The sequence below is a fragment of the Rhinoderma darwinii genome, chromosome 4 (genome assembly GCF_050947455.1).
Source record: "Rhinoderma darwinii isolate aRhiDar2 chromosome 4, aRhiDar2.hap1, whole genome shotgun sequence".
Taxonomy (NCBI): domain Eukaryota; kingdom Metazoa; phylum Chordata; class Amphibia; order Anura; family Rhinodermatidae; genus Rhinoderma; species Rhinoderma darwinii.
The window spans coordinates 60,242,757-60,314,845 of record NC_134690.1 but is presented as its reverse complement, the minus strand read 5'-3'; the positions used below and the strand labels follow the sequence as shown (position 1 = coordinate 60,314,845).

At 41.6% G+C, this 72,089-nt stretch overlaps 1 long non-coding RNA gene across 2 annotated transcripts; it reads right to left on the bottom strand.

Annotated features, from left to right (window-relative positions):
* Positions 1-28,450: 28,450 nt before the first annotated feature.
* Positions 28,451-70,252, bottom strand: LOC142760709 (uncharacterized). Of its 2 annotated transcripts, none has more exons than XR_012883370.1 (5): positions 70,203-70,252; positions 61,116-61,257; positions 41,881-41,991; positions 32,974-33,113; positions 28,451-28,601 (listed from the first exon to the last, which is right to left on the bottom strand). It is a non-coding gene; the product is annotated as an uncharacterized LOC142760709 (long non-coding RNA). The 2 variants fall into 2 exon arrangements; XR_012883369.1 differs by lacking the exon at positions 70,203-70,252 and adding an exon at positions 69,991-70,115.
* Between the last annotated feature and the right edge of the window lie 1,837 nt (positions 70,253-72,089).

Sequence of the window (72,089 nt, the reverse complement as noted above, 5' to 3'; positions counted from 1 at the left end):
CTTCAAAAACGGCAAATTTTAATAGCAATACTTCTTCTTTTTTCTCTATATTACAAATTATTTTGTAGTTTAGAAAGGTCTAGTGCTAATATAAACTGCAGGTGGTGAAAAATATCAAAATATTAAATAGTGTTGGCTGTGTGACTTGCGTATCATGATAATAAGGTCTCATCGTGTTACAGCTGTGTGCAACCTCGGAGCCATGCAGAGACCTAATACAATCTCCATAGCAGTCTATGTGGCCCTATTATACCCCTCGTTCACCTTATTCATATGGAGGCACACTAGGATTTATTTTTTTATTCAACATAAAAAAAGACTCCACCCGATGTTGTATTATGGAGGTATTCTCATCTGGAAACATTGCTTATAGTCAGGGTTGGATTTACCTACAGGCACAGTTGGTTTTTGCCTATGGGCAGCCCTGAGGGAAGGATGAAGGATGTTTGCTAAAGGAAAAATGCACATGAATACACTGAACAATGTGTGTCAATATGTAAATAATATGTAGTAATATATTAATCCGGTACTCACAGTGCTATGGGAGAAAAATAAGGACACCCTAGAAGTGACAAGGGAAGGAAATAGAAGGATGCTAGATGTGAGAAGTGTAGCACAATATTGCGCTTTTTGTAAAAGCAGATAAAGCTTTTGAAGTCATTCATGCTTGAAGAGTAACTAAACTTTCGAAAAACTTCTGACATGTCATAGTGACAGGTCAGAAGTTTGGATCGGTGGGGGTCCGAGCACTAAGAACCCCACCCATTGCTAAAACAAATCGGCAGAAGTGCTCATCCGCTTAGTTCTGATTGGCTTTTCTTGGAAAGCCGAGCAGTTGGTGTATGGGCCCATAGACTTTCTATTGAGCCCGTACACCAATTGCTGGCCTTTCCGAGAAAAGTAGATCAGAGCCGAAGTGTCTTAGCGCTCACCCGAGTGCTTCTGCTGCTTCGTTTTAGCGATCGGTGGGGGTCTCAGTGCTTAGACTCCCACCGATCAAAACTTTTGACTTGTTACTATGACATGTCAGAAGTTTTTCGAAAATTTAGTTACCCTTTCTACTTGATGAGTGAAGTCTAAGGCATTCTGAGATATAAATCTGGTATAGTTTCTAGTGGAGACTATTTCTGTAATTCTGTGCCATACAGAGACATCATAAATAGCACATGTATAATGGAGCCGCAGGGACTTGGTAGTCCGCCATACAAGATTTGTGTACATGGCTTTTTGTACAATGAGCATGAAGCCTCTCTGAATAGGTCCTACTCAGGGAATAGTAAAGTGCAGATATTGGTGGTAGTAGACAATACACTGTGATATTGTAATGATGGGGTAGGGAGACAGACAGGTGAGCCCTAATCTACCCACCACTCAGTCCCTGCCTACTTGCACGACCCGTCCTAGGCGACGGCATACAACTGGGCTCAATATGTGCACAACAGACAAACAGACAAGGGTACACAGAAGCTAAGGGAAATGGGGCAGTTGCCCACGGCAACACCGTGAGCAACAAGAGTAGTGAACAAGCCGAGTCAAACCAGGAGTGTACGAGGTACCAAACGCAGAGCAGGAGCGTAGTCAGTAAAGCCAGGGTCAATATGAAGCAGAGGTCAATAGTAATAGCTGGAACAGCAGAGCCAGGAAACAAGAGAGAATCACAGGCAAAGACAAGAAGCAAATGAAGGTATACATAGACCGAGGGCGGGAGCTAGAACCGTCTGGAAAGGCTGTGATAGGCTCTCCCACTCCTCAGCCTACCAGCCTGAGTGGTACCAGATCGAGTCACTCTATCAGACCTAGGAGCAGATGCAGACTGATTAACCACGGGCGTCGACACAGAAGCTGTGTCTGGCAGATCCTTTACAGATATCGTTATGAGCTGCGTCAAATGACAAACTCAGCTCTGCCACATCTATACATTTCCAGGGCTCATATCCCCTATGTAAAGGTATTAAAAATAATCAATTTCCATACTAGAAGAAGACCTGGAAAGTATTAAACCTCTTGCTACTCATGAAGAATATTCGTGTTCATAAAATGTGACTTGCTTTCTGCTTACCTAATATGCAAATAATCACAGAAGGAGAACATGTCGGTGTTTAGTCTCGTACTTAGCCGGCGATTATGCAAATCAAATATCCTCTTAATTAAACTGGTTAAATCTCATGACTAAAAATAATTACATGATATTTTTTAACTTGAAAGTCTTGCTTGTTAAACTGAATAGAATTATAAATTCCAGACATCAGACCATAGCAACAAATGTGAAGATTAAATCTTGGGCTCCAATCATTTGCAAAGACAAAGAAAAACAGGACACCATGTGATACAATTTGCTAAGACCATAGACGACACCTTATGCTTCTCTTCAGATCCCAAATAAAGAAGAGTTGATACATTAATTATTTTCACTTACATTGATGTAGGCGCCTGCATTCAGTGAATACTGTCTATACTCAAGTCTTTGCTACACAGTGGTAAATACATGAAATTACCATCTAAAATGATGGTGTTTTTAACATTTTTATGTCACTCAAATTAAAAGAGCTTTTCAATTAGAATTAAAGAGAAAAAACAAAACACAAAAACTGTTATACTAGGGGCACTGAATATGCCAGCACATGTATTTCTTTAACACTCATTCAGTGCTTTACAGATTTTAGTTGAAACTGCAGAGCGCTGACATCTTGCTGACAACTTTTTTCTCGTTGCACCCAATTGGTAGATTTGGTTGCTGCAATTTTACTGTGGGAGCATGTATCTTCCTGGTATCTGAACGAATACGGATGCATTTAGTGCTCTGCAGATTCAGCCAAAAGCTATAAGACACTGACTAAATGGGAGGCATGGTTGTACAACTGCTGCTGCAAACCCATTCCTGTGCAACTGTGGTTGGGATTACTGTAGAATAACTATATACAGATGACCTGAGATAATGCATTTAGAGAAGGAGAGAAAATAAATAACGCAGCAGGTATGTTAAATGCCCCTAGTAGGGCTGTTATACATATGTGTCCTATTTCACTTTAAAACCATTGATAATGTTTTCTTCCAATACCATTTCTATCCTCATGGTGTGCCATTATGGGCAAAATGTTGACACTGTTTGCACTTGTAAGGAAGCTGTTCCTCTTCTATTGTTTATATCAATGTCTTAAAGGGGTTTTCTGAGATCCCCCTAAAAAAAAGCTGTGCTTGTTGACTCAGCTTTCGATCGAACTATGTCGGTACGACTGCTTTGACCCCCAGCGATGAAGAGAACGGAGGACTGAAACTCTTCCGAGGTGCTCCAAGAGAATGGACTGCTGGTGCGCATGCTCGACCAGCACTCCATTCACATTTATGGGGCTGCCGGAGGCTTTGTATTAGTTAAACAGCAGCGCATGCACTGATTAATGTTTATTCGAGAGTACAGCGTTGACTGTGCATGCGCGTTCCCCGCTGTGATAATACGCGTCCCCTAAACTAAGCGTCACTAGTGATGTGCTGTATACTCTTCCCTGTGATCAGTATAAGGCATGCCACTAGATGCAAAAGAAACAGGTCATGTGACGCTCGGGGAGAGCGGAGAATGAGGGCCTTTATAAAAAAGTAAGTACATTACAATGTTAGAGTGGAGTAGACATTAGGTTAATTGACAACATAAAAATGTATCTTGGAAAACCCCTTTAAGTGAGATTTTCTCTTTTTAGGGTTTGGCTGGTTCAGACATTTTTTTGTACTGGATGATTTATTAGAAGAAGGATTTCCTTTATTGAAATAAGTACATGACTGAGATCTGCCAGAGGTACTATAAGGGTATGTTCAAACAGAGTGTTTTCAGGCATATTTCGGGGCGTTTACGCCTCGAAAAACGCCTGAGAAAACGGAAGCAGAACGCCTCCAAACATCTGCCCATTGATTTCAATGGGAAATACGGTGTTCTGTTCCGACGGGGCGTTTTTTACGCCTTGTTTTAAAAAAATGGCACGTAAAAAGACGCCCATGAAAAAGAAGTACATGTCACTACTTGGGCCATTTTTGGAGCCGTTTTCATTGACTCTATAGAAAAACAGCTCCAAAAATTTCCCTAAAAAACGCTGCAAAAAAACGCGAGTTTGCTTAAAAAACTTTTGAAAATCAGGAGCTATTTTCTCTTGAAAACAGCTCCATATTTTCAGACTTTCTTTGCTAAGCGTGTGCACATACCCTTAAGACCCAGTGAGAACCCTGAACTGCTTCATTCTGCTTGTAAACATGGCCTCTAAAAATAATAGGGTAAATAATCAGTAGAATTTTTTTTTTTTTACAGTATAAAGATGTTTTACACTTTACTGTACAAATTCTGGCAGAATAAGATTGTAATAGGATAGGTAAAAAAACGAACATCTGAGAGAAGCGACTGGTACAGCAGATTAGCAATGTTCTCACTGTGAAGGAATTGCCCCTCTGTGACTATGGAAGTTCTGCTGCTTCCATCAGTCCAAGTTGTTTTTACTTATTTTGTTTGGTTAGTAGTTTGTACTACAATGATTTGTCTTTTTTTGCCTCAGCATTATGAAGTCATTCTAGTACATGATTGTGCATGTAAAATAATCGAGACTTTTCAGGCAACTATCATCTGTAGATCAACACTAGAGATGAGCGAACCGGGACAACCGAACCCGGTTTCGGTCCGAACATCGGGAAAAGTTCAGTTCGCAGCGAATCCGAACTTCACCGGGTTCGGCCGAACACGTTTTGACAGAACCCGGCGGAGATAGTCACTGTCCAGGGTGCTGAAAGAGTTAAACGATCGTCAGTAACTGTTTCGGCACACTGGACAGTGACTTCCGATCAGAATATACATCAACGTGTAAAAAAAATAGAAGTTCCTACTTACCGATAACTCCCTGCTTCTTCCTCCAGTCCGACCGGCCTGGATGACGATTCAGTCCAAGTGACCGCTGCAGCCAATCACAGGCCAATCACAGGCTGCAGCCAATCACAGGCCAATACCAGGCTGCAGCGGTCACATGGACTGCCGCGTCATCCAGGGTGGTCGGGCTGGATGTCAAGAGAGGTGACGCGTCCCTCTCGACATCCAGTCCGACCTCCCGGGATGACGCAGCAGTCCATGTCACCGCTGCAGCCTGGGATTGGCCTGTTATTGGCTGCAGCCTGTGATTGGCCTGTGATTGGCTGCAGCGGTCACTTGGACTGAATCGTCATCCAGGAATGTCGGGCTGGATGTCGAGAGGGACGCGTCACCAAGGCAACGGCCGGGAGACCGGACTGGAGGAAGCAGGAAGTTCTCGGTAAGTATGAACGTCTTTTTTTTTACAGGTTACTCTATATTCTGATCGGAATTCACTGTCCAGGGTGCTGAAACAGTTACTGCCGATCAGTTAACTCTTTCAGCACCCTGGACAGTGACTATTTACTGACGTCGCCTAGCAACGCTGCCGTAATGACGGGTGCACACATGTAGCCACCCGTCATTACGGCAGCTCCATAGACTTCTATGTGCTGCCCGTGCCGTTATTACGGCCTGAAATAGGACATGTTCTATCTTTTTCAACGGCACGGGCACCTTCCCGTAAGAAATCGGGAAGGTACCCGTGGCCAATAGAAGTCTATGAGCCCGTTATTACGGGTTGTAAATACAACCCGTAATAACGGGAGTTTTTACGGTTGTGTGCATATATGCAAATGAGCTTTTAAATGGACAACTGAGCGTTTTTTTTCCGTTATGCCCAACTGGGCGTGTATTGTGTTTTTAACTGGGCGTGTTTATGTGTATGACGCTGACCAATCAGTGACCAGTCAGCGTCATACACTCCTCAACATCTGCACGCTCCTCTCCTGAAATATTTGTGCTGCTGTGAACTCTGCTCTTACCATTATGTAGCTCTCAGTCTGTTACCTCTCCTCCACTCCTGTCCTCAATAACACCTTCACATGATTGGCAAGTCACCACCCCACACAAGATCTGCACGCTCATCTCCTGAAATACTCTGTGCTGCCTTAAACTCTATGGACAGGTCAGGATCCTGTTTCTTTTAAATGCTGCTGGGGAACCCGCTTGATCCACTATATAAGGCTGCGCCTCCATCCTCTTCTGCCCCAGTCACTTATTCCCAAGCACTGTAAACTTTCAGATTGGTTGCGCTGTGAATATTCGGAGAACGTGATTGGTTTATGTGCAGGGTAATGAACATACAGACAAGCAGTAGAAGACTGACTAAGGGCTGAGCATTTCATTGATTTCAGTCTTCTACTGCTTGTCTGTATGTTCATTACCCTGCACATAAACCAATCACGTTCTCCGAATATTCACAGCGCAACCAATCTGAAAGTTTACAGTGCTTGGGAATAAGTGACTGGGGCAGAAGAGGATGGAGGCGCAGCCTTATATAGTGGATCGAGCGGGTTCCCCAGCAGCATTTAAAAGAAACAAAATCCTGACCTGTCCACAGAGTTTAAGGCAGCACAGAGTATTTCAGGAGATGAGCGTGCGGATCTTGTGCGGGGTGGTGACTTGCCAATTATGTGAAGGTGTTATTGAGAACAGGAGTGGAGGAGAGGTAACAGACTGAGAGCTACGTAATGGTAAGAGCAGAGTTCACAGCAGCACAGAATATTTCAGGAGAGGAGCGTGCAGATGTTGAGGAGTGTATGACGCTGACTGGGAGAGATAGTGTGCCTAGGCACGAAAGTCCCAATTTCCCAACCACTGTTTGAATTGTATCAGTTAAAATGTAACTTTTATTAGTGTATCGAATAAAGGACAAACAACAAGCAAAGGTTAAAATTGTTTTCAGAAGACGGCCAGTCTGTCATGAAAAATTGAACAAGTGTATGTAGCACGTCGCTACACACAGTGTGACATGCTTATTCGGCAGCAGCAGACTGCCGTTCGTTCATGCAGTCACACTGGAGTGAAACAGATCACTGAGCCGTCAGTGAACATTAAAATGGCGATAGCCCCCCCGACATGTTTCGCTGCACAAGCAGCGTCCTCAGGGGATAATTCGGGGATACTGAGAGTATGCTTGCGCAAAATTCCCTCACTTCACCCGACCCTACGCGTTTCTATACTTATCATCAGGGGTCTGTCAGTGCTGGGCCAGTGTGATTGGCTGTTTGATTTATGCTGCCGGAGCCAGGGGGCGGAGTATTCAGTTCATAGTGACTCAGAGTCCCAGAGTGAAGCATGCCGCTGACATCTATGCGTGCATGCTTCCGTGTTGTGCAGTAGAATACCTGCTGCTGAAGATATATCGCTGGCATCCTGGCCAGACTGACAGACCCCTGATGATAAGTATAGAAACGCGTAGGGTCGGGTGAAGAGAGGGAATTTTGCGTAGGGGGCAGTGGCATTGTTGTGCATCTGTACATTGGGAGAATCTGGTGCGGTTAACGCGGGCTCCTGTGTGAACGAGGGTCCAAACCACTGCTTTACCAATGTTATACGCTGATTCCATATTTTGATATCTCTGTTTACATACCCAGTCACAAAGGGTTCGCAAACGAACTAGGACTGGGAGTATTGTGTTTAATACGTTTTTAAATACACGGTTCGGCTTTTCACAGTGGTGATTGTACCCCTGTTTTTAGATAGCTATGAAATAAAAATTATACATTTTACTCATTTATCACTTCAGTGAATTTTCATGAATGATTATCACCCAAGTATTGACATTTTTTTACTAAAGGCGCAAAAGTAGATATGGCCGTGGTAAAATAGACTAAAATTTGGGCTGGGGTAATTATTTGATATTTGAGGCTCTCAATATGAGTTATTTTCACTAATAATAGAAACCCAGCCAGAGATTCAGCTCTAGTGCGGTGCAGGGATCCTATCGGCCCTCTTGGCTATGGGGCCCGGTTGCAGCTGCGACCCTGATAGCTACGTCACTGTGTGTAGACTGGAACAGGGACAGCAGAGTGCGGGGATTTAATGACCACTCTATTGTACAGTGCTCCTTCATTTTAAATTATAATGTAGAGTGCCCTCACATGTGCAGCCAACACTCTGTTCCTGTCTACAATGGTAAAAACACTCAACCAGCAGCAGCTAGATGGAACTGGAGCTCCTTCAGCACCAATGATGATGACACTTTTCTTTCTTTTCTGGAAAGTTTATATTTTACATTTGTATTTTCCATAGAAGAGTATTTCCCTCAGACACAAGAGTCCTGACTAAGAATCCTTTCCTATCCATAAACATCCAAGGCTATAACTGGTAGGGCACCAGAGAAGAAGCTGGGCATCACTGCCCAGGGATGAAGCTGGGCAGTATTAATTCTGCAAAACCTATCCAGTATCATTGTGTTTAGATTGGAGGCAGTCACTGAATATCTGTGATAGGCATCAGAAATATCACTGTGGACGATGGTATCTACGAAGTATGACATAAACACAACAAAACAAAAGGTATCGAGAAAGCGTCAAATACTTTTTTATAGCATTATCTATATAATGCTAGTGGTAACTATTTAACACAGAGAATCAGAAAACCTGGCAGGTCCTGCAGTGTCTGGTCCATCCAGTGCTGCTCTGGCGTCACTAATTCTTTAACCTTAATAAAAGACAAGGTCATAGGAGCAATGAGAACTTGGCAGGAATAATGAGACTTACCCCAGTTTATCTGAACTAGTCATTTTTCATTATGCCAACATTAAATACAGCCAACTAATATTGGAAACAGCTTATAGTAACCATCTGGTGAGTATTTTACCAGTCTTGTTATTAGATATGAGTTTTCGCACCAGCTACGTCATGAGAAAAGCCATTCAGAGATTTGACGCAAATATAAATGGAAATCTAGTTTAACTTCATCGGACATTATAAAAAAAATAGTCCCTTCCTACACCAACCTTAGAAAAGCTACTAAAATAAAACAGCTAATGTAATAAAATGAAGAACCAAGTAAGTGTATAAAGAAGATATTAGGCAAGGTAAGGCTTCGTTCACATCTGCATCGGGACTCCGTTCATGGATTCCGTCTGAGCTTTCCGTCAGGGGAACCCATGGATGGAACCCTGACTGGAACAAATGGAAACCCTAGGTTTCCGTTTGTCACCGTTGTGCAAGAGTCCCGTAGTTTTGACGGAATGAATAGCGCAGTCGACTACAGTGTTGATTCCATCAAAACGATGAAACCCTTACACAACGGTGACAAAAGGAAACCATTTGCACCGAATCCGTCACCATTGAAATCAATGGTGATGCAACCGGAAACCTATGGTTTTGGTTTGTTTCAGTCAGGGTTCCGTTCATGAGTTCCCCTGATGGAAAGCTCAGATGGAACCCATGAACGACGCCCTAACGCAGATGTGAACGAAGCCTTATATGTCAAAATAAACGTGGACAAGGACTAGAGGGTATTGTGTTTTACTTGTGCACAATTAAAAACACCTTTCTTTAAATATTTTTTTGTCTTATCTTTTTATCCACTGCAGACGGAGCTGTACGAGGGCTTATTATTTTGTGTGACAACTTGTAGTTTCAATTGTTACCATTATGGGGTACATAGGACTTTTAGAACACGTTATTTTTTTCTGACTTTTTGAGAAATGAGATGACCAAAAACCAGCATTTCTGCTATTGCTTTTTAGTTGTTTTTCTATGGCGTTCGCCACTACAGCAAATGACAGATTTGGCAATACCAATTGTGTGTAGTTTTTTCATTTAAAAAAAATGTTTTCTATTATGAAAATTATGGAAGAGGCGCTATAATGTAGGTGACAGCAGTGCTTTTTATTTAAAAAAACGATCTATTTTTACCACTTTATTAGTGATTTTAGATTTATGCTAATGAGTTGCTTAATGCCCAAGTGGGCGTATTTTTACTTTAGACCAAGTGAGCGTTGTACAGGGGAGTGTATGACGCTGACCAATCAGCATCATGCACTCCTCTCCATTCATTTACTCAGCGCATAGGGATCCTGCTAGATCCTTATGTGCTGTCTTATACTAACACATTAACAATACTGAAGTGTTTAGACAGTGAATAGACATTCCACGGGATGTCTATTCACAATCCCTGCACTTCGTTACTCTGTCTGTGGTAGTTACAGCAGAGGAAGCGTGATCTCGCGAGATCTCGCTGTAAATGACAGGTTACAACGAGATCACGCTTCCTCTGCTGTAACTACCATAGAAACAGTAACGAAGTGCAGAGATTGTGAATAGACATCCCGTGAAATGTCTATTCACTGTCTAAACACGTCAGTATCGTTAATGTGTTAGTATAAGACAGCACATAAGGATCTAGCAGGATCCCTATGCGCTGAGTAAATGAATGGAGAGGAGTGCATGATGCTGATTGTCAGCGTCATACACTCCCCTGTACAACGCCCACTTGGTCTAAAGTAAAAAATATGCCCACTTGGGTATTAAGCAACTCATTAACATAAATCTAAAATCGCTAATAAAGTGGTAAAAATAGATTGTTTTTTAAAAATAAAAAGCATTACTGTCATCTACATTATAGCGCCGATCTCCTTATGTAGGAGATAAGACACTTATAATGTGGTGACAGAGCCTCTTTTTAGAGGTTTCTCTAAGACAACCACGGTAACAATAAAGCTGCATTGGTGATCAGCAATTGCTGTGGGTCCAACTCCTAGAGACCCCTGATGATATTAGCTACTGTATTAGTTGCGTCTTTTGCCCTGCACTAACTGCTACAGATAAGATGTAGTCAGGGGCATAACTAGGAAAGACTGGGCCCCATAGCAAACTTTTGACTGGGGCCCCCCATCCCCTGGGTGTCACACAATCCCCCCTTGTAGATAGTGCCTTTTTTACAAACCCCCTGTAGATAACGCCATACAGCCCCCCTGTAGATAACGCCATACAGCCCCCTCTGTGGATAATTCCATACATCCCCCTCTGTAGATAGCGCCATACATTCCCCTGTAGATAACGCCATACAGCCCCCCTGTAGATAGCGCCATACATCCCCCTCTGTAGATAGCGCCATACATCCCCCTCTGCAGATAGCGCCATACATCCCCCTGTAGATAACGCCATACAACCCCCCTGCAGATAGCGCCATACATCCCCCTGTAGATAACGCCATACAGAGTCCCCCCTGTAGATAGCACCATACAGACCCCCCTGTAGATAACGCCATACAGTCCCCCCTGTAGATAACGCCATACAGCCCCCTCTGTAGATAACGCCATACATCCCCCTCTGTAGATAACGCCATGCATCCCCCTCTGTAGATAACGCCATACATCCCCCTCTGTAGATAACGCCATACATCCCCCTGTAGATAACGCCATACAGAGTCCCCCCTGTAGATAGCACCATACAGACCCCCCTGTAGATAATGCCATACAGTCCCCCCTGTAGATAACGCCATACAGCCCACTCTGTAGATAACGCCATACATCCCCCTCTGTAGATAACGCCATGCATCCCCCTCTGTAGATAACGCCATACATCCCCCTCTGTAGATAACGCCATACATCCCCCTGTAGATAACGCCATACATCCCCCTCTGTAGATAATGCCATACATCCCCCTCTGTAGATAGTGCCATACATCCCCCTGTAGATAACGCCATACATGTGTGATCGCTGGCAGCGATAAGGAGAACGGGGGACCGAAAGTCCCCCCAAGTTCTCCATGACTAACCTCTGACTTTTGGCGTCTGCGCAGCTCACTAAAAATTAAAGGATCTCTGGTCACGCATGCGCACAAGCGCGACCGGCGCTCCATTAATTTCTATGGAGCTGCCGACACAGACCCCGGAAGTCCGAGGTTTGTGATGGAGAACTTCAGGGGACTTTCAGTCCCCCGTTCTCCCTATCAATGCCAGCAATCACACATACATGTCTTGTTTAATGGCAGAGCGGGGAGATACCTCCCTGCTCTGCCGTAGTGCTCAGTGGCGTCACGCTGTAGCAGCCATAGCGGCTGCTAGCGGAGCCTCCGGCCATGGTGGGAGCCCGTGCTGGCGGGCGACACGGGCCACCGCATGCCGCGGGCCCCGTAGCAGCCGCTACGGCTGCTATAGCGATAGTTATGCCACTGGATGTAGTATTATATTCCAGCCAATCTAACAAATGTAATAGGTGACCAGGACCCAGTCTGCAAGAGCCAATCTGTCCGGTTTGGCTAATAGAGGGGGAGTCCTGACTTGGGAATTAATTGGGCACATGGATTGTGGCTATCGCATTGAGAATACTTCTTTAACCCCTTTCCGACATCCGCTTTCTATATATGGCGGAGGCCTGGGGGAAAGTATGAAGCGGCTCACGGGCTGAGCCCGCTCCATAGGTTGAGCGTATCGGCTGTATAATACAGCCGACACCTCATTGCAACGAGTGGGATCCCATGGCATCTAAGCAGTTAGAAAGTGGGGGCAGCCCCTAGGTCTTCCATCTTTATGTTCCTATTAAGCCCTAACAGAGAGGGACTAATAAAAAAAAAGTAATATACAGCTCAATAAACTATTTAACAGGAGCCTGTAAACATCACGATAAACTGCAATACATTAGTATTGCCGTATATCGTGCAAGCGATCCTACGATCGCTGGTTCATGTACCTGTTTACCCATTTTCTTACTTCTTCCTCAAGTTCTCAATTTCCTCCCTGTCTTACTCTGCCTCCTCTTCCCTGGAGAAGCCAGGGCTCTGCCACAGAGGGAGGTTTCTTGGACATGAAGACACCCACTGTTGTTATCATAGAGGCTCTGCAGCCAGTTCCAAAAAGGAGGAGAAGTCTCGTGTAATTACTGTTTGCATACAGTATTACAATATACTGTAATCATTTACCTTTATATAAGTAGCTATTATTTTCTAAGATTTCTATATTGACTGCATGTGTATAGTACGGTATGAACATTTTTACATTCTTTTGAAAACGAACCTCTAAATTACATGTGATGGAATATCTTGTCCCATAATTTTCTGCAAATTAGTCTATATAGAATTTTTTCATGTGCCATTAAATAATTAGTATAAAAATAAATTTAAATTAGCAGTACAGGATTGGGGCACATATTCCAATTCTTAACGTGTAGCTCTTATTTGGAGACATTTCTACCTCATTCTGACCATTATCATACAATGTGAAAAACCCAACGGTGTGATTCGGCTGATGCCTGGTGGTTATATCATTTCTTAAACAGAAAATAAAACTTTGATTTCACATAAGAATTTTTTTAATGATCAGTGTTTAATTCCCCAAATGACTCATTAATAAAAGAAAATTACTTCCAAAGTGAATTTTAAACTAGTTTTTTTTTTCCAAAGCTATAATTATATCTATGAAATGTATTAAATCAGCTACGGCTTTGTAAGTAAAGGATTGATTTTGTATTTCATTTTCCTTTGTTTTACATTTAATATAGATATTTATGGTATATTTCTTATTATATGTTTCTAGATATCACACACATCCTTCCCTGTACTTGAAGCAGGGTTAAAATGGCCCACCAAACTACCAGTGTATCCTTCGGTGGACCTTGGTTTTAACACACTTATGGGCCAGCAGAACACAACCCCTTTTGGAGCTGACTTTGGAGCCGATTACTTTCCTGTAGAGTGTATTTTTGAATCACAAATAAGCTATTAGATTTTATTGATGACATGATATGTGGGTTAATGATAAGACTTTATTCATTGTAGTCTATGGGAATTACGGAACAGGCCAACCACTGTTTTCAGTTACCATGAACTTCACTGGTAAAAGTAACCTCTGACGGCCACTTTGAATTAGCGAAAGGGGGTTATGGGACCCATTATCCTTTTAAGTGAGGCCCATAGGAGACCCTCCCTTTACACTCCTTGTAAGACATTTATTTGGCATATATGACATAGACCATAAATGTCTAAGATGGAAATACCCCTCTATGTTGTAATAGTATCCTACATTAGCTGATTTTTAACAGAGCACAGTGATAAGTCCAAAGATATTAGCTCAGAAAGTGTGTCTATGGTGTCATTACATCTCACAATAACCAGCAAAATAAAATGTAGCCTAGCATAAATTGTTTTAACACATTACAAATTTTAGTCAAGTAGAATAAAGATGCATGAATGAAGCTCCGGTGTTATCTTCACACCACTTAATGCAATAAATCAATAGTGATTTCATTAGTGGATTTACAAGGTTGGGATACTTTGCAGAGCCTTTAGTAACAAAACATAGTGTCACTCTAGACATTCTCTTATAATGGTCTGATGCTGCATTTTAATTTTGGTAACAGAAACAGTTGACAGATACTTATTTATCTAAGATGCTAAAAATGTAGAGTCAAATACTTGCCGCGACGGACTATTTCTTATGGGTTTATTCTGAAATAACAAATTAGTCCTTATTGCTTATATGTCCGTCATATGCAGTGATAACAACAAAATTATAATTAGATTAAGCAGACGTGCATGTTGTGTATAGATAGAGTGAGCCCTCCGAATAATTTCCTCTGGTGGGCTCGAGGAGCCCCATTTTTTTTATGCACTGTAATTAGAGATGAGCGAACTTTTCAAAAGTTCGGTTCGGCTAGTTCGCCGAATTTCACAAAAAAGTTTGATTCGGACCGAACTAGTTCGGACCGAACCTGTCACTTCCGTGCGCCGAGCATGCTACTGTCCAGGGTGCTGATAGAGTTAATGGGCTGCACTAACTCTTTCAACAACCTTGACAGTACATGCTCGGCGCGCGGAAAATAAAATTTTAATGTAATAAAAAAATAAAAATAATATGTTCGTACTTACTTTCCTCCTGTCCGGCCTCCAGCGATGACGTTTCATTCCTTTCGCCGCTGCAGCCAATCACAGGCTGTAGTGGCGGTCACGCACGTCAGGATGACGCTTCATCCCACGTGACCGCCTCTGCAGCCAATCACAGGCTGCAGCGGCGACATGGATGAAACGTCATCGCTGGAGGCCGGACAGGAGGAAAGTAAGTATGAACGTATTATTTATTTTTTTGGCATGTATGTATGTTGTCATGTATGTATGTATGTATGTATGTATGTATATATGTGCATGTATGTTTGCATGTATGTTGGCATGTATGTATATATGTGCATGTGTGTATGTATATTTGCATGTATATATTTGCATGAATGTATGTTTGTATGTATGTATGTATGTTTGCATTTATGTATGTTTGCATGTATGTATGTATGTATGTTGTCATGTATGTATGTATATATGTGCATGTATGTTTGCATGTATGTTGGCATGTATGTATATATGTGCATGTTTGTATGTATATTTGCATGTATATATTTGCATGTATGTATGTATGTATGTTTGCATGTATGTATGTTTGCATGTATGTATGTTGTCATGCATTTATGTATGTATGTTGACATGTATGTATGTATATATGTGCATGTGTGTATGTATATTTGCATGTATATATTTGCATGTATGTATGTATGTTTGCATGAATGTATGTTTGTATGTATGTATGTATGTTTGCATTTATGTATGTTTGCATGTATGTATGTTTGCATGTATGTATGTATGTATGTATGTGCATGTATGTTTGCATGTATGTTGGCATGTATGTATATATGTGCATGTTTGTATATTTGCATCTATATATTTGCATGTATGTATGTATGTATGTATGTTTGCATTTATGTATGTTTGCATGAATGTATGTTTGCATGTATGTATGTATGTTGTCATGTATGTATGTTGTCATGTATGTATGTGCATGTATGTTTGCATGTATGTTGGCATGTATGTATAAATATGTGCATGTTTGTATGTATATTTGCATGTATGTATGTATGTTTGCATGTATGTATGTATGTATGTTGTCATGTATGTATGTATGCATGTTTTTATTTTTGCATGTATGTTTGCATGTTTGTTTATATATATGTGCATGTATGTAATTATGTTTGCATGTATATTTGTGCATGCTTGTATATATGTATGTATGTATCTTTGCATGTTTGTTTGTATGCATGTATGTATGTTTTCATGTGTGTGTGTATGCATGTATGTATGATAGTTTGCATGTATGTATATATGTGTGTGTATGTTTGCATGTATATATGTGCATGCTTGTATGTTTGTATATATGTATGTATGTATGTTTGCATGTATGTTTGTTTGTATATATGTCTGTATGGCCATGTATGATACTGTCTGCTGGCGCCCTGTATCTAAGTCAACTTCGCGGCAGGCTTCTATACATGGTATAACAGTCAGTATCACACATTAAACTGAATCTAAGCCTACAACATGTTTTATTTCATTTTTTTTTTTTTTACAGGTTTGGTGTTTGGACTACGTCGGTTTCGAGGACTACTTCGATGACGGTTTTTTTTTCTACAATAAAATGGTTAATGAGGGTTGTGTTGGGGGTGCTTTATTTCAATAAAATATTTTATCTATATCTTTGTCTTTTCAAATTTTATTACTACCACTTTAGTAATGGCCGCTGTCTGAGTGACAACATCCATTACTAAGGCGAGGCTTAGTGTTAGCCGGTGCAGAGGCTAACACTAACCACCATTATTATGCCGTACCCACCACCACCAGGGGCGTCGGGAAGAGCCAGGTACGATCCAGTACCCGACCATCTGTTGTGATGGTCGGGCTCTGGGGCGGCCGCAGGCTGGTATTACGAGGCTGGGAAGGGCCAAAAACAGTGGACCTTTCCACCCTTGTAATGCTAGGCTACTGCTGCTGTGTTGTATCTGGCTGGTTATAAAAGTGGGGGGGGACCCCATGTCATTTTTTTAACTGATTTATTTTTTTTATTTTTTTTAAAAAGACATGGGGTTCCACCCAATTTATCATAACCAGCCACATACAACACAGTGTTATTAGCCTGGGAATGGACAAAACCAGTGGCCCTTCCCACCCATGTAATGCCAGACTGCTGCGGCCTTATATATGGCTGGTTATTAAAACTGTGGGGGACCCGTCTATTGTTAAATTTGTTAAATTTAAAAAAAAAACGACGTAGGGTCCCCCCCATTTTTATAACCAGCCCGATACAACACAGCAGCAGCAGCCTAGCATTACAAGGGTGGGAAGGTCCACTGTTTTTGGCCCTTCCCAGCCACATAATACCAGCCTACGGCCGCCCTGGATCGTACCAAGCTCTTCCCGGCACCCCTGTTGGTGGTGGGTACCGGGGTAATAATGGGTGGTTAGTGCTAGCCTCTGCACCGGCTAACACTAAGTACCGCCTTAATAATGGACGCTGTCAATCAGCCAACTGCCATTATCTAGGCACTAATAAAGTTTAAAAAAAACACAAAGACAATTCTTTTTTTTATTGAAATAAGAAATCCCCAACAAAACCCTCGTTAACCATTTTATTAAAATTTGAAAAAACGTAGATCTACGCAGTAGTCCAACGAATCGAAGATGTAGTCCAATCGGTACATCAAAATCTGCAACAACATAAAAAAACAGTTATCAATGTGAACAATACCAATACTTCTACTCACCTACACACATATATACACGCACACACAGACAAACAAACAACCATACACAAACACACACATATACACAAACACACATATACACAAATACACACATATAAACAAACACACCCATATATACACAAACACACAAACACACACACATAAACACACACCCATATACACACATATACACAAACACACAAATATACAAAAATACACACACACAAACATCTACACACAAACATATACACATACACCCATATATACACACATATACACAAACACATATACACAAACAAACCCATATATACACAAACACACATAAACACACATATACACAAACACACATATAAAAACAAAAACAGACAAAGACACATACACAAACACTGTTTCTTTTAAATGCTGCTGGGGAACCCGCTCGATCCACTATATAAGGCTGCGCTATAGTGCAGCATTTAAAAGAAACAGGATCCTGACCTGTCCATAGAGTTTAAGGCAGCACAGAGTATTTCAGGAGATGAGCGTGCAGATTCAGTGCTGCTGTGAACTCTGCTCTTACCATTACGTAGCTCTCAGTCTGTTACCTCTCCTCCACTCCTGTCCTCAAGAACACCTTCACATGATTGGCAAGTCACCACGTAATGGTAAGAGCAGAGTTCACAGCAGCACAGATTATTTCAGGAGATGAGCGTGCGGATCTTGTGCGCGGTGGTGACTTGCCAATCATGTGAAGGTGTTATTGAGGACAGGAGTGGAGGAGAGGTAACAGACTCAGCTACGTAATGGTAAGAGCAGAGTTCACAGCAGCACAGAATCTGCACGCTCCTCTCCTGAAATATTCTGTGCTGCTGTGAACTCTGCTCTTACCATTACGTAGCTCTCAGTCTGTTACCTCTCCTCCACTCCTGTCCTCAAGAACACCTTCACATGATTGGCAAGTCACCACCGCGCACAAGATCCACACGCTCATCTCCTGAAATACTCTGTGCTGCTGTGAACTCTGCTCTTACCGTTACGTGGTGACTTGCCAATCATGAAGGTGTTATTGAGGACAGTAGTGGAGGAGAGGTAACAGACTGAGAGCTACGTAATGGTAAGAGCAGAGTTCACAGCAGCCTTATATAGTGGATCGAGCGGGTTCCCTAGCAGCATTTAAAAGAAACAGGATCCTGACCTGTCCACAGAGTTTAAGGCAGCACAGAGTATTTCAGGAGATGAGCACGGCCGGCCACAGGCAGCCGGTCGTTTTTCCAAGCCGTGCTCCCATTATGCATACGACCGTAAAAACACCCGTTATTGCGGGTCGTAATTACGACCCGCAATAATGGGCTCATAGACTTCTGTTACCCACGGGTACCTTCCCGTTTTCTCACGGGAAGGTGCCCGTGCCGTTAAAAAAATAGAACATGTTCTATTTTTTACGGGCCGTGCTGCTATAATTAGGGTATGTTCACGCGACAGCGTCCGTAACGGCTGAAATTACGGGGATGTTTGCGCCTGAAAACATCCCCGTAATTTGCGTATGAACATACCCTTGAGGCGCTATTTTCGGGCGTAATTCGGGGCAAAAACGCACTAATTACGGACGTAATTCGGGCGTTTTTGCCCCGAATTACGTCCGAAAATAGCGCCTCGATAGCGCTGACAAACATCTGCCCATTGAAAGCAATGGGCAGACGTTTGTCTGTTCACACGAGGCGTATATATACGCGCCGCTGTCAAATGACGGCGCGTAAATAGACGCCCGCGTCAAAGAAGTGACCTGTCACTTCTTTGGCCGTAATTGGAGCCGTTATTCATTGACTCCAATGAATAGCAGCGCCAATTACGTCCATAATGGACGCGGCGTTCAAGCGCCTGCACATGCCGTAACGGCTGAAATTACGGGGATGTTTTCAGGCGGAAACATCCCCGCAATTTCAGCCGTAACGGACGCTGTCGTGTGAACATACCCTTATAATGACAGCATGGCTCGCAAAAGCGGCCGGCTGCCCGTGGCCGGCCGTGCTCGTAATTACGAGTCGTAATTACGAGCACGGCCCGTAAAATAAAAAAATAGAACATGTTCTATCTTTTTAACGGCACGGGCACCTTCCCGTGAGAAAACGGGAAGGTACCCGTGGCTAACAGAAGTCTATGGGCCCGCTATTTCGGGTCGTAATTACGACCCGTAATAACGGGTGTTTTTACGGTCGTGTGCATGAGGCCCCGTAATGACGGGTGGCTACATGTGTGCACCCATCATTACGGCAGCGTTGCTAGGCTACGTCAGTAAATAGTCACTCTCTAGGGTGCTGAAAGAGTTAACTGATCGGCAGTAACTGTTTCAGCACCCTGGACAGTGACTACCGATCACAATATAGAGTACCTGTAAAAAAAAAAAAGATGTTCATACTTACCGGGAACTTTCTGCTTCCTCCAGTCCGGTCTCCTGGCCGTTGCCTTGGTGACGCGTCCCTCGCGACATCCGGCCCGACATTCCTTGATGACGATGCAGCCCATGTGAGCGCTGCAGCCAATCACGGGCTGCAGAGGCCTCTGCAGCCAATCACAGGCTGCAGAGGCCTCTGCAGCCAATCACACGCTGCCGCGTCAGAAAAGAAGGTCGGACTGGAGGAAGAAGAGGGACTCGTCACCAAGACAACGACCAGGTACGTATGAAATGCTTTTTATTTTATTTTTAATCAGCAGCCTCTTTTCTCTATCAGTGATTGATAGAGATAAGTGGCTGCCGATTTGTATAATATTTTTGACCGGGTTCGGTCAAAACGGGTTCGGCTGAACCCGGTGAAGTTCGGATTCGCTGCGAACAGAACTTTTCCGGAAGTTCGGACCGAAACTGGGTTCGGTTGTCCCGGTTCGCTCATCTCTACATGTTTTGTCCATTACTGATGTGAGCTGCGAGAGTCCCCATAAAACAACCCCACACAGTTATTCCTGAGCACTTGAGGAAGGTCCAGGACAGACAGAAGCATCTGAAATATGAATGACTTGAATGTCAGAAGTGTATTAATATTAATATATACTAAAAAAGGAACCTGTCCCGTCAAACATGCAGTCCGATCTGTAAGCAGCATATCATAGAGCAGGAGAAGCTGAGCAGATTAATATAAAGTTGTGTTATAAAAGATTCAAGATAACCTGTATTTTATTGATTCAAAGCCCTGCTAAGTCTGGGCTTAAGAGTCCAGTGGGCGGTCCTACTGAGTGATCGACAGCAAATGTTATTTTCACACTTATACAGGAAAGGCCGCCAATCAGCGGTTAAGACTGCCCACTGAACTCTTTAGCCCACAGTGAGAAACAATTTAAATAAGTAAATTACAGGAATGTTTTTACACAAAACTATATCTCCATCTGTTCAGCTGCTCCTGCTCTATGACATGCTGCCTGGAGTTAGGACACCATGCTCGACGTGACAGGTTCACCTTTAATTGGAAAATGCAGTCCTCAGTATGCCATTGATTTCCTCTTACACTGGTTAGTGGTCCTGCTTTTCTATTTCATTTTTTATCTTTATTTTTACTCATTTTTCTTGACGGACCTGGTTTTCTATACTAAGTAGATCAGTAGTTTGTCTTTATTCAATTCTTGGTGGCTTCCCATGATTTAGCCCTTTTTATAAATCCTACAATGATGTCATCCCAGTGGTTGCCTGATATGGTAACACCCAATTGGTTACTAGATTACACTGGGATGTCATTACTCATTATCATGATATCATGACAATACACTCCCATTCCCACTCATGCATTTGGCCTACAAACTTGCTCCAGGAGAACTAGTAAAAATGCTACATCTTACATTTTCTTCAAGCAATTCAGACCACCAAATACCATTCTCAAAATGTGCGTCATACAACCATTTTTTACAAGGTCATTATTTAAAAGCTGAATATCAGACTAATGGGTTTCCAGTATAAAAATCTCTTCAGTATTTTACAAGATATTGTGTGATTTTTCTTTGATATGAAGGCTTTACATGTTCTATGGTAGAAGGAAAGAGTAAAGGCTCCAGCTATAATTACAAAATTGCAAAAATTAATGGGACTTGGTTGGATAAGTATCACATTCATCTAATCGAGAGTAGACTATAGTCAAGGGACCTCCATTAATTAAGTTGGATAGTCACGGTAAGCTACTTTGTATAGAAACACTTCTCCTACCAGATACATACAAAGCTTAGGGAGGTTTAGTATGTGACTATCGAGACATTATTTTGCATAGTTACATAGAGGTCATATATGCCTTTTTTCTATTATTTAACTTGTCAGTTTATATATTTATCAGTAATGGTTCCAGAAGCAAAATAAGATAATATTCTAACCACAAAATCTGGACCTGCAAACTTGATTGATTGAAATATGAATTATACTAATGATCTTAAAGAAGACTGCTCTGTTCTTAAATGTTGAGGATTCCGGATATATATTTAAAAAAAATAATCGTTTTTAATTTTAATATACACAAATATAAAAATTGACACTAAATGAGATTTTTTTTTCCAAATAAGCTATTGCCTTGATGTTCTTAAGAGTAACACTTTATTTTTTTATAAAATAAAAAAAATCTTATCATGTATTTTGCCCATGTGAGCCATATTATTGTATTGTTTATAACAGTGCTTCTCAACTCCCATCTGTAAGTATCCCCAAAATGTAATGCTTTCAGGATTTCCCCTATAGGATATTCTTAAAGTGGTATTTCAGCTGGATAGTTGATAAATAGTAGAATGGTCAAGGTTACCAGTGCTGTGCTTAGAGCCACCACAGGGAAAATAAACATTACACAGAACACATTCATATCAGTGGGTTGTCTATGTAACACAGGACCTCCAGAGCAAGAGATGCTCTATGTTACAGCTGGCCAAGAGATGAGGATCCTGAACAGGGGACCCCTCTATTAAATTAGAATTCGCTAATAGGGTATAGGAACATATATATTTTTTAAACTAGAAAACCCTTTTATGGACTGGAGTTGAGTAATACTTGTTTATATCATCAATGTACCCCCAATAGGTCATGTATTCAGAATTTCCTTAGAATTGCACAGGTGATGTTTATTTTTGTCATAATTATTGTCAGTATTTCAGGAATTTCCACAGGTATGATATATGCTGAAAATCATGACCTGTTGGCAGCACTTGAAGACTGGAATGGAGAAACACTGATCTATACCATTTGCACCATTCAGAAATTTCTCTGACTAAAAAATTATTCCATACATCTGAATAAAGTTGTTTCTACAGCAGGTGTATGGATTTCTACAAACTCTATTCAGATTAATTAGACAGTTGCAGAAATTTCTGCAACAAATCTGCCACAAAAATCACTTGTCTTTTAAAAAACATAATACTATTTTTATATAGTGTTCAAAATGCTGTCCTAATATAAATATAGGTCCCCTCATACCATGTCAAAATAGTATTGCTCTTATTACATAGTTACATATTTACATAGGATGAAAAAAGACAGGTCCATCAGGTTCAATCTTTCTCAATAAATTACCCGTCATTCATTGCTCGATTAATAATAACCCTCAATGCCATTCATAAATAAATAGGCATCTAGCCTTTTTTTAAATGCTGACATAGTATCTGCCATCACTACCTCTTGGGGTTGGGTATTCCATAGTTTGACCACTCTAACTGTAAAGAACCCTTTTCTATATTGATATCAGAAACGTCTTTCTTCCACACGCAATGGGTGTCCCGTTGTCCTCTGTAGAGTCCTTGGAAGGAACAGATCATGTACTAGTTCTCTGTATTGACCACACATATACTTATACATATTAATAAGATCCCCTCTAAGACGTCTTTTCTCCAAGCTGAACAAGCCCAATTTTTCTACCTTTCATTGTAAGCGACACCTCCCATCCCATTTAATATTCTCGTTGCCCACCTTTGAACCCTCTTCAGTTCTCCTATGTCCTTTTTACAATGTGGAGCCCAAAACTGAATTCCATATTCTAGATGTGGCCTTACAAGGGATTTATAGAGTGGCAATATTACATTTGAATCCCGGGTTTTTATCTCTCTTTTTATACACCCTAAAATCCTATTTGTGTTTGCAGCTGCTGCCTGACATTGAGTGCTGCTACTTAGCATATTTGTTACCAGAATACCCAGGTCCTTCTCTTGTTCCGTTATCCACAGTTTTAGTCCATTTAATGTATATGAATTAATGCTATTATTGCGTCCTAAGTGCATTACTTTACATTTATCAACATTAAATTTCATCTGCTATGTTTTTGCCCATGCTGACAGCTTATCTAGGTCTTTCTGTAATATTTTAAAGTCAAGCTGAGTTTTAAGTTTCCTACAAAGTTTTGTATCATCAGCAAAAAACTGACACCTTGCTATCAATCCTATCCACAAAGTCATTAATAAAGGGATTAAAAAGAATTAGGCCTGAGGGTATGTTCACACGGCCTATTTACGGACGTAATTCGGGCGTTTTTGCCCCGAATTACGTCTGAAAATAGCGCCTCAATAGCGCTGACAAACATCTGCCCATTAAAAGCAATGGGCAGACGTTTGTCTGTTCACACGAGGCGTCATTTACGCGCCGCTGTCAAAAGACGGCGCGTAAATAGACGCTCGCGTCAAAGAAGTGACCTGTCACTTCTTTGGCCGTAATTGAAGCCGTTATTCATTGACTCCAATGAATAGCAGCGCCAATTACGCCCGTAATGGACGCGGCGTTCAAGCGCCTGCACATGCCGTTAAGGCTGAAATTACTGGGATGTTTTCAGGCTGAAACATCCCCATAATTTCAGCCGTAACGGACGCCCTCGTGTGAACATACCCTAACACCGATCCACGTGGTACCCCGCTACTGATTTCAGCCTATTTTGAGTAAGTTCCATTTATTGCGACTCTTTGTTTTCTGTCCCTTAACCAATTCTTTACCTTCTTGCATATATGGTCCCCCAGTCCCTGTGTCTGTAGCTTCAGATTTTTTCAAAATCCAAATAAATCACATCAGCCGCATGACCAACATCCAGATTTGCACTTACCTCCTCATAGAAACCGAGCATGTTGGTTAGGCATGACTTGTTTTACGTGAAACCATGCTGATTATCAGTTATTAGACTTTTTTCTCTGCTATATCATTTTGGAGTTCATCTCTTAGAATACCCTCAAATACTTTACATACCACAGATGTCAAACTTACTGGACGGCAGTTACACGGTTCCACCTTTTTACCCTCCTTAAATATTGGTACAACATCAGCCGTCCTCCAATCCTGTGGCACTGATCCTGTTACAAGAGGAAAATCAACGACTTTTTCGAATGTTTCAGGTACAAAAACATACACAATCACTCATCCGATAACATGTACCACAAAAGCGGTAGTGTATTACGCGACCTGTCCTTGTCCTAATTTTATATTGGCCTTACATCTAGGGAACTGAAAGTTCGAGTAAGGGAACATATATCCGACATCAAGCGAGCATTAGACGTGGACAATTTGGAAGCCCTGAAACCTGTAGCCCGGCATTTCAGGTTATATCATTCCTGTGACCCATCTCAATTGATCAATTGAAGGTGAGAGGGATCGACCATATCATATCAGGAATGAGGGGAGGGGCTGTCAAACATATCCATTGGATATGGACCCTTGGGACAATATACCCATTTGGCTTGAATGAATCTTTGCGTTTCGCTCCGTTTCCATAACTATTAACTCTTTGCGGGTCTAGGTTTTTATCAGTTTCCATTGTATTGTATCTCTCACACTGTTAACTACCCTCTCCTTTCCTTTCTCCGTTAAAGGATCTTTATATTTGTAGCCCTAACAAACATTGGCTGAGTGGATGCATCTGGATGGATGTGGGAAGACACTGGACTGAACATAAATGAATTACCAACTAGGTGTTGTTTTTCCCATAATCCTTTTTGCCAGGCATCGACATTGGATATATGGATATATATGGATATATATTGTACTGTATCAGTGATTTTTTTTTCACCCTCTTCCTTCCCCCCTTCTTCTCTTTTCTCTCCCTTCTTCTCCCCCCCCTTACTCCACCCTCCCTACCTCCTTTTATTTTTAGCAAGAAAACTTTAGAGGAAAAAAGCGGCTATGTCTCTGGTAGGAGGTCCACGTCTAGAAGTATTCGTTCAGCCCAATTTAGTCCAGTCACGTAGACGGGGTATATAACAAAAGATTTTTATTAAGTACAATATACAACATTAAAAAATGTTTCTAAACCGAACTGGTTCCTTCCTCAGGTAGACACTCCTGTAGAGCCGTGGACCTCCTACAACCGGTTGCGCAAAAGAGATATCCGCTTTTTTCCTCTACAGTTTTCTTGCTGAAACATCGAGACTCATCCAGCTCTCGAACCGGATCTCAGGCACAAGGTTAGCATAACTCGAACCCAGTACACACATAGCTTTTTTACTGTTTCATGCACTATGTACGCTTTGATGCTTTTTTTTGTTGTTTTTGTCCTTTTATATTCACACCTTCTCACAGTTATTTTTATGTCATATATAACATATATATATTTTTTTATTGTCATCTATGTACTTTTATGATTGCGTTGTTCACATGGACACATGAATGTATACAATTTTTATGTACCTTTTATGTGTACGCATATTGTGTACATAGGTCATTTATATATTACACGTTTATACATCGTACCCTTGGTTTTTCTTTTCACTTTTTTATCATATTTGGTCTTGTGAATTTTGTTCTTTGTTTCTTTTTTTTTTCACTTCATTTTTTTTCATTTGCCATCACATATCGGTCCCTTTTGTTAATTCGTTTTCATTTTGGACTGTCTTATCACTTCCCCTCTCTTTTTGTCCTTGGGCTATATATTTAGATATATTATTGGCAATGTGTAATACATGCTTTTTCCAGCTGTTCCATTACTTCCATCGATCGCACTTATATGCGGTCTTATATAGATTTTTTTTTCCTTATTGTTCCTCTTAGGGTTCTTTTGTCCCGGGTCCGACTTTCCGGATTACAACGGAGGGAGGTGCGCAGACGGGGGGGGGGTGGCATACGCACCTTTTGTCCGCTGTCTTCTCTCGGGGTTGTCTGTGGGCGGCACTGTCAGATATCGTCGCTTCACATCCTCCCTGATGACGCGGTTCCGGATTTGGGGCGGCGGCCATCATTGTACCCTCTGCTTGACACTGTCTTTTTCCCTCCGGTGTGAACCGGTGATTTTGACCCTGAACACATGGGTTTGGGACTATATAGGAGAGGTCCCCGTCAGGATGACGCCACCCCCAGGCGAAGGCGTCTGCCGTAAACGCGCCGGGTGTTGGCGTCCTCTCTGAGCAAGACCATGAATTTGCGTATGTGCACTACTTTAAACAGGTGTCTGTGTTACATGCTTTAAGCTTGTTGTTACTCTGGCCCGCCAGTTGGCTGGTTGTTCGGACCTTATATGCCCTGACATATGTGTAGTCTTGTGGTTTATGGTTACATGCTTTGTTACCTGCATTTAAGCACTTTATACTTGACTGCCACTGATACATATATCGACTACTTTGTCATATACTTCATGTAGCCAGGGTATCCATTTTTGACTTCTATTCACACATGCGCCTGTATTTCTATATATGTATGTCCATGCTCTCAACACATGTCATCTGGCCTTGCACAGGTGGACACCTTCTTTTCATTGTGTGACTCATCTTTTTTAAATTCGTTGCATCTATTCTTAATAAAATTCATATATTTTTATACTCATTACGTTTGTGCTAGTGTTGATTGTTTTTCTGTCTGTAGGTTTCTCCATTTGCTTTTGATCAATGCACCAAGTCATGCTTGGTTTTCTGTTGTGGATTTCTCCAAGTGATATAGATGACTAATGGATTTGTCTAATTATTTTGATGTAACAGAGTGTGTCACTACTTCCTGAGTTAATCTCTTTCAGCTCTCTCTGGGTACAATTGGTTATATATACCTGTTACAAGAGAGTCTAAGAAGATGAGATACAATGGTCTGTATCATTACGGAGCTCAATTCCCTTAATACTCGTGGATGAATGCCGCCTGGGCCAGGGGATTTATCAATATTTAATTTGCTCAGACGCAGCTGTACTTCCTCCTGTGTTAAGCAGGTAATATTGGGTGGGGTACCTGTATCACTGTTCCAATGAATATCTGGTACTGGGAGCTCATCAGTGAACACAGAGGAAAAGTATGTGTTAAATATCTCAGCTTTGTCCTCTACAATTATATTCCCATGCTCATCTTTAAGAGGGCCAATATTATCAGATGTGTTCTTTTTGGCATTAATATATTTATAAAAATGTTGGGCTTTATTTTAATGCCGTTAGCGATTTGTTTTTCTGTAGATAACTTTGCTAACTTGATTTAATTTTTACATTTTCTATTAAGATCTTTGTAAGTCTGAAATGCTTTTCCTGAACCCTCAGCCTTCAATGTTTTGAATGCTTTTTGTTTTTGTCTTACTATATTCAGTAATTCCCTATTCATCCATATTGGTCTCCTTTTATTCCTAGACATTTTTTTTTACCAGCATGTAATATATCTTTAAAAGCTCCCCATTTAGCTTCCCATTTATTATGCTCCAGTATTGAACTAAATTAAACTGAGGCCTCAAGCACAAAACCATATTCATAATACACGTATCCTAATTCCAGCTTCAATGCATCTCACTGGAGGCCATGCATATTGCCATATACAAATATAATACACCATTTATTTATTTTTAAATAAGAAAAAATACTGCATGCTCTTTTGGATGCTGTATAGATCAGGCCTGGAAAAGTTGGCACCCCACACAGAACTATAAGGTCCACATTATATTTGTAATACTTTTGTTAACAGATGCTGTCAGAGACCAGACGAGGAAGATCTTCGATTTTGAAGAGCAGCTCCACTATCAGAAACTGATATTCCTGCTCACCACACACAATAGTCTCTTGTGGTCTCTGACACTGTCTGTAGATTACTCGGGTGCACTGTATGAGAAAATAGAACTGCAGGAGTAATTGGAAATGTTATTGGAAACTTCACAATATTGTTAATTGACTGAGCTAAAAGTAAGAACTCATGAGACAGAACAAAGTGGACAGGATTTTTATTCAAGTTCTTGAATCAGCAGTGAAGAGAGCCTAAGACTTGACACTGGATGCGGCCCAGTCGACAACTGTGACACTTAAGTCTGGTCTGTGCAAACATCAAAGTTGGGTCAATAAAGTCATTATTTCTCCTCTGTCGGGCAAAGGATTACACAGATAGATCAATTCCAGTTAAAATTATAATTTGATCAAATTATCTATAAAGCAAAGGTTCACCTTTGGTGAATCATTGTTTATATATAGGAATTTGCATTTGAAGCAATTCCTATATATATAATAAATATAATATATATATATATATATATATATATATATATATATATATATATATATATATATATATATATATATATATATTTATATACACAGTATATTTATATTAACTGCATTGCTTTTTTTTATAGAGATGTCCGGCCTATGTGCAGATTAGTTGTGGAAATATAGAATGAATGCTAGGAAAATGGCAAAACAAAGTCTATTTACTCAGACCGGTGTTACACCAGACAAAACAGAACACTTCTCAGTAGATATAAGTGAATTTCTGGAAATTCGGTTCAGGTTCGATTCAGTCAAACCACCTGTCAGATTCAACTTGGTCCGAATAAATTTGACATGAATCAAAAGTGCACGATTGCCCCGAACACTCTGAAATCTTATAGGACTGTATCTGTTTAACCCCTTCCCGACATTTGACGTATCCATACGCCAAAGTCGGGTAGGGGTGAACCCGCTCTATACGATGCGGGTGTCGGCTGAATGTTACAGCCGAAACTTCAGAGTAACGAGCGGCATCGCGCTCGAGCGTGATCCCGCTCGTTTAACTCATTAAATGCTGATACCGACCGCAGCATTTAAATCGTTAGAAAGAGGGGGCGACCCCCTCTAAATGTTCATTGCGCCCCCCACAACGCAATCGTGGGTGGGGCAATGGTTGCTATGGTTGCCTGGGGGCCTAATGAAGGCCCCCAGGCTGGTCATATTTGTGTACCTGTTGAAGCCTGTCAGAATCACGCTATACTGCAATACATTAGTATTGCAGTATATCGTGCAATCGATCTAACGATCGCTGGTTGAAGTCCCCTTTGGGGACTAATAAAAAAGAGTAAAAATGTGTCAAATTAAAGTTTTTTTATGTAAAAAAAAATTTTTAAAATTAAAAGTAAAAAAAAAAACTTTTCCTATTTTCCTCCTAGAGCATAGTAAAACAAGTAAGAATAAACATAATTGGTATCGCCGCGTCCGTAAAAGTCTGAACTATTAAAATATATAATTATTTAACCCGCACAGTAAACGCCGTAAAATAAAAAAAATGCCAGAATAAAAAGTAATCAAAACATCGTATGTCCTCCAAAATTGTATTATTAAAAACTACAGCTTATCCAGCAAACCATAAACCCTCATACCACATAATTGACGGAAAAATAAAGAAGTTACGGCTCTCGGAATTTGGAGACACAAAATACATTTTCTTTATTACACTTAGGTTTTTACTTGTAAAAGTAGTAAAATATAGAAAAAATTATATATATTTGGTGTTGCCGTAATCGTATTGACCCACAAAATAAAGTTAACATGTTGTTTTAATTGCACAGTGAATTCCGTAAAAATGACGTGCAAAAAACAATGGAATTGCTGTTGTTTTTATTTTCTACCCTACAAATAATTTTTTCCCCATTTCCTAGTACATTATATGGCACAATAAATGGTGCTACGAAAAACTACAACTCGTCCCGCAAAAATCAAGCCCTCATAGGACTGTATCGTTGGAAAACTAAAGAAGTTATGGCTTTTGGAAGGTGGGGAGGAAAAAACGAAAATGAAATTCTGAAAAAGGGCTGCGGAGGGAAGGGGTTAAAGACATGCTACACTGTGAACATTTTTATGCTTTTTAAAATTAAAAAAACTTCACTTGGACACAGACTGAAGTATAACGATGCTGTATACATGTTTGACGCAGAACAATGCGTCAATTTTTTTATGGCGCTATTACATATATGGAAAACAATGAGTGACCACATCTATCAGCACCAGGATTATTATTATTGAAGAAGATTTGTAAATGATGTGAGGAAACTTGGTGATTCACAAATTAATGTAAGAATTGTATAGTTGCAGCAGCACACACTCATAGCAATGGCTTCCTGGCCTGCCTAACTAACACACTAACATTGAGCTGCTTTCAATCAGTTTTATTTTTTCATATAGCAGTATACAAGCATGCGTTTCAGCCTGTCCTGAGCCTAACCTATCCGCTGTCTATCTGCAGCAGCCTTTCCTGGTTTGCCTGTTTATAGTGGCTATGACTCATATGACTGTCATCCCTTGATTTATTAGTGACTCGCACCTATACTTCTCATGATTGGCTGTGCTAGAGGTGGACTGCCAGTGAGGCATTATGGGGTAACCCACCGAGCGACTGCCCATGGTCGTGTGATCCATTTTCTCTTTGTCTTCTAATCTGTAAAATGGTGGCCACTATTTTAAGTGATTTGTGCGGGAGGAATCGCAAAATTTTTAGATTTGCGAAAATCTGATATGGCTTTAATTAGTGTAGAATCGATTCGCTCATCTCTACTTCTCAGGATACATGAGAGGTACAGTTCCTTTTAACAAGGTCACAACTCGTTCTAGCAGATGATGATGGCTGCTCACCACTCAGTAGGATAGGGTCTTTGGCACAACTCACTTATAAAGGGGTACATCCTATCCAAATTACGGCCCTTTTTCTAGACTTCCAATGCTGCCTTATTTCTCTTCTGCAGGGAGGCTCCTGTACGTCCACCCGCTAATGCACGCTGTATCATGCGGTAAAGCTCCTGCAGGTACCCATAGATGCTCTAGTTTTATTGCAGGGCCGTTTTCAGAACAATGAAGTTTGCTCTGGCTGGGGATTCTCCTGGAGGAGCCCCTAGCGGCACTGTACATTTATGAGGAGCGAAATCACCGGCGGGGGGGGGGGGGGGGGGGGGGCGCTATCTATGGGGGGCAATGTGGTGCTATTTACATTAGCACTGTGTGTGCCACTATCTACATGGGTACTTTGGCGCTATCTATGTGGGTACTGGCACTTTATATGTGGGCACCAACAACAGTGGGCACTGTGGAACTATGTGGGCACTGTGGGACTATGTGGGCACTGTGGCACTATCTATGTGGGCACTGACACTATCTATGTGGGCACTATCTCCAGTGGGCACTGTGGCACTATCTACAGGGGCATTGTGGCACTATCTACATGGCTACTATAGTGTTTTCAGGGGGTTGGGACAAGAAAGACCCAGACAAATTAAATTCATCCGTTTTTTTTAACAGCCGCGAAAAACGGATGGCAAACGGATGACAAACAACCATTAAAAACTGTTAGATGGCCGGGAAATGGATGAAATTTTAGAGACACACGGATGCAAAACGGCCACGAAAAACTGACTATTGATCCATTTTTAAAGTCAGTTTTTTTCACTGTCATGTAAATATAACTTTACTTATGCTGCCCAGCAATAATCTGCAGCTCACAGCAGCTCGTTCTTTAAAGGGCTTAGCCTGGGCACTGAACCCCGTTAGGCGGAACAGCCACCTTTTATATTCTAAGTACCCAGCGAGAATTTTTGCCACGCTGCTCACGTCCCCAATGTTGTTATGGCTCAGTAAATCTAACTAAGACGACATCCGGGCCGTTTCCCCCGGTGCCAAACAATTTAAAGCCACAGTAACCAGCCATCATTACCTTAACCTGCAAATACAACAATACCGTGATAACATAAGGTATACATATGTCGCAATAAATAGATCTTTTTCTTGGATAAACACTATTAAGGAGGGAAAAGCAGTTTAGCAGATATTGCATGACATTTCTTAAAGAGACATTATAAAACAAAATATACCATAATCTGGCACAATATGCAACAAAAATACTGGAATGGGTATTATCCCCACATTCTTACAGAAAGGATCATGCATTTTTAACTTCATTCAAATGTAATAACGACTGGAGTAAAATTACACAACTATTTATGTCACAATCGCAGATGTAAAGACAGGATGCCAGTGACTCATGGGGAGATATAAGCTGGTGTGCGCTAGTTAAGGTCACAACTAAGAGCACTAATACCCATGGGGCAGACATTATTCTCTATATTCTGTAAGTGATCCCAGTGAAGGACACTACAGCCTGAATTGACTTCTCACAGACAGTGCTATATTAGGGTACATTAATCAAACCCATCATTATTCTCAGGGCCCACCTTTTAGTGAACATTCATGCTCGCTTCAGGTCTGCACGTAGAAAAAAAAAACACGTATACTTACCCTCTGACGTCCTGCAGACCAACCTCCTGGGATGACATTTCATCCCATGTGAGCGCTGCAGCCTGTCATTGGTTGGAGTGGTTACATGGGATGAAACGTCATCCAAGGAGGCCGACCTGAATGAAGAAGCACAGAATTCTGGGTAAGTGTAAGATTAACTTTTTCTGAGTTGTGGAAAATTTCGCTATGTGTGAACTTACCCTAGGACTGTTTTTTGCTTAATCTCATGAGCCCTATTATGCCTTAGCCTTATTACTGTGTCAGAACCTAGGGTCACCAGAGGATCCTCAGGTGGGCCATTCCAATCCCACGTACAGGGGCAATAGATTGCATTCACCTGCTAAAATATAATGAAATGCAATTTAGTCAACATTAAAATATAAAATTTTTACAGAATTAAATTATTGTTGATCATAGTCACTTTCTGTCACCAGGAAAAGCTAATAAGTTATTTGTGTGTGTTTTTGTGGCTTTAGCGTGTCACTTCATCAACAATTTATCCATTTATAATGCCCAATTTCATTCACTAAGAATAACATTAGATGATAATAATCCATTTGTTCTTCTTGACAACCCTGGCATGGATTATGTTAATGAGACTTGTATGAACAATAATTAAATGTAATGTGTAAAGGATAGTCTTGTAAAGAGTCCAATAAAAGACATTGACGGCAGATTGCTAGTTCACAGCCACTCCACAGAAACTGTACATGTCATAAATAGTGTGCATATTAAATGAATGTTCACCAAGCCATACATCAATTCACACAATAAATAAAACATGCCTCTAGGCATAAAGTAGCTATAGTAGAAGAATAAAAGGTAAATCACTGAGTCTACATATAACAGAGCTCTACAATGTGACAGATATGTCAATAGTATATATCAAAACTAGCAAGGAAAGTTATTATAATATTAATCATCATCACCTTAAAGTGATATGTACTTGGTGTATGTATTTCGATTCAAGGGATAGTAAATTCACTTAATTTTTAGAATTTTGCCTAGTCCAATATAATTTGTTGTTATAACTTCATACAAATCTTATGGCATTAACTGGTTAGTGACGCTTGACGTCTATGCTCGTCATGAGTGGCTGGATGCTGAATATTGCCTCATCTTGACGAGCATAGATGTCATGTTGGTCGTGCGGGAACAGCAAGTGTGCCCGTGCGATCAGGATTGGAGCAACAGCTTTAATACACAGCTGCAGCACTGCTCTAATGGAGGAGATCAGAGAAACCTCTGATCTCCACTGTTAAACCTTTGAATGCTGCAACCAAAGATGATCGCAGCATTCAAAGGGAATATGAGAAGGGGGATACTCCTTTGATCGTGTCACAGGGAATCCCTGTGATGCGATCAAGGGGCATACCATATATGGGCAGACAGCCCAGGGTCCATTGAAGGCCCCCTGGGCTGTCTGACTATATTTCCTATCTGTACACAGGCTAATGTACTGGCATATAGACATGTGCCAGTACATTAAAGTTAAAACAATTTAAATTTAAAATCACGTGATTAAAATAAAAAAAATAAAAAATAATTCAAAAAATGTAATATTAAATAAAAAAATAAGTAAAAAAAATACACAGAAATGCATACTTTTTACAGTAAATACATTTTATTAAATATAAGTCCCAAAACATATATATATTTGGCATCTATTACGACCGTAACAACCTGCTCAACAAATTTATAGCATCATTTATGATGATCGGTGTATGCTGTAAAAAAAAATGAATGAAATCTAATGGCATAACTGCTTTTTTCCTGCATATTTGTAAAAAAAAATTTGTACCAAAAAATGCGATCTAAATAAAGTACAACTTGTCCTGCAAGACAAAGTCTTAGGGCATGACCACACATGGCGGAATTCCTCCGCAACTGTCCGCATCAATGCCGCACAGAATCTGCGTTGCAGATTCTGCAGCGGATCTGCACAAAATGTGCAGAAAATTGATGCGGACTGGCCGCTCCGGACTGCAGGAAAAGTGCTTCTCTTCTCCCTATTCAGTGCAGGATAGAGAGAAGGGACAGCACTTTCCCTAGTGAAAGTCAAAGAAATTCATACTTACCGCCCGTTGTCTTGGTGACGCGTCCCTCTTTCGGCATCCGGCCCGACCTCCCTGGATGACGCTCCAGTCCATGTGACCGCTGCAGCCTGTGCTTGGCCTGTGATTGGCTGCAGCCGTCACTTACACTGAAACGTCATCCTGGGAGGCCGGACTGTAGACAGACGCAGGGAGTTCTCGGTAAGTATGAACTTATATTTTTTTTAACAGATACATGTATATTGAGATCGGTAGTCACTGTCCCGGGTGCAGAAACAGTTACTGCCGATCGCGTAACTCTTTCAGCACCCTGGACAGTGACTATTTACAGACGTCTCCTAGCAACGCTCCCGTCATTACGGGAGCCCCATTGACTTCCTCAGTCTGGCTGTAGACCTAGAAATACATAGGTCCAGCCAGAATGAAGAAATGTCATGGTAGTAAAAACAATACGCTCCGCAGCACACATAAGATCTGCGGACTTCATTGCGGAATTTTGACTCTCCATTGAAGTCAATGTAGAAATTCCGCCATGAGTCCGCAACCAGTCCGCCACTGCTCCGCAACAGACAGAGCATGCTGCGGACACCAAATTCCGCTCCGCAGCCTATGCTCCGCAGCGGAATTGTACGCATCGTGTAAACGAACACTGCTAAATTAAAGTGAAAGTCAATGGAGAAACGGCTCCGCTGCGGATTAACGCTGCGGAGTGTCCGCAGCGGAATTTAAGTGAAATTCCGCTATGTGTGAACCCGCCCTTACTGTGAAGCTACGTTGAAAAAAAAATAGAAAAAGTTATCAGCACTGGGATGCAAAGAGGAAAAACGAAAAAAATTGTTCTGTCCGCAAGGCCAAAATTGGCAGCGTCCTTAACCCCTTCGCACACCTGAACGGAACTGGAGCGGGCTCACGCCCTTATGCTGTAATGCACAGCTGACGCCCTGGACTAAAGGCCAGGAACAGTGATCGCTCTGTTCTGGGCAGTTTAACAATTTAGTTGCTGGTTCAAATCCCCTAGGAAGGCTATAAAAGAGTGAATTTTAATTATTTTAATTTAATTTTTTTAAATAAACCTTTTTTAAATTTTTCCTCTAAATTGATGTAAAAAATAACAAAATTGGTGTCGCCACATTCGTAAAAGTCTGAACTATTACAACATAACATTATTTAATTTGCATGGTGAATGCCGTAGAAACAATTTTCAAAACAACAAGATCGCTGTTTTTTGGTCAACTTTTAATAAAAAGTGATCAAAAAGCTGTATGTACCAAAAAATTGGACCAATAAAAACGACAACTCGTACCACAAAAAATATGCCCTCACACGGCTCAATCTACGAAAAAATAAAAAAGTTATGGGTTTTAGAATGTGGTGACACAAAACAATTTTTTTTTAACAAAGAAAAAAGCAGTAAAAGTATAAAAATATAAAAAAATCTACATATATTTGGTATAACCATAATTGTATTGAGCCACAGAACAAAGTTAAGTTCTCGTTTTTACTGCACAGTGCAGGCCGTAGAAACCCAAAACACAGTGGAGGAATCACAAATGTTTTTCCAATTCCACCTCACAAATAATTATTTTTTCAGTTTCCCAGTACATTATATGGTACTTTAAAGACTGACAATGGAAACTACAACTCCTCCTGCCAAAAAATAAGCCCTCACATTACTCCATTAATGGAAAAATAAAAAAGTTATGTCTCCTGGAAGGCATAGAGTGAAAATGAAAACATAATAACAAAAAATGGCTTTGTCCCAAGGGATTAACGGGATAATAAAAACTTAAATGGAATTTAGGTAACATTGATTAAAAGAAATAATTATGGCAGAGTGTTGTGGCTCCGTAACAGAAGCCACAATGTACTACCAAATCCGTCGTACAACGATACCACTGACACCGGACAGACCCTATTGACAATCGGGTCCAAAAGGGTCTGGTGTGGTGTCCATAGCGCTGCATGCTATTTTTCCTGTCAAATATGACAGAATCTGCGATGAGGGCTCCAAACGAAGCCTACGATGCAGATGTAAACATAGCCTTAGCTACAGCCCAATAAAAGTCAGCACAAGTACGTCTATATGTTTATCATATATACTCCATATAGAAAAAGCACATTAGCTCTAATAGCAATGAACAGATAAAAATTGATATGGTTTATGCCACCCTTATAAAAGAGTTTCAGCCTTAGGTTTAGGCAAAGTAGGATCAGGGTGTTGTGGGGTCGATCCCTAACCTGTAGAAAGTAATGGTATTTCAGGCCGCATGTTCTTGAGCCTTGAGAGCTGTTAAGGAATTACCACCAAGAGAACTTTGGTGGTCAATTGAAGGCAGGCAGCTAGAAACTGCTCTTGCCCTGGCAGCCTGAGACCCCTTCCATGAAGTGTGCCCATGCATCTACATTGCAGTGGTCAAATTATATCCATAGATGAGTATAGTGATAGAAATGGTTAGAAAAAAGTAGTTGGTTGGCATTAGCACTATGTGGATGTTGTTGGCACTGTTATAGGGGCAGATGATTGTCACTATTATGGGAGCATATTGCTGGTGCTGATTGTAGGGCATTGTGGCTGTTGCTTTTATAAGGGCCTCATTATGAGGATACTGACTGTGACTGATAAGTTCATATATTTGTATCTGTATGTGCAAGTGTGTATTCCTGTGTCCATGCCTTTGAAATCTTCCTTCACAATTCTTGTCTTTAGCTAAACTACGATCTTTCATATGAATCCCTACACTTACTGATACAAGGGGAGTCTATTGGTCACTTCCATTCTGTTAGACCAGTCGGGCTGCCTAGCACCCTAAATAGTTGTTTTCTGAGGACGAGTCCTCTCCACATGCACCCTCTCTGAGCCAGAATGGATAGCGGCTATGTAACAGCGACTCCCGCTCTGGTGGACTTGGCGCGCCCATTCATTTCACGGAAGCTCATTCATTTAAATATCTGGCAAGTAACGTTACATTACCCCTGCATCGCAAGACCTAACTTCCTCCAGGGGTCTTTAAACCTCCTCTTGTACCAGAAGGCTATTCTCCACTATCTAGAGCACCAGAACTCACCAGTGGTTACTGGAAAAGTGGAGGCCATTTCTCCACAATTGACATCCAGCAATACCGTGACCGCGAGGCAATTTCAATGCTTTCCTACGGCCATCGCCTGTGACCTTGTGTCCCATAAAAAGAAATTGAGGTTATATTGCGGTAATTTCACAATTTTGCCATGACTAGTAGGCATCCAAAAGTCCCATTGTAGTCTTAGCCTTATTAATGTTTTGTGCCACCATCTGCTACATCGGTGGTTAATTCACTATAGTGTCATATATGACAAAAAATATATATATGTATCTAAAAAAAAATAATGACATGCACGCGGTTAACATGCAGGTCTTTCACATGTAAAGGAATAAGTGTAGTGCTCTGCTAGCTTGCAGTCTATTTTAGCACGTTACACAAAGTACAATAAGCGTCCTGCAGACTTAAACGCTGACATATTGATTAGCCAGCACACCGTAGGTGATATATTTTTACAGATTAGAGACCCTGCGGATATGTGAATTTAAAACACGGGAGTCATATAATCTCAACATTGCTATTGATTTTGGCTCTTTTATCATGAAGTATTTGATCTTCCTGGATCGTGTGTTTATCGTGTAATGTCCATTATATACATTTCTATTGAGATAAGTGATTTTATGATCATTTCATTTAATATTTTTTATGTATTTATTGTGTTGGAAATCATTAGAAAACAATTTTAGGTAAGGCCTATAGACACACAAAAACATAAGAACATTATTATAGGCACCAATCTGCTCAGTAGACCATAAAAATACGGGTCACCGGTTATGAGTAGAACACACACTGAATGATTGGAAACAGGCTAGACAAAATTGAAGGGGATTTTTAACCTACAGGGCATTCCATGGTACAGCGGCACCCATGTAGGCAGATTATATTCCATAATTTCTCTGCTTTTGCCCATGGGATGTTTGAAGAGGATCTGTCCCAAGAGAAAAATTTGAGTTGATAATGAAATATGTTCTTCCTTGATGCAGGAGTACCAGCTATCACATCCAATACTGGCTCCTGGTCTACCGAGAGTAAACACCAGTGTTCTTGGCACCAGATATGCAACTTCTGGATTCCTTAGGGAACCGTTCTTTTACTCTAGAGTTCCTCAGTATGTGCCTGCACTCCAGACATTTAGGGTATGTGCACACGAGAAGTGGCTTTTACGTCTGAAAAGACAGACTGTTTTCAGGAGAAAACAGCTGCCTCGTTTCAGACGTAAAAGCTCCTCCTCGCATTATGCTAGGCGTCTTTGACGCTCGTAAATCTTGAGCTGCTCTTCATTGACTTCAATGAAGAACGGTTCAAATTACGTAGCAAAGAAGTGTCCTGCACTTCTTTGCCGAGGCAGTCAATTTACGCGTCGTCGTTTGACAGCTGTCAAACGACGACGCGTAAATTACAGGTCATCTGCACAGTACGTCGGCAAACCCATTCAAATGAATGGGCAGATGTTTGCCGACGTATTGGAGCCCTATTTTCAGACGTAAAACTAGGCATAATACGCCTCGTTTACGTCTGAAAATAGGTCGTGTGAACCCAGCCTAACACAAAAGACAGAAACCATACAGCACTGTTATAAGGGGTTAATCATCTGTATACCCAATGCCTAAAGGTTCGGAGTTGGTTCTCCAGACCAAGACTGGTACGAAATGTGGGAGCAATCTTCCATTTTAAATAGGAGTTTTCTCATCACAGCAAACCCCATTAATTTAAGACCAGATCCCGAAAGTCCCAGCAAACAGTTCATGTAGCCTGTGGAAGCAGCGGCCAGTCAGACATGTAATATCACATAGTGGCCATTCAGATGTATGGCTATCTATGTAATAACGGGCTCATAGACTTCTATTGGCCACGGGTACCTTCCCGTTTTCTTACGGGAAGGTGCCCGTGCCGTTGAAAAAGATAGAACATGTCCTATTTCAGGCCGTAATAACGGCACGGACAGCCCATAGAAGTCTATGGAGCTCCCGTAATGACGGGTGGCTACATGTGTGCACCCGTCATTACGGCAGCGTTGCTAGGCGACGTCAGTAAATAGTCACTGTCCAGGGTGCTGAAAGAGTTAACTGATCGGCAGTAACTCTTTCAGCACCCTGGACAGTGAATTCCGATCAGAATATAGAGCAACCTGTAAATAAAAAGACGTTCATACTTACCGAGAACTTCCTGCTTCCTTCAGTCTGGTCTCTCGGCCGTTGCCTTGGTGACGCGTCCCTCTCGACATCCGGCCCGACATCCCTGGATGACGTTTCAGCCCATGTGACCGCTGCAGCCAATCACAGGTCAATCACAGGCTGCAGCGGTCACATGGACTGCCGCGTCATCCAGGGATGACGGGCTGGATATCAAGAGAGGGACGCGTCACCAAGACAACGGCCGGGTAAGTATGAATTTCTTTTACTTTTACCTCAGAAAGGGCTGCTCCTTCTCTCTATCCTGCACTGATAGAGAGAAGGGGCTGCCGATTAGTGCAGTGCAATTTTGCATCGAAAACGTGCCCGTGAATACGGGTGGAATACGGGTGACACCGGAACCATATTTACGGGCACGGGTCCGTAAATACTGGTGCAAAACGGGTCGAATACGTGTGACACCGGACCCGTATTTACGCCAGATGTACGGGTGGGAAAAAATACGGTGGTGTGCATGAGGCCTTAATATGCAGATGTATGAGGTTCTGTTCACATCTGCATCAAAGGCTTTGTTAGTAGCCGATTTCGTTGTTTTGCGCAGCACGCTGCGACGGACACCATGGCAGAAAACCAATGAAACCCATTAATGTCAATGTATTCTGTCGGGTGCTGTTGTTACTGTAAGGTTTTTTTTGTTGCTCTGCTCCTATGACGAGCAGAATAACGGGAAGCCTTGATGCAGATGTGAATAGAGCCTTACTATTGGATGCCTGCATTTTAACACAGCTGCTGAGATGAATGACAGAGGTGGCCAGCAGGTGGCGCTCTGAGTAAATGAAGCACTGCAAAAGCAAAAAAACTGCCGCTAGACCTTGTAGGAGACCTGCACAGAGAGTTCAAATGCAGATAAGACCTTTGTATTGCATTAAGGATTAAGAGAAATGTTATAGGGGCACAGGCTGGCAGAGTTACAGGGTATATATCAGGGGCGGATTAAGGGTACCATGGGCCCCGGGCACTTTTTCAAGTCTGCCCCCCCCCCTTCGAACTCTGAAGACAGAACTTTGAAGATGCTGTACCGTATATATTTGCAGATTTCTGTTTAGGCGGACACAGATCTGGCACGGTTTTAAATTAGCTGTAAAAGCAGAATGAGCCATATAGAAGAGAAAAAGCAGAATATTTTGAGACACTAAAGTGGTCAGGAGCTTTATAACTTTTTTATTCTTGTTTCAATGGAGTGGTGTGTGAAGGATTATTTTTTTGCGGGAGGAGTTGTAGTTTTTATTTGCCCCATTTAAAGTACCATATAATGGGTGAATTGGAAAAAACTGAGATTTCTCCATGGTTTTTTGGGTTTAATTTTTACTGTATATATTTACCTTCTCTTAAGGTAAAAGTAGATTTTAACATCTACTTTTACCATAAGAGAATGTAAATATATACAGCCCCAGAATCAAGCTCAGTACAAATATACAGCCCCAAAACCAAGCTCAGTACATATATACAGCACCAGAACGAAGCTCAGTACATATATACAGCAACAGAGCCGAGCTCAGTACATATATGTGGCAACAGAACCAAGCTCAGTACATATAAACAGCACCAGAACAAATACAGTTCAGTACAGAGATCATTTGTAAATTCAGTTTAACCCCTGCTGTATAAATTTGTACGACATAAAACAACAGCTACCAGTATAGCCTGAACAATGGTTAGGTTATGCTGGGAGTTGCTATTTAACATAAAAGAATGCTACCATCCGTCATCTCGCTGCAGATCATACAGTGGCTACAGTACTGATCAGTCACAGGGAGAATAAACATTTACATTGAGTGACTCACAGGTGATGTCTCAGATTCTTTTTCGTTCATTTTCTCTTTTTTTCTCCATCTGGTCCGGGCTTCTTCCGGGCTCGGCACATTTCTTCAGCTCCTCACTTTTCCAACATCCACCTATAAATGAAGATTACATTTCTCATGATGCCACACTCTATGCTTCTAAATATAATAGTATGATAAACTGTGCCCCTGAATATAATAGTACTATACACTGTACTCCTGAATATAATAGTACTATACACTGTGCTCCTGAATATAATAGTACTATACACTGTGCTCCTGAATATAATAGCGCTATACACTGTGCTCCTGAATATAATAGTACTATACAATGTGCTCCTGAATATAATAGCACTATACACTGTGCTCCTGAATATAATAGCACTATACACTGTGCTCCTGAATATAATAGTACTATACGCTGTGCTCCTGAATATAATATTACTATACACTGTGCTCCTGAATATAATAGTATTATACACTGTACTCCTGAATATAATAGTACTATACACAGCGCCCCTGAATATAATAGTACTATACACTGTGCTCCTGAATATAATAGTACTATACACCGTACTCCTGAATATAATAGTACTATACACTGTGCTCCTGAATATAATAGTACTATACATTGTGCCCCTGAATATAATAGTACTATACACTGCGCTCCTGAATATAATAGCACTATACACTGTACTCCTGAATATAATAGCACTATACACTGTGCTCCTGAATATAATAGTACTATACACTGTGCTCCTGAATATACTAGTACTATACACTGTGCTCCTGAATATAATAGTACTATACACTGCGCTCCTGAATATAATAGAACTATACACTGTGCTCCTGAATATAATAGTACTATCACTGTACTCCTGAATATAATAGTACTATACACTGTGCTCCTGAATATACTAGTACTATACACTGTGCTCCTGAATATAATAGTACTATACACTGTACTCCTGAATATAATAGTACAATACACTGTACTCCTGAATATAATAGTACTATACACTGTACTCCTGAATATAATAGTACAATACACTGTACTCCTGAATATAATAGTACTATACACTGTGCTCCTGAATATAATAGAACTATACACTGTGCTCCTGAATATAATAGTACTATACACTGTACTCCTGAATATAATAGTATTATACACTCTGCTCCTGAATATAATAGCACTATACACTGTTCTCCTGAATATAATAGCACTATACACTGTGCTCCTGAATATAATAGAACTATACACTGTGCTCCTGAATATAATAGTACTATACACTGTACTCCTGAATATAATAGTATTATACACTCTGCTCCTGAATATAATAGCACTATACACTGTGCTCCTGAATATAATAGTACTATACACTGTGCTCCTGAATATAATAGTACTATACACTGCGCCCCTGAATTTAATAGTACTATACACTGTGCTCCTGAATATAATAGTACTATACACTGTGCTCCTGAATATAATAGTACTATACACTGTGATCCTGAATATAATAGTACTATACACTGCGCCCCTGAATATAATAGTACTATACACTGTGCCCCTGAATATAATAGTACTATACACTGTGGCCCTGAATATACTACTATACACTGCGCCTCAGAATATAATAGTACCATACACTGCGCCCCTGAATATAATAGTATTATACACTGTACTCCTGAATATAATAGTACTATACACTGTACTCCTGAATATAATAGTACTATACACTGCGCCCCTGAATTAAATTGTGTCAAATACTGTTAAGTAAAACACCACAAACACTAACAATGCCCCCTGTAGATAGCGACAGTCACAATGCCCCCTGTAGATATCAACAGTCATACTTTCTGCCATGATTAAGAGCACGGTACGTGCTTGAAACGCGTAGGCTTAGGCAACAGCCCGCATTTACCTTATATCTTGGGACTGCGTCTCTTTTCATATTTTAATTCAATTTCTCCAATAAAAGTGGGAATGCTATTTCCCTTTTAACAAGATCACGACACAGCGCTGGATCATTTCTTCTCCTTTTTTTCCTATCATTTACCGCCAGCAGTAGCGGGGATCCGAGCGAAGAGTCCAGAGACGCAACACACCGGTGAGCTGGAGGTTTCCTCCCTTTCTATAACACCCCCTGTCGATAGTGCCAGTTACAATGCCCTCTGTAGAAAATGCCTCCTGTAGATAACGCCAGTTAAAATGCCCTTTCTACATAATGTCCCCCGTAGATAACGCTAGTTACAATGCCCCCTGTTGATAGTGCTAGTTACAATGCCATCTGTAGATAACGTCCCCATTTAGATTGTGCCAGTTACAATGCCCTAAGTAGATAATGACCCCTGTAGATTGTGTCTTAGCATTGGGTAGTTTCTTGAGGGGCACAAAGTGGCACATCTTACTGAAGCGGTCTACTACAACCCACACCACCGACTTGCCTTGAGATGGAGGCAAATCGGTGATGAAATCCATGGAGATATGGGTCCAAGGTATCTTGGGAACGGGCAAAGAACATAGTAAGCCCGCTGGTCGGGACCTGGGAGTCTTGGACCTAGCACAAACTTCACAAGCGGCGACGTAGGCCTTAACGTCTTTGAGCAACCAAGGCCACCAATAGTTTCTGGCAATGAGGTGCTTGGTACCCAGGATGCCTGGATGGCCAGATAGTGCAGAGTCATGATTTTCCCTAAGTACCCTTAGCCGGAATTGCAGGGGAACAAACAGCTTGTTCTCAGGAAGGTTCCCGGGTGCTGAACCTTGATCAGCCGCAATTTCAGAGACTAAATCAGAATCAATAGAGGAAATGATTATACCTGGAGGCAAAACACAAGCAGTATCTTCCTCCGAAGGAGGGCTGGCCATGAAGCTACGCGACAGTGCATCAGCCTTAATATTTTTAGACCCAGCCCTATAGGTGACCACAAAGTTGAATCTGGTAAAAAATAACGCCCATCGAGCTTGTCTCGGGTTTAGCCTCCGGGCAGATTCTAGGAAAACCAGATTCTTGTGATCGGTAAGGACCGTTACCTGGTGCCTAGCCCCCTCCAGGAAGTGGCGCAACTCTTCAAATGCCCATTTAATGGCTAAGAGTTTGCGGTTGCCAATATCATAGTTACTCTCAGTGGGCGAAAACTTGCTGGAGAAGTAGGCACAAGGGCGGAGATGGGTGAGGGACCTGGTACCCTGGGACAAGACAGCCCCCACTCCCACCTCGGATGCGTCAACCTCCACGATAAATGGCTCCATTTGGTTGGGCTGAACCAGCACTGGGGCCGAGATAAAGAACTTCTTAAGGACCTCAAAAGCCTGGACAGCCTCAGGAGGCCAGTGGAGGAGATCAGTACCTTTGCGAGTGAGATCCGTAATAGGCTTATCGATGACCGAGAAGTTAGCAATAAATCTCCTGTAATAATTAGCGAACCCCAGGAAGCACTGTAACGCCTTCAGGGAGGCAGGTTGGACCCATTCCGCCACAGCCTGGACCTTGGCAGGGTCCATGCGGAATTCATGAGGAGTGAGGATTTGACCCAAAAACTGTATCTCCTGCACCCCAAACACACATTTTTCAGTCTTAGCAAACAGTTTGTTTTCCCGAAGGCCCTGGAGCACCTTCCTGACATGCTCAATGTGGGAGGACCAGTCCTTGGAAATTACAAGTATGTCATCAAGGTACACTACAAGAAATACCCCCAGGTAGTCTCTTAAAACCTCATTTATGAAATTCTGGAAGACCGCGGGAGCATTACACAACCCAAAGGGCATGACGAGGTATTCGAAATAACCTTCGGACGTGTTAAACGCAGTCTTCCACTCATCCCCCTCTTTGATGCGGATAAGGTTATAAGCCCCCCGTAGATCAAACTTAGAGAACCATTGGGCCCCCTTAACCTGATTGAAGAGATCAGGAATCAAAGGAAGGGGATACTGGTTCCTTAGAGTGACCTTATTCAAGTTTCGGTAGTCAATGCATTGCCTAAGACCACCATCCTTCTTCCCTACGAAGAAGAAGCCAGCACCTACCGGAGAAGTAGAGGGTCGAATGTAAACCTTGGCCAGGCATTCCTGGATATACTCTCTCATGGCTTCACGTTCGGGACAAGAGAGATTAAATATCCTACCCTTAGGGAGCTTAGCTCCTGGTACCAAATCAATTGCGCAATCGCATTCTCTATGAGGTGGCAACACTTCGGAGGCCTCTTTAGAGAAAACATCAGCGAAGTCCTGAACAAACTCAGGTAGAGTGTTCACCTCCTCAGGGAGAGAAATAGAATTAACAGGAAAACATGACATCATGCTTTCATTACCCCATTTGGTAAGATCCCCAGTATTCCAGTCAAAAGCGGGATTATGCAACTGCAACCAGGGAAGGCCTAAAACCAAATCGGACGATAATCCCTGCATCACCAGTACAGAGCACTGCTCCAAATGCATGAAGCCCACAAGGAGTTCAAAAACAGGGGTATGCTGTGTAAAATAACCATTAGCAAGAGGAGTGGAGTCTATACCCACTACCGGGACAGGTTTAGGCAAATCAATCAATGGCATAGCTAGAGACATAGCAAATTCCACAGACATAATATTAGCAGAAGACCCTGAATCCACGAAGGCACTGCCGGTAGCAGACCTACCACCAAAAGAGACCTGAAAGGGAAGCAAGATTTTATTACGTTTCATATTTACGGGAAATACCTGTGCGCCCAAGTGACCTCCCCGATGGTCACTTAGGCGCGGAAGTTCTTCTGGCTGCTTACTCTTACGCCTTGGACAGTTGTTCACTTGATGCTTGTCATCCCCACAGTAGAAGCAGAGACCATTCTTCCTGCGGAACTCTCTACGTTGTTGGGGGGACACGGAGGCCCCGAGTTGCATAGGTACCTCCGAGTCTTCCGTGGAAGAACGAAGCAATGGAACCTCGGGAGGCATCATGGGGGAGTCAGAGGAGAAAACACAAACACGTTCAAGTCGTCGTTCCCTGAGACGTCGGTCAAGTCGTACCGCTAAATCCATAACCTGATCTAGGGTGTGAGAAGAGGGATAGCTAACTAGCAGGTCTTTCAGGGCGTTCTACAGACCCAATCTAAACTGGCACCTTAAGGCAGGGTCATTCCACCGAGAAGCTACGCACCACTTCCTAAAGTCAGAGCAATACTCCTCAACAGGTCTCTTACCCTGACGTAAGGTCACCAGCTGACTCTCGGCAAAGGCAGTCTTGTCAGTCTCGTCATAAATGAGCCCGAGAGCAGAAAAGAAAAGATCAACGGAGGAAAGTTCAAGGGCATCAGGAGCCAAGGAGAAGGCCCATTCTTGGGGCCCGTCCTGGAGCCGGGACATAATTATACCCACCCGCTGGCTCTCAGAACCAGAGGAGTGGGGCTTTAAGCGAAAATAGAGCCTACAACTCTCCCGAAAGGAGAAAAAACTCTTCCGGTCCCCTGAGAACCGGTCAGGCAACTTGAGGTGGGGTTCAAGAGGTGAGGTGAGGAGCACTACATGGGTAGCATCAGGCTGGTTGTCCCTCTGAGCCAGGGCCTGGACCTGTAGGGAGAGGCCCTGCATTTGCTGAGCCAGGGTCTCAAGGGGGTCCATAGTAGTGTCAGGGACCAGGGTAGACTAGGTATATGGGCTTGTGATTATGTAATGATCGGGGTAGGGAAACAGACAAGTGAGCCCTAATCTACCCGCCACTCAGTCCCTGCCTACTTGCAACGACCCAACCTAGGCGACGGGGTACAACTGGGCGACGGTCCCTACACTCAATAGGTGCACGACAGACAAACAGACAAGGGTACAAAGAAGCCAGGGAAATGGGGAAGTTGCCCACGGGAACACCGTGAGCAACAAGCGAGGTGAACGAGCCGAGTCAAACCAGGAGATGAGCAAAAACGCAGAGCAGAAGAATGGTCAGTAAAGCCAAGGTCAATCACAAGCAGAGGATCAGTAGTTCAAGAAGCTGCAGCAGGGCCAGGAAACCAACAGAGAAGAATCACAAGCAAAGGAGGAACAGGAAAGGCAGGTATAAATAGACAGAGGGCAGGAGCTAGCTCCGTCTGCCCTGGCTGTGATAGGCTCTCCCACTCCTAAGCCTGCCATCCTGGGTGGTGGAAGATGAAGTCAGTCTCACAGACATAGAAGCATTTGCAGACTGATTACCTATGGGCGTCGACACAGAAGTTGTATCTGGCATTGAGCCCCTTACCACCAGGACCTGTCTGGCCTTTCCTATGCTCCTATCCACCTGCTTGCTAGAAAGTATCAGAGTCAATGTTAGATCTGTAAATGAAGATGTCTTCACATGTCTGTCATACAGGAGTTGATGTTGTTAAAGAAACACAACACTGTGACGACACATAATGGCATAAATTACTGAAGATCAAAAGAAGACTAAATCAAGAAGATTATACAGCTGAGGTCCAAACTTAGTCTTTGCATGTGGCTGCACATCCATGAGTATTCAGCAAATTTCAACTCCCATCTCTCCAACACCACCTGCGAAAAGATCTCAAGCTTTCAGCCTTGCATGTTTTACTCTATTCTTCATACAGAAAAGTAAGTGCATTAGTCCATATACCAATGCAAATGGCATTTCCACCGCTGGAGGCCCAACTTAACACTGTTGTAAAATGACCCCTAATAGGAAATTCACCTGTCCCCCTCTCTGAAAATCCACAAAACATTCACTGTTGCTGAGGTCTAAGAATGGGTTTGGGAACTAGTGAACTTAATTGTCATAGCCCAGGGCCTCTCAAGTGGAAGCCTCCCGGGCCATTAATCACAGGCATGTCAGCCAGTGAAGCAATCACTATGATTAATTGTAGATGTTCAAAAATCATAGGGATGTTATTGGCCCTCAAGGCCCGGAGTTGTGTCGTCTTGGTTTCAGTGGTAAATATAGCTGTGAGTAATGTAAATGTGCATTCAGCTAATCAGATCGGATATTTACTGTCAATGCTTAGTCTTATCTCAAATATTTCTTATCAGATGGCAAATTCTTTACTGCTCTAATGGTAAAGATGACAGTCAATGAGTTGGTCAATCCCTCTATATGTTTTTCAACTTATAACTACTCAATCTTTGTCTTTGAAGAGAGAGAACTATCTGACAGAAGGTTTTTTTTACTACAATGTTCTATTTTTTTTATAAATGTAGCTGGGGCCTAGCATTTGTATCCGTAATAATAATGATAATAATAATAATAATAATGATAAAATATAAAATATTTTTGAACTATAATATTATATAAAAGTAAAATATTTTCATTCCTATTTTCTACAATTTAATTCAGATTTTATAATGTTATTTATTATTTATGTTACTTATATAGCGCCAACATATTCCGCAGCTTTGTACAGAGGATTTCCTTACTGTCCCCATTGGGGCTCACAATCTAAATTCCCTATCAGTATGTTTTTGGGTGTGGGAAGAAACTGGAGTACCTGGAGGAAACCCATGCAAACACAGGGAGATCATACAAACTCTATCTAGATGTTGACCATGGTTGAAGTCCAGGACCCCAGCGTTGCAAGGCGATAGTGCTATACACTGTGCCGCCCAATGTTATGTTATTATTTTATATAATATTGACTCTTCCTATCTAATTATAAACACAGCACTAGGGCATAGTTATTAATACAATTGTGCCAGTTTCCTGGCACAATTGGATGAAAAAGAATGGTGTTCATGTTGGGCACCATATTTGCTAAGTGCCCATCCTTTTGTTTTTACAACACTTATGACATGTCAGACGAGAGACGTAGTTTATTAACAAGAAAGTGCTGGTGAACTATGACAGGTAAAACCCTGTCAAAGGACTTTGAAACTTGTCACAGTTAAGAAGTTGCACCATATTTAACTGCATAGCCTCCCCCATGCCCACCCTATAGGTCATAAATAAGTCAGCGCAACCTATAAATGGGAATTGCATCATTTTTGACAGTTGCTGCATCCAATTAATCCTTTCCTGAAAAATGTCCTCACGGGTTGTGCCTTACTATCCCATTTATTTCATGGAATCCAACTGACCAGTAGTACTTGGCTTGGCACTGATCTATATTTGTTTAATCTGAAAGTGTGGCAGAGGGTTTTATTCCGCGTTCACATGGGGCATTTTCGTTGTCGTTTTATAGCTGCAGTATTTGTTCAGATGTGCAATGTTAGTGAGTGAGATTTGAAGAGTCAATGAGTGCAGGAATTGAATTCGAATCACATTAGTATTAAGCCACAATCACATGGTGGCTATGGTGTGGTGCGGGTGGTTTTTTATTTTTACAAAATTAGGGATAATCTAACACAAAAGAAAAATGGGATAAAGTTTAAGGCCACAACTACACAAACACACACGTTCTCACATAATTTCTATATTTATAATAATGATCCTCAAGACACAAATATTGGATGTAAATGGAAACAGAGTTTACTAAGGGGCCAACACAAGTGACCCAAAACTCATAATAAACATAAGAAACAAAATAACTGTATTACCAACTCAGACACAGTTCATGCTAGAGCGGCCTTGTGGGCGATTTCATTTCCCGATTGGCCTATTAGGAAAACTAAAAGTATACAAAACCATCAGTAAATAGGCATGTATTAATAAAGTAAAATTTAAAGAAATTGCTTTCCCCTCCCGTGATTAAAGGGTATCTATAGTTTTAAGATGTCACAGTGACATGTCAGAAGTCCTGATCGGTAGGTGTCCAGGTGTTGAGCTCCTTACTAATTGTGGAACGAAGGGGCAAAAGCACCCATCTGAGCATTGTGCCCCTTCTGCTTTGATCGGCTTTGATCTTCTCTCCTGGGAGAGCCCAACAGCGGTGTACGGTCCCTATAAAAAGTCTATGGCCCGTAGACTGCTAACCGTCTTTTTTGAAAAAGGGCCAATTGAAGCCGTGTTACAGTGTTCATTAATCTGCGGGGGTCTTAACACTCGGGCCCCCACTCATCAAAAATACTGCCATGTCACTATGACATGTTAGAAGCTTATTAGACTGTAGACTGACAGCAACGCTTTAAATAATTAATAATAATATTATTTTATTCTTCCTGTGGAAGACACTTGCAAAGTAATTCTCGTAGGATGTAAAACTTTAGCGACGGCAGATTTACATCTGCTCTACAATACGAGTCTTCTAATAAGCCTTATTACCGGACCGTGGAAGCGCTTACACCGTCATGATGTCTAACACATTACTCGACTCATCCCAAAATCTGGGGTTTGTTGTCGGTGCTCAAAATCGTTCATGTACGTTGTAATTCTTACTGGTATGAGATACGCTGCAGTGTGATTTAGGTTGTAATGTCAATGAATGTATCTGCATTCTCAGCCTCTGTTCAATGTTCCATGACAACTAGGTGAGACAGTCGGGGTTATCAGAACAGCTGCTTCCTAAGCTGAAAATTCCAGGCATTGAGAACCATCTGTCTATACATTCACAAATGTATATAAGGTCAATCTATCAGGCTGCAGCACCGCAGCTGCCAGTCCATCAGGCATGCTTTCTTTCTCGACTCGGAACAAAAAGAGCTAGCTCTTCACTTTGTGTCAGACAGAATGGCTGATTTGATTAAGTCCCCAACTCTCATTATGCTAGGTAGGGGTGTAGAATTTCAATGATAATCCATAATGCATGACCGGTTTCTCACCATAGCAACATAAATTCAAGGTTACCAGCTCAGACACATAATTGGGTGTGCACGGAGAGCTGGATAAGGGCTGTTAAAATTCTTGTCGTAGAAAAGTAGCATCCATCATTCTGTCTGGATAGAACCAGAACTAGCAATCAGAAGGGGAAAAAGACGGAAAGGAAATATTAGTACAGTGCAGTCTACAGTCATGCGGCACGCCATGTAACAATGTGAAATGTAAAATAGAGTTTTTTCATTTACAAGTAGATTTTATTGGATTGAACTACATGGAAATTGTCCTGAGTCCTTTCCAGGGGTTTTGTCTTTAGTCTATCGGAACATCTACATTCGCTTGTAATGTAAAGGTCGCCATACAGTACATGGAATTATGTCATGGTCATCATTCGACCCTGCTGCCTTTCCAGCACCTGTAATGAAGCATTGGTCTGATCCTTCTTAATTCAGGAAAATATTATTTTATATATATATATATATATATATATATATATATATATATAGCAAAACAGAAGATCCAGCAGCACAAGGTTAGAAAAGTGGGTGCAAGCCCATGGGAGCAGACCAGGTCCCCAGTAATACAGCAATCCAAAAATAGGCAGCACACCCTAGTTAAAGTGAATAAGAGGGTACTTTATTGCCCCATGTGCTCATTCACTTATTCACTTTAACTACGGTGTGCGTTTTTTTTTGGATTGCTATATATATATATATATATATATATATATATATATATATATATATATATATATATATATATATTGTGGATGGTGCGGTCCATGTATAGTTTCTCACAATGCTGATTCTTTTATTACTGGTAAATTACCTTGTTCGATCAGAATTCCATACTGACACTGGTTAATACTGCCAGGGAAAATATAAGGGTATGTGCACACGTAGTGACCAAAAACGTCTGAAAATCCAGAGCTGTTTTCAAGGGAAAACAGACCCTGCTTTTCAGACGTTTTTTGACCAGCTCACATTTTTCGCGGCGTTTTTCGCGCCGTTTTCGCAGCGTTTTTTACGTCCGTTTTTGGAGCTGTTTTCATTGGAGTCTATGAGAAAACAGCTCCAAAAACGTCCAAAGAAGTGTCCTGCACTTCTTTTGACGAGGCTGTATTTTTACGCGTCGTCGTTTGACAGCTGTCAAACGACGACGCGTAAATAACAGGTCGTCTGCACAGTACGTCGGCAAACCCATTCAAATGAATGGGCAGATGTTTGCCGACGTATTGTAGCCCTATTTTCAGACGTAAAACGAGGCATAATACACCTCGTTTACGTCTGAAAATAGGTCGTGTGAACCCAGCCTTAGAGTATGTTCATACATCCGTTGCAAAATGTGTCTAATATATCTGAATGGGGTTTGTAACCACTTTCACAGAAACAAGATAAAAAGAAAATATAGCATATAGAAAATTTAATAAGTACATATACATTTTATAGGTCCTAAAAAAATCTATATGGTCCAAATAATCAGAATAGTGAATAGTGGGACTTCCCATAAATTCTGATATGCACCACAAAGATCAAATCCAAGTTTAAATCCATCAATGTTTGTGCCCAGCCCATCTCTATCAACCTCTGACCACTCTGTATGTATATACAGTATTTGTCTGTATATGTATTTATAGAACTAGCAGCCGCCAAATTGACTGCCGTCATGTGAATGGCCTAGGCGCGCTACAATACTGCTGCAGTGCGCCTTGGCAGTCATCTGTATGTGTTTATTGAACATTACATAAGAATTTTTGTCTGTGCCTGTCAGTGTGACTGTATATATACACGTGTGTGTCTGTGTATGTATTTACAGAACTAGCAGCCGCCAAATTGACTGCTGTCACGTGAATGACGTAGGCGCACTACAATACTGCTGCAGCGCGCCATGGCAGTCATCTGTATGTGTTTATTGAGAATTACATGAGAATTTTTGTCTGTGCCTGTCAGTGTGACTGTATATATATACACGTGTGTGTCTGTGTGCATGCATGTCAGTGTTTGTTTGTGAATGTACAGATGTGTCCTTTCCTACCTTTCCTCTTATCTCAACATGATCTGAGATGTGTAGCGCGAGATGACCAGTTTTGAAAAAAAATATGATTTTGCGATACTCTGTATTGACTATGTGTGGCCACCCAGTGGTTGTGATGTGTATTACAACTTTCAAAGATTTTGCTAGCATATCGTGATATTGTATTGAATTGGTTTCATGAGAAATTGGAGTCCTTAACCAAATTCAAGCAAAGCTAATGGTTTAACACTTCCGTATGTCTATGTGTTGGTATGTGTGTGTGAGTGTGCGTTTATGTATGCATAAATAAATACATATATATATACATACATATATATATATATATATATATATATATATATGTCTGTGTTTGTGTGTGTCTGTGTTTGCATATATGTGTGTATTTGTGTGTCTGTGTTTGCATATATGTGTGTATAAGTGTGATGGTGTTTGTGCACGTACATAAAACGGCAAAAGTAGAGGACAAGTAACAGCACCAGGACTTCAATGATGATGGAGTGATACACATATTTTGTGTGTGTGTGTATATATATATATATATATATATATATATATATATATAGTTTAGTATGAGTAAGTCATCAGGCACATTTTCAGTTTTAGGAGAATCCAACACACACATTTGTAGCAATGACTGTACATATAAATAGGCAAAGTTATGTGGTAAAAATAACAGAAATCTGTTTTAATGTTGGAAAACGTTATAGAATTAAATATAATTATTTCAATTCATTCAGTCCCTGATGGTCATCATTGTGTGTTTGTGGCATGTGTATCAGCCCCCATCTAGCTGGAAGTAGTGTATTACCAATTATTTTGTATTCACATTGGCATGAGAATGGTTTTATGATTTCAGACACTGATCAATATGTAAACCCACCTGGAACTATTTACCAGAATGTAACCCACAGTTCAGGGCCACAATTATGTAATCCCGAAAGGCAATGTACTGTCATTTATAATTCTATTATTAACAATCACATAACAAATAATAACAATTGTGTATTGTTGACCAACGTAACCATGGAAACAAAGTACCCCTATCTACTAATTGAGTGACACAGTTGGAAATCACACATACAGCCTGGCTTAACAGATTTTGTCCTCAGCTGTACTTTCTCTGTTCTCCCCCCAGTTCATGCTCCCAGCCGCACCAAGTCTCTTTCTCTCTCCATTTCCATAGACAGCTTGAGGTTTCTGACCTCTGACATTGACAAATAACGGCAGGTGCAGCACATCTACTGCTCAGTTGTACAGAAAACACTGCAGGCTAGCTGGAATACTTGAAGACAACTCGCCCTTAGAGTCTTTATCTAAATGACTCACTAACATTAGCCTTAAAATCATAACCTATTTGTTTTTTCCCAATAATAACCATTATTTTAGTGCCAATTGCAAATATGCGATGGCTATCACCATCCTGAATCCTTTATAACTAGAAACGCCCTTTCGAGAACTTGGCCAACCCTGCTCCTTCTGTCATGTACTCCCAGTCAGAGATCTCCACTGTTCTTCTATGTAAAAGTTAATATTTTGAAATAATATAACTTGAGAAGTTACTTGAATTGTAGAGTTCTAGCAATGTGTGCTAAAAAAGCAACAGATGCACTTTAAGCTAGAATTGTTTCCAATATTCTAGAAATCCAAAGTCTCCAAAAAGGTGTAAAGAAAAAAAAATATTCTTCAAGTGAACTTCTTTAATGCTCTAGTCTACTAAAGTTGAGGGAAATTAAAACAACGTAAAAAAGTAAAACTCTTAGAAAAATAAGTGAATGTGGTACCTTAACCCCTTAAGGACGCAGCCTAGTTTTGGCCTTAAGGCGCAGAGCCCATTTTTCAAATCTGACATATTTCATTTTATGTGGTAATAACGTCGGAATGCTTAAACCTACCCAAGCGATTCTGAGATTGTTTTCTCGTGACACATTGGGCTTCATGTTCGTGGTAAAATTTGGTCGATATATTCAGTGTTTATTGGTGAAAAATTGCAAAATTTAGAGAAAATGTTGAAAAAATTGCATTTTTCAGAATTTAAATGCATCTGCTTGTAAAACAGACGGTTATACCACCCAAAATAGTTACTAGTTCACATTTCCCATATGTCTACTTTAGATTGGCATCGTTTTTTGAACATTCTTTTATTTTTCTTGGACGTTACAAGGCTTAGAACATAAACAGCAATTTCTCATATTTTTAAGAAAATTTCAAAAGCCTTTTTTTTAAGGTACCTCTTGAGTTCTGAAGTGGCTTTGTGGGGCCTATGTATTAGAAACCCTGATAAAACACCCCATTTTAAAAACTAGACCCCTCAAAGTATTCAAAACAGCAGTTATAAAGTTTTTTAACCCTTCAGGCATTTCACAGGAATTAAAGCAAAGTGGAGGTGAAATTTGCAAATTTCATTTTTCTTGCTGAATTTCAATTTTATTCATTTTTTTTTCTGTAACAAAGAAGGTTTTACCAGAGAAACACTACTATATATGTATTGTCCAGATTCTGCCGTTTTTAGAAATGTCCCACATGTGGCCCTACTGCGCTCGTGGACTAAAAGACAAGCCCTAGAATCAAAGAAGCACCTAGTGCATTTTGAGTCCTCTTTTTTATTAGAATATATTTTAGGCAGCATGCCAGGTTTGAAGAGGTGTTGAGGTGTCAAAACAGTAGGAATCCCCCAATAGTGACCCCATTTTGTAAACTACACCCCTCAAGGAATTCATTTAGGGTTGTTGTTACCATTTTGACTGCACATTTTTTTCACAGCACGTATTTGAATTGGGCTCTGAAATGAAAAAAATGAAATTTTTTCCAATAAAATGTCATTTGTGATCAAAATTTCTTATTTTCACAGGGAACAAAATACCCCATTTTGTTGCCCAATTTGTCCTTAGTGTGGCAGTACCCCATTTGTGGTGATAAACTGCCGTTTGGGCCCATGGGAGGGCTCAGAAGGAAAGGAGCGCTATATGTTTGTTGGAGTCCAGATTTTGTTGGATTGGTTTTCGGGTGCCATGTCGCATTTGCAGAGCCTCAGAGGTATCAAAGCAATGGAAACCCACCAAAAGTGACCCCATTTTGGAAACTACACCCCTCAAGGAATTCATTTATGGTTGTTGTTAGCATTTTGACCGCACAGTTTTTTCACAGCACCTATTTCAATTGGGCTGTGACATTAAAAAAATGTCATTTTTTCCAATAAGATGTAATTTTTTACCAAAATTTCTTATTTTCACAGGGAACAAAATACTCAATTTTGTTGCCCAATTTCTCCTGAGTGCATCAATACCCCATTTGTGGCAATAAACTGCCGTTTGGGCCCATGGGAGGCCTCAGAAGGGAAGGAGCGCTGTGTGTTCTTTGGAGTACAGATTTTGCTGGTTTGGTTTTCGTGTGCCATGTCGCATTTGCAGAGCCCCAGAGGTATCAAAGCAATGGAAACCCACCAGAAGTGACGCCATTTTGGAAACTACACCCCTCAAGGAATTCATTTATGGGTAATGTGACCATTTAGACCCCATAGTTTCTTCACAGAACTTATTTGAATTGGGCTGGGAATTTAAAAAAAATATATTTTTTCCAATAATATGTCATTTTAGCTCAAAAATTCTTATTTTCACAAGAAATAAAATACTCAATTTTGTTGCCCAATTTGTCCTGAGTGCGGCAATACCCCATTTGTGGTGATAAACTGCCGTTTGGGCCCATGGGAGGGCTCAGAAGGGAAGGAGCGCTGTGTGTTCTTTGGAGTACAGATTTTGTTGGATTGGTTTTCGGGTGCCATGTCACATTTGCAGAGCCCCAGAGGTATCAAAGCAATGGAAACCCACCAGAAGTGACCCCATTTTGGAAACTACACCCCTCAAGGAATTCATTTATGGGTAATGTGACCATTTAGACCCCATAGTTTCTTCACAGAACTTATTTGAATTGGGCTGGGAATGAAAACAAAATTATTTTTGTCAAATAATATGTAGTTTTGGCTGAAAATTTCTTATTTTCACAAGAAAAAAAATACCCCATTCTGTTGCGCAATTTGTTCTGAGTGCCGCAATACCCCATTTGTTGTGATAAACTGCCGTTTGGGCCCATGGGAGGGCTCAGAAGGAAAGGACCACCATTTGGCCTACTTGGGATTTTCTAGTGCGAAGTCATGTATGCAGAAGCCCCTGAGGTACCAGTACAGTTGAAACCCGCAAGAAGTGACCCCGTTTTAAAAACTACACCCTTAAGGCATTCATCTAGAGGTGTAGTGGCCATTTTGACGGGAGACCTACACCCCATAAACTGTAATGTGGGTTCTCCCGGGTATGGCAATACCCTACATGTGGCTGTTATCAGCTGCCTGGACACACAGCAGGGCCCAGAGGGGAAAGACGAGGGGGGATAAGCTGTGCGGAGTGCATCAGGGTAAGTAAAATTGGGGTAAATTATAAACCAAGGGATGTATGATAAATTTTAAAATACTTTCATACAGAGCTCTGGTTATTCGGGACACGTGTCACATTGATATATTGTGTCCTCCCTTATCCCCCTCTTATAGCAGACTTTGCACCTCTTTTGACTTTTTCCCTTCTTGCCAGTTTGGGGAACTTCCCCTGGAAAGTGTTGCCCTGGTACGATGCGTGTGGGCTCGCTTCCAGAAGTACTGGGTGCCCCCCCTTCTTGGTCCCTAAAGATTAGGTTCTTGATAATCACCTCTTGAAATTCCAGGAAAGTTCCCGCCTGGCCTGCACATCGACGTAGCACGTATGCATTGTACAAAGCCATCTATATGATGTTCCCGGCCAGCTTCTTATACCACACCGCATGGCGCTGTAGGGCTTCAGGGCTTGATCTTACAAGTCCATCACTCCCATGTACCTATTGTAGTCCAGGATGCAGTCTGGTTTGGGGGTGGCCTTTCCTTCATATATCCTAAACCTGTAGGTATACCCTGATGCACTCTCACAGCTTATACATCTTCACGCCATACCTTGCCCTCTTACCCGGCAGGTACTCGCGGAATTGAACCCTCCCTTTAAAATGTACCAGGGACTCATCAATAGAAATACACTTCTCGGGGGTGTATGCTTGGGAAAACCGGGCACTGGAACGGTCTAATAGGGGTCTCCGTTTAGACAAACGGTCAAAACTGGGGTAATCTCGGGGTGGGCACGGCTCATTATCAGTATAATGTAAGAAGCGAAGTATTGCCTCATTTATTTATTTTTTTAGGTTCCAGTTCAGTTCTGAAGTTGCTTTGAGGGGCCCATGTATATTAGAAACCCCTATCAAATACCCCATTTTAGAAACTAGACCCCTCAAAGTATTCACAACAGCATGTAGAAAGTTTATGAACCCTTTAGGTGTTTCACAAAAATTTAGAGCAAAGTAGAGGTGAAATTTACATTTTTTTTTTGTCAGAAAATCCTCTTTATACCATTTTTTTTATAACACAAAAGGATTTATCACAGAAACGCAACTTAATACGTATTGCCCAGATTATGCAGTTTAGAGAAATATCCCACATGTGGCCCTTGGGCGGTAATGGACTGAAGCACCGGCCTCCGAAGCAAAGGAGCACCCAGTGGATTTTGAGGCCTCTTTTTTATTAGGCACCATGTCCGGTTTGAAGAGGTCTTGTGGTGCCAAAACATTGGGAACCCCCAAAAAGTGACCCCAATTTGGAAACTAGACCCCTTGAGGAATCCATTGTAGTTTTCTTGGGGTGCATGCGGCTTTTTGATCAGTTTTTATTCTATTTTTAGGTGGCGTGGTGACTAAAAAACAGCAATTCTACTATTGGTTTTTTTTCGTTTTTTTTTACAGCGTTCACCGTGCGCTATAAATGACATATTCACTTTATTCTGCGGGGCGATACGATTACGGCGATACCAGATGTTTATAGTTTTTTTTTATGTCTTATGGCGTTTGCACAATAAAATACGTTTTGTAAACAATCATTCACTTTTTGTGTTACCTTATTCTAAGAGCCATAACGTTTTTATTTTTCAATCAATAAAGCCGTGCGAGGACTTATTTTTTGCGTAACGAACTGTAGTTTTGATCAGTACCATTTTTAGGTACATGCGACTTTTTGATCTCTTTTTATTCCATTTTTTGGGAGGTGAAGTGACCAAAGAATTGTGATTGTGGTTCGGTTTATTATTATTTTATTTTACGGCGTTCACCGTGCGGGATAAATAATGAAATAATTTTGTAGTTCAGGCCGTTACGGACGCGGCGATACCAATTATGTATAGTTTATTTGTTTGTTTATATATTTTTATTAATAATAAAGGACTGATAAGGGAAAAGGGGGGATTTTTACTTTTATTACTTTTAAATCTTTTATTTTCTAATTTTTACACATCTTTTTTTAACTTTTTTTTCACTTTATTACTTTGTCCCACTAGGGGACTTGAGGACCGGAGGCCCTGATCGCTATTCTAATACACTGCACTACATGCGTAGTGCAGTGTATTAGAACTGTCAGCTACTCACTGACAGCAAGCATAGTGGGTCCTGACGTTGTCAGGACCCACTAGGCTTCCGTCTATGGCATAGCCGGACGCCATTGTTTGGTGTCCGGTTGCCATAGTCACCATCGCCGGCCGCTATCGCGTAGCAGGCCGGCGATGGCAGCTTAACCCCTAAAAAGCCGCGATCTCTATAGAACGCGGCTTTTAAGGGGTTAATCAGCGGGGACACAGCGATCGGTCCCCGCTGTAGGAGCTGTGACAGCTGCTGAACAAGACAGCAGCGTCACAGCTCCTGTATGTGTCGGGAGGACGGCCGAAACGGCCGTTACTCCCGAGACGTACTATTACGGCATGGAGCGCGAACGATACAGCTGCCATGACGTAATAGTACGTCAAGGAGCGGGAAGGGGTTAAAACTGACTATTTATGTAAAGATGTCTTGGCCATAGATCAAATACAGTCAAGCCCACCAGAGTAATAGAGAATCCCCCGGTAGGACCAGGCTCTAGCTTAATAATCGGCCGCAAAATATTGCCGAAGACCACATTTTGAACTTTAAAGCCAATCACTGGCCACTAGGGTCAATTATTGGTTGATTCACAAATAACCTATTTGATTTTATTGATGGTATGTCCTGTGTGCACAATGATAAGGCTTACAATATAACGTGAACATGCACATGTTCTGTATAGATGGAGGATGGGTTGTTAAAGCTATTCCTTTGGTTGGCCCAAGGAACTCCTGCCATAGATACATCTTTCTGTCCTTGGACCCGCCCTGCATCAGGCCAAAGGACGGAAATCATTCCCTCTTCCATCCTTACAATTTTTTCATGGTGAAAAATCTTGGTAGTCTTTGTTTTGTCAGATGAATGTATTCTTTACACAGATAATGGCCTGATTATGGCCTTTATAGGGAAGTCCAGGCAAAATAATTGGTTAACATAGTCTAAATTAAGGTTTACAAATGGAAGTCTTTAAAAAAATAAAAATTGTCGTCTGAAATGGTCAATTAAGACTGGTTTTATTATTTATCAGATATTAATTGGTCATGTTTAATTATCCAAACGACTGACTACTGATCAGTAGTGTTGGCTATTACTTACTTGTTACCTGGAGTTTAGGTTACAAATTACTGATACGTCGATTCATGGTCTGAATGTAAAGGTTTCTACCTCCTATCAATGACCGACTTTATCTCTTCTTCCTGCATTCTCCAATGTCCAGATGTGCAGCCCCTAGCCAGCCCTATAGGAAACAATTCATTACAAATATTCAACCTGTGCAGACAATAATCAAACTTAAATGGGTTTTCAGTCAACTAATAGGGATGGGATTTAGGCTGGATATGCCATTAATGGGTAATAATGGAGGTCCACGCGCAGGGACCCCAGTGAATGAGACTGGATTGCACTTCCCACACACCGCTGAATTGGAAGTGGCACTGTGTGGGAGAAAAGTTGAAAAATCCCAATGTGTTTAAGGTAGTATTACTGCTCAGTTCATTCTAGGCATTTATGGGGGTCCCAGAGGTCGGACCTTAACAATTAAATATTGATATCATATCCAGGGGAGTAGCTAGGGCTTCAGAGGTAGCAGTCACACACGGGCCCCGGTGCCTGAGGGGGCTCAAGGGCCCCCCTGCCACATAAAAAGGTAACACTATTACAAAATAGCCCATGGTAGGTGGGGCCCTGTTACAGATATTGCATTGAGGCCCAGGATCTTCAAGTTATGATTCATTCATCATTGTTACTGGCAGGCCATACATTTCTAGTGTTACATCCCAGGAATTCAAGTGAACGGCTGACCGTATAAGACATGGACGGATGGGTCTGCCAGGGTGGAAGCTGCTCTTCCTTAATGGCTTTATAGCTCATAAAGTGGACAGGGACATATAGTCAGGGGTTATCTTTAGGAGGCAACCTCTTTAAAAAATAATAATAATGTTCATTGATTTTTACATATAATTATATTACCTAGATTATACAAAGAATATTTTGACCATTACATAATGGGTTAACTGCTTTGGTTCGGTAAAAAGGGTTATCTAACTAAATGTGCTTTTACTAAGGTGATACTGAAATATAAGCTCTTAGTATGAACCTATGTTGACTTTTGATCCAGCAACTTATGTATATAAATGTATATGCGGCCAGGTTCATAAATAATGTTTGTAAGGGTTAACACCAGGTCACATATGGTATTAAAAGTCTGAGAATTAAATGCTAAGCTTCAGTGGCTCTTATATATTACATGCTTCACTCTACAATTCTACGGCAAATAGGATTCACATCATCACCTTATCTATAATAACAAATCATTTACCCACATTTTACCTTTACAGCATAAATCAAGAACAAGAAGTGGCAATAAAGAAAGGAGAGCAATCAAAATTAATGACGTCATTTGTAAAGTGTTAGAAAAACATAATAAAAAGATAACCAAAATTTAATGTAAATAAATTCTTTCCATTGTCTTCCTTTATTTTTTCAGATAAAGTGGTTAAAGTCCATTCTTGTATCCTGTATGTCCTTCAGTGAAGAGACATCTGTGTCACACAAATGTGACACAATGCTAGATCTTGTACATTATATTACAGATATAAGAGGCACACCGTAAAAAAGGGACCTATAGTATCATAATAATAATACTAATAAAGTAACATAGATAGATAGATAGATAGATAGATAGATAGATAGATAGATAGATAGATAGATAGATATGAGATAGATAGATAGATAGATAGATAGATAGATAGATAGATAGATAGATAGATAGATAGATAGATAGATAGATAGATAGATATGAGATAGATAGATAGATAGATAGATAGATAGATAGATAGATAGATAGATAGATAGATAGATAGATAGATAGATATGAGATAGATATGAGATAGATATGAGATAGATAGATAGATAGATAGATAGATAGATAGATAGATAGATAGATAGATAGATAGATAGATAGATAGATAGATAGATAGATAGATAGATAATAGGTATAGGGATAGATAGATAGATAGATAGATAGATAGATAGATAGATAGATAGATAGATAGATAGATAGATAGATAGATAGATAGATAGATAGATAGAGATAGATAGATAGATAGATAGATAGATAGATAGATAGATAGATAGATAGATAGATAGATAGATAGATAGATAGATATGAGATAGATAGATAGATAGATAGATAGATAGATAGATAGATAGATAGATAGATAGATAGATAGATTTGCTTTGAGGACAGACTGCAGCACAGAACATCAAGTCTGACCGAGTCCAGAGAACTGAGCATCCAAAAGGTAAGAACTTCCTGCAACACCAACACATTCCTACTAGAAAGACAACACCATAGATATAAGGATTTATCTAAAAATGGAAAATCACAATTTAGAACAAGAAATGCAGAATAAAGTAAATGTCCATAAGACGGAGTTTGGGATAGAAGATTCAGACAAGAGGGGGTCAGGCACCTTGGAGATCACATACTCCGAAGAGCAGAGGAGCATTCAAGCGAGGAAAGCCGTAAAACATGCCACAATCAGACAAAATCCAGAGACACTTTTTGCTGACTTTACCTCTAAAGAAGAAGTCAAGAGGAAAACAAATGTATTATTCTACACTGAGCACCGCTCCGCCTGGCACACAGTCCTGTGCCAGCACTATAAGGACATATCAAAGTGTGGCATCAATAAGGGCCGACAGATCAGAATAAAAGACACAGGAAATGATGGGAGTATTACTCTTACCATAAGTCTATATAATAACGGCACCGTTCTCATACAAGGCAATGAGGACAACCTAGAGGAATTCCAAGAAATCTTTCATCATATTAAAGACCAGGCCCAAACTTACATAGAACAACAAACTCCAGCAACCCAGACCAGAGATGGACATACAGAGACAATCTCCAGCGACACCCCCGCTGCCCAATGTCCCACACCCCTCACCCGACACCCTCAGAGACGTTTATCTCAATTAGAAAGAGACTTTGTACAATTCAAAGAAGAACTTCAAAGAAATCTCGGTGACAAAAACACAAATGTCCAAGTAATTAAAGAGATAAACAAACTGAAATGTGAACATGCATCAGCTCTGCAGGAAATACAATGTACACTCCGAGAGCTGCAACAAGAAAATACAAAGCTCAGATTAGAGATAGAAAATCTAAAACCACAAACACAAAGTTCAGGAACAAGGGAGAGCGCTGAGGTAAGGACTGCCAATGACCAGGGCGCTAGTACATCAAATCACCCAAACCCAATAAATATTCCAGAAATTAATGAAAACAAACTAGGAGAAAACAGAGCGATACAAGTGGGTACAAAGCCGACCGCCAACCAAACCTCCAGCACAGAACCACAGCAGCACCACATACCACCACCAAGCAGGACCCAGGACACAAGCATCAGACAAGCCACCCGCAAGTCACAATGTCCTGATACTGTCCTAATAATTGACTCAAATTGCAAATACCTTAATACATGGCGACTCTTCCCAGGAAAAAGGGTCAGTAAAATTCACTGTGCAACTATCCAACAAGTCACATCAGTCATCAATAACCCACATTTTACCAATCCAAATCATCTCATTATACACATGGGTACAAACAACCTCCAAGACCAGCAACAGCAGATGGCAGAACAACTGACCCAACTAGCAAAGACGGCACAACAAAAGTTCCCTGACAGTAAAATAATTATATCATCTGTGCTCCCAAGAAAAGATGTACCCAACGAGACCACCCAGGCCATCAACACAGAGCTGGCAGCGAACATCAGCTCAATGTCAAACATCAGCCTGGCACAACACCCCTCCATAGAGCAGCACCACCTGTATGATGACAAACACCTCAACAAACGAGGGGTCAGCCTTCTGGCCAAAGAACTGAAAGACATTGTGCTGAACAGACCCCCCAGACCTGGACCCCACACCAGCCAAAGCCAAAACATGGAGACATCACTAACAATGAAAAGACCTCAAACTCCACACACCTCACTACACCCAGGAGAAAAACCCCTTTTACTCCTCCTGGCAAAAGCCATGGAGGAAACCCCCTGCCTCACACAGAGACACACAGAGCAGAGACATGGAGGAAACCCCCTGCCTCACACAGAGATACGCAGAGCAGAGACACGGAGGAAACCCCCTGCCTCACACAGAGACACGCAGAGCAGAGACATGGAGGAGATAAAGACCCTGCTCAGCACTCTATGTAGAAAACTAATGTGACTGTACAACACGAGAACATCTACAACACATCCAACAGTCACATCTCCAGCCCGTCCTACACAGCACCGCTCATTACAAGGTATATGGACACACAATGACGTCCTTTATAATCAGCAGCTGGAATATTCAAGGCCTCAGCCTTTGGATGCAAAATTAACGATCCAGACTTCAACCAAAGACTGAAAAATATCGATATACAAATCCTCCTGGAAACATGGACTAGGACAGAGAATGAGTCCCTGGTGCCCACTGGATACAGGGAAATCTCTGTCCCCGTCCTGAAAAATAAACACATCAAGCAGGGCCGGTGTTCAGGAGGAATATTAGTCTGGTACAAGGAGGAGCTCCATGAGCAGATCAAAGCCGTGAAGCGAGGAGACAGCCACATCTGGATAAGAATAGGCAGCTCCATCCTCACCTCTCAGTCTGACATGTATCTCTGCGCAACGTACATCGCACCGCCAGAGTCCCCGTACTCCAACCCAGACAGCTTTGAGATTATACAAAGGGAAGCCGCCCATTTCCAGACCCTGGGTAGCGTTCTCATCTACGGAGACCTCAATGCAAGAACGGGGAGAGATAAAGACTACCTGACCAATGATGGAAACATCTTCATCTTTGGAGCAGAGGCCGACTGTCATAACTCCCTACAGAAAGAGAGAAACAGCTATGACAGCACCGTCAACAAAAGCGGGAAAAAACTATTGAATCTATGTCGAAGCTTAGGACTCCACATACTGAATGGCCGCACCAAGGGAGACTCTTTAGGAAGGTATACACTAAACTCCCATGTAGGCAGCAGTGTAGTAGACTATGCCATCACGGACATGGACCCCGCAAACATTGGCGCACTCATAGTCACTCCACAAACGCACCTGTCAGATCACAACCAATTACTTCTATACATAAAATCCACAACCAAACCATCTGCACAAAAACCACATCAAACCGGCCTCTTCAACCTGCCGCCATCTTTTAAATGGTCCAAAACGTCAACTATAAAATATAAAGAGACAATCAACAGACCAGAAGTGCAGGAGATGCTTCACAACCTCTACAACAAGGTGTATGAGACAAGCCCAGGAGGGGTAAATCAGGCCGTAAATGACCTCAATAATATATTTTATACCATGGCAGAGAAGTCTGACCTGAAAAGATGTGACTACAAGAGGCCACAAGAAATACATCCTAACGGTTGGTTTGACCATGAGTGCAAAGAAGTACGGAAGACCCTAAGAAATTCCTCAAATAAGAAGCACCGAGACCCAAACAACACCGGTCTGAAGGAGGCCTACAGCAACATACAGAGGCAATACAAGACCATCCTCCGAAAGAAAAAACAAAGGCACATCTCCACCAAACTTACCCAACTCCAAGATGCCCTCCATGACAACTCGTTCTGGGAATTATGAAAACACATGGGCAAAAATTGCAAGAAAAACAACCTTCATATCCAAAATGGCAACATCTGGCTCCAATATTTCAGGGACCTCTACAAAGATATCCCGAAAGACGGACAAAGCCAAGAACAAAAACAAATAATATCAAAACTGAAGGCGATGGAGGAAACACTTAAAGATTCTCAAAACCCCCTGGATACACCAATAACACTGCAAGAAGTAACAGAGAGAACCTCAGACATAAGGTGTAAAAAATCCAGCGGCCTAGACAGAATCTCACCAGAAATGATAAAACACAGCCCGCCAGAAATACAGGCCGCAATAGTAAAACTATTTAATATAGTGCTGAGTGCCGGCTACTTCCCTCAAATCTGGAACCAAGGCCTTATAACACCAATCCACAAGAGTGGGGACAGGTACGACCCGGCCAACTACCGAGGGATATGTGTCAGCAGCAACCTGGGGAAACTGTTCAGCAGGATCCCGAATAAGAGAATCCTCAGCTTCCTCACCCAGCACAATGTCCTCCACCAAAGCCAAGCTGGGTTCATGCCAAACCACCGCACCACTGACCACATCTTCACCCTGCGCAGCCTCATCAAGAGCCACGTCCACAATACAAAGCATGGGAAGATTTACGCCTGTTTTGTGGACTTTAAGAAGGCCTTTGACTCAGTGTGGCACCCGGTCCTATTCCTGAAACTGCTGGAGAGCGGAATAGGAGGTAAAACCTATGACGTCATCAGAAGCTTCTACACAGAGAACAGATGCAGCGTGAAGGTGAACGGGAGAAGAACGGCTGATTTCCAGCAGAGCCGAGGAGTCAGACAAGGCTGCAGCCTTAGTCCAACGCTCTTCAACATCTACATCAATGAACTGGCCACAGCTCTGGAATCCTCCTCAGCACCAGGTCTCGCCCTCCATGACACCCAGGTGAAATTCCTGTTGTATGCAGATGACCTTCTGTTACTATCACCAACCTTGAAAGGTCTCCAAGCCAACTTGCAAATCCTAGAAAAATTCAGCTCCACGTGGGCACTACCCATCAATGCAAAGAAAACCAACATCATGGTGTTCCAGAGTAGAAACTCAAAATAACCCAGGCACCCGACCTTCACACTAAATAACGCCACAATCACAGCGACCGACAGGTACACTTACCTGGGCCTAGAAATCAACCAATCATGAAGCTTTAAACAAGCCATAGAGATTCTGAAAGACAAGGCGTGCAAAACCTTCTATGCCATCAGAAGAAAACTCTATCACCTCAAACCACCAGTAACGGTCTGGCTGAAAATCTTTGACTCCATCTTCTCCCCAATCCTCCTGTATGCCAGTGAAGTCTGGGGTCCGGACACATACCCAGACTGGTCAAGGTGGGATTCCAGCCCAACAGAAATCTTTGACCTAGAATTCTGTAAACACCTTCTCCAAGTCCATCGGAGCACCACAAATAGTGCCTGTCGGGCAGAACTGGGCAGATTCCCACTACACCTCACAATCCAGAAGAGGGCGCTATCATTCTGGGCCTATCTACACAGCAGCAGGCAAAGTTCCTATCACCATAAAGCCCTGCTACACCAAGGGGTCCCAGGTAAACCAGGTCCCGCAGAACATCTCACCCTGACCCGGCCTGAAGAAAATGTCACTCAGCGCGGCCTCACAAAAGCCGAAATCAAGAAGACAATAAACGAGAACCAAGAGGAGTATATCAGTGACTGAAGGAACGACATAAAGACATCCCAGAAACTGACAATATACCGGAGTCTACAGCGGGAATATAAACTGGCGCCATATCTGGAGAAACTGCCAAACCCCAGAGACAGATAGATAGATAGATAGATAGATAGATAGATAGATAGATAGATAGATAGATAGATAGATAGATAGATAGATAGATATGAGATAGATAGATAGATGATAGATAGATAGATAGATAGATAGATAGATAGATAGATAGATAGATAGATAGATAGAACAAATATGTTCTAAGATACTTTGCTCTAGATGGTTGAATGACAATAATGTGCATATAGAAAGGAAGAATCTACCAGTAGGGGGCACTGTAGCAAGCATGTTTTGAGTTTTCCTTCATTATGTCCCAAGAAAATAAAATAATGATGATGTTTTAAGGACTGTGCGATGACTGTAGGTCAGAGTTTGCAACAGAAATATTATTGGAATAAAAATATCAGCATCTAGAAGTAAGTAAAATAATTGAGTAATCCATTAGTTATACTTTGAATTAAAAAATAGCAATAATTTTACCTGTCCTTATTATTCTGAGTTGTATTATATATTTTTATCAGAAATGCTTGTCTTTAACGTATTATATATCAGTACGGTTTAACTGAATATCCTACAATACGGTACTATACTTAAAGGGGTTGTCTTTTTAAGGAGAAGTCAGTAAGCAGGAGTGATTTCTCGAACCCCGAGGATCAACTGTTGTCCCCCTGCAAAACCCCATCTGGCTATTCATTTTGGCCTTTGCAGGGAAATCGTAACATTACATGGTGGCCATTCACAAAAGCCCACAGCAAAGCTAACCCAGATAGCACAGGAAATTTCGGTTCAAATTGGTGCAGACTTTCGACTGAAATTGCCACAGCGGACACCAAAAGAGGGGAGAAAAAAGTAAACTCTTACCTCCTCTTAGTTTTAGTTTTCCATAGCGACACGTTACTCCTCCTATGTCAGGTCAGACACAGGGGGGGGGAGTGGGGTGTTGCTATAGGACTCCAGGAGCAGTGAGTATAGATATATATATATATATATATATATATTTAAATGGAACGTCTTAATTGCGATTTTTGCTTTGAATTTGCAAAAATTATAAGACTTGCTATTTGTTGCAGAACTTCACTACCCCATTGAACTCATGGGGAAAAGTCCAAAAGAAATACGCAACCATTCCACAGCATAAATTGACAAACTGTGGTTTGAAAAATCTGCTCCGCAGGTAAATTTTTGCATGGAAATTTTCAGCAGCGTGTGGATGATATTTTTAATATCTTACTCACTTTGCAGCTACTATAATTCGCTGCAAATTTTCTATTGGCAAATCTGGGTGGAAAATCCGCATCAAATACGCTACGTCTGCAGGGAGCCTAAGAAAGTTAAACTTTCATGTAGGGGCGTAACTAGGAAAGACTGGGCCCTATAGCAAACGTTCTTACTGGGCCCTCCCCTCCCCTGGGTGCTACACACAGCACCCCCTTGTAGATAGTGCCCCACTGTAGATAGTGCCCCCAGTAAATTGCCCAAGTAAATCCATAAAATGTACAAATGTTAGTACGCTATATTGCTCAAAACCACCATAAAGCGGATAAACATACAGCCATAGTGTATCCAAATAGGATATATGAGTCAATGGCGGATCATCATATGGGCGTTTTGGGCGGTCGCCCGGGGCCCGAGGCACTCAGGGGGCCCATTGCTTCCCGAACTGCACATAATCGTAAAAACTATGCAGCGCTAACTGTCACTGCAGAGAGAAGGTGCAGGCAGAACAATTTGGGGCGGGCTTAGCCGGGATAGTGAACGTTACCTCTACATAAATGTGCTCCGAATTGAAGGCTAAAGGACCTTTGATGACGTCATGCCCATGTGACCCCCGACCACCAATGAGGTCCGTCTATCACAGTGAAGGAGCAGAATATCTGCAGGGAAGAAGGCCCGCCCACCAGTCAAGTTTTTACACAGCGCTCCAGGCTGGTGAGTGCTTTTCCAAACCCCCATCCCTTCATCACTCACTCCCTCCATCTGTTCTTCCCTCCCTTCATTCTCCCATAACTCACTCCCTCCCTTCATCACTGCTGTGTGTGATGCTATCTACAAGGGCTGTGTGTGTGTGATGCTATATACAGGGGCTGTGTGTGTGATGCTATATACAGGGGCTGTGTGTGTGATGCTATATACAGGGGCTGTGTGTGTGATGCTATATACAGGGGCTGTGTGTGTGTGATGCTATATACAGGGGCTGTGTGTGTGATGCTATATACAGGGGCTGTGTGTGTGATGCTATATACAGGGGCTGTGTGTGTGTGATGCTATATACAGGGGCTGTGTGTGTGATGCTATATACAGAGACTGTGTGTGTGATGCTATATACAGGGGCTGTGTGTGTGATGCTATATACAGGGGCTGTGTGTGTGATGCTATATACAGGGGCTGTGTGTGTGATGCTATATACAGGGGCTGTGTGTGTGATGCTATATACAGGGGCTGTGTGTGTGTGATGCTATATACAGGGGCTGTGTGTGTGATGCTATATACAGGGGGCTGTGTGTGTGTGATGCTATATACAGGGGGGGCTGTGTGTGACGCTATATACAGGGGGGCTGTGTGTGACGCTATATACAGGGGGATGTGTGTGACGCTATATACAGGGGGATGTGTGTGACGCTATATACAGGGGGATGTGTGTGACGCTATATACAGGGGGATGTGTATGTGACGCTATATACAGGGGGATGTGTGTGTGACGCTATATACAGGGGGATGTGTGTGACGCTATATACAGGGGGATGTGTGTGTGACGCTATATACAGGGGGATGTGTGTGTGACGCTATATACAGGGGGATGTGTGTGTGACGCTATATACAGGGGGATGTGTGTGTGACACTATATACAGGGGGATGTGTGTGACGCTATATACAGGGGGATGTGTGTGACGCTATATACAGGGGGATGTGTGTGACACTATATACAGGGGGATGTGTGTGACGCTATATACAGGGGGATGTGTGTGTGATGCTATATACAGGGGGATGTGTGTGTGACGCTATATACAGGGGGATGTGTGTGACGCTATATACAGGGGGATGTGTGTGTGACGCTATATACAGGGGGATGTGTGTGTGACGCTATATACAGGGGGATGTGTGTGTGACGCTATATACAGGGGGATGTGTGTAACGCTATATACAGGGGGATGTGTGTGACGCTATATACAGGGGGATGTGTGTGACGCTATATACAGGGGGATGTGTGTGTGACGCTATATACAGGGGGATGTGTGTGTAACGCTATATACAGGGGGATGTGTGTGACGCTATATACAGGGGGATGTGTGTGACGCTATATACAGGGGGATGTGTGTGACGCTATATACAGGGGGATGTGTGTGACGCTATATACAGGGGGATGTGTGTGACGCTATATACAGGGGGATGTGTGTGACGCTATATACAGGGGGATGTGTGTGACGCTATATACAGGGGGATGTGTGTGACGCTATATACAGGGGGATGTGTGTGTGACGCTATATACAGGGGGATGTGTGTGACGCTATATACAGGGGGATGTGTGTGACGCTATATACAGGGGGATGTGTGAGACGCTATATACAGGGGGATGTGTGTGACGCTATATACAGGGGGATGTGTGTGACGCTATATACAGGGGGATGTGTGTGACGCTATATACAGGGGG